Here is a 72,089-nt window from a genome sequence, read left to right as displayed (position 1 = left end):
GTGATGATTGAATGATGGATGGCATATCTCCCTCTCTGGAGATATTGCACCATAATAAATTCTTTCCTACTCATCTTTCCTGGGGGAGATTTGCTTACTTTCCAGGGTAATGAGTAATCTCTTTTTGGAGACATTTGACAGGTTGTCAGCAGCTCAGATGAAAGATCAAACTTCCTAATTTGGGGTTTATAATACAGTGGTGCAATCCACTGGATGTATAGTGAGGTGGGTATTTGGGTGGTAATATCTTCAACCACATGCTACTCTGCTGCTGTTTCTGCTGTAATAAATGATCTGTGTGCCTGGCTCAGAGGTCTGGTGTCTACTGTTAGTATGTGTATATGAATGTATACATGTAAACAGCTAACTTATTAACTTGTAATTAGAGTAAAATTGGAAACCATTCATAATTTTTGACTTAATTGTTCCAGTAAGGGCCCTGTTTCCTTCTTCATGAGGTTATTTCATAAGTGTCAGCTATGAACTGTCACTACCTCAATCTCTGCTTGGTAAGTGGTAGACTAGAATATAAGAATTACTTTCAATAAAAAAGAAAATCACATGTAGAATATAAACAAATGTCAGATTACTAGAGAACTGTTTTCTTGGTCAGAGCATCTGTCTCTATTGACACCTGCTTATGTTAGATGTTAGAAGATTATGCCTTTTCTATTCTATCCTTAGAAAATACACATATACACACACACTTTCTATATTTTATTTTTCAATGAGCCATATAGAGATACCAGTACATTGTCTTAAGCTGTGTGTAGTCTAATTGTCAAAAAAAATGAGATTCAAAAAATAACACAGCTATGTTCTGTGGTAATAAAATTTCTCCCAAACAAGAAAAATCCATTCTCTAAAATCTGAAATTTGTCATTAAAACCAGGCAAAAATGAAAATGTTAACACATTTGGACAGTAGATACTATTGTGTCAGCATTTCAGGTGGTTTGGAATCACTCTAAATGGCCCCTTTGATTGTATAAGGATATCTATCTATTTGCAAATAAATTAATTTCTGAAAGAATATCGTTTCTTGAGACATAAAAGTAATTCTACATAAAGATTTTAGTATAGTTTTGAACTAAAGATTTGCAGGCTTTAATGAGTTGTCTACTTCCTCTCTTTATAACCATGGTAAGGAAGATAAAATGAATTAAAAAATAAATAACCTTGAGGAGTTTTACAGTGAATACCATCAGATGCTAAAGCCATCTGGTCAAGTGAAAATATGTAGGTAAAAGCTAGACTTAGACATGTTGACATCTACACAGAAGCCACAACAGTTGGGAATGGAACATCATTCACACCTTTGAGGTGCTCCCATTCATTCTTCAAGAATGCCAAGTTTTCCACTTGTGTAAGCTTGTTTTGGTTTGTTAGTGTTTTTATCCAGGAGACAAAGTGACTCATTGATGAAGTATTCTAGCTATGCAGTCTACTTCATATAGAATTAGGGGGAAAAAAAAAAAAGACTAAGGGAAGTTGATATTTCCCAATAAAAGAAACTGAGCTCATTCAGTGATACTAACACAGCCATTATTGAGTTTGTGATGGCTCATTGTGTTTAGTGTAACATCCAAAGCACTGGGGAGCTCTCGGGAGAACTGTGTAAGTGTCCACAGCTGGGATAAAAACTTGGTGATATAGTAGACTACAGAGTAAATAATAGAATGTAGACTTTTATCTTTTTTCTCTGTTCTATGTAGAAATTCTCCTGTTTCACTGAAAAAATACAATGTTTATAATCATCACTGAATTCAACTTGGGTCACTGATCTCTCTGTGCCAGTCTTCCAAAGCAGTTTACATGGATTTTTGGCTTTAATGCTCAGAATTACCCTGTGAGGCAGGTACTATTGCTATGATTCCCATTCTACACAAAAGAAAACACAATTAATAAAGGAAATTACTCACTGTAAGGGCAGGACACAGGGCAGGTTTTCTATGATCCAGCAGACCAGGTAAAGGAGGAATCAGAGTCCTGGAGTTCTCAGTGGCTTTTGCAGGCTTTTTCTTTAGATTTACCAGGCACATGGCAGGCAGGGATGCTGGGGGGCCGGGAGGCTAGCAGGCATCCCAGCCCCCAGCAAGTCTTTACTCTTTCTGGGCTCTCTGGCCTTCTCTCTGCTTCTCTGCTCTTGCTTCTCTGCTTCTGCTGGCATCCCCGTGACGCCATCCTTAAAAGCCCAGTCTCAGCCCAGGTGAATCCCATCTCCCTAGGCCCACACCCCTCTCCAGGTGCCCGCCATCAGGCATGAATTCGGGACCCCAGTGTTCCGTCATCCATCCTAATGGCGGGAGGGCAGAAAAACCTGACACTTTTTTTCCTTACCCTACACTCACCATGATACACAATTGGGAAGAGGTTTTCATACACTTTCTGGTCCCTGCCCAAGGTATCCATAGCCTTTAAGTACAGAGAGACTACAGAGTATATTATAATAGAATGTAGGATTTCCAATTGATATGTTTAATCTCTGCTTAGTTTTTTGCACACTGGGGATTACAGAATTATAGAAAGAAAATATGAATAAATAATAAAAGAGAAGCAGGACCAGTTAAAAAAAGAGATTTTAGAACTAGTTCATTGCTTACAGATTCAGGCAAACTATGAAGAGTATTTTTGTTTTGTCTTAAATATTGTTTTCAAACTTTGATTCCTATGGATATAACACATAAAATTATATGAGAGGATCCCAGTGGTAGAGTTTGCCCAGGGAGTGGGAAAAGTTTATAATTCAAGAAATTGGTATTTCAGTGTGATGAATTGATAAGTAATAGAAGGAAAAATAGAGAAATTGTGAGTGCAGGAAGGATGGCATGATCAAGAAAGGGTTTCTGGGCCTCCCCGGTGGCACAGCGGTTGAGCGCTGGATTGCGAAGCTGCCCGCAGCCTCTGCAGCGCCGGTTTGATCCCCGGCTGCTCCCCGGCAACCGGAGGAGGGTCCCATGTGGCGTGCAGACCTCTCCTGCCGCCCGCTGCTCCCCTCAATAGTGTACTTTGGTCTTTCTGCCTGCTCTGCTCCCCGCTCTGGCTCTGGTGAATTCTCTCACCCTCCTGTGCTTCTGACTGTACCCAGTGCTTGTATAAATAAATAAATAAATAAATAAATAAATAAATAAATAAATAAATAAATAAATAAATAAATAAATCTTTAAAAAAAAAAAAGAAAGCGTTTCTTTGGGGGAATGGCATTTAAAGTTGGTTTTGAAGGGTGGTAGGTGGAGGGCAGAGAGGTTAGTGGTTGAAGGGGGAAAATCCAGGAAGAAGAAATAGAAAACATTTAAATTCAGAGATGGTAATGAAGACAGCAATTAAAGAAATGATCTTTAAGAATACAGTGTTGTAAACAGTGTCATTTAGATTAAAAAAAGAAAACTCTCATAAAAAATATATAATGATGATTTAAAAAGTACAAAATATCTAAGCACAATGTGTTTGGAGCAGAGAAAACAAAGAAGGGGCTGGTGAAAAATACTGTCAGCCCCAGGCTGGAACTCACAGAACCCCAGAGCCCTCATTAAAATGTTCACATTTTATTCTAAGAATAATTATCATTCACTGAAATTTTGTAATGTAAAAATAATGCTCAAAAGAAGGATTAGAGATTTTTAAAATCTTGCTTCCTTATTTATAGTTCATTCATAATTATATATTTATTTGTACTTTGCTCAAGTCTTACCTTGTCAAGTAGACCTCATCGGATTCCTCTAATTAATCGTATCATCTGTCCTCACCCTCACCCCTGACCTTCCAAACACCCTAACTCCACTGCAGGTTTCTTTTTGCCTCCTACCAGTGAAATCCTTTAGTTCTCCGATTGGTTGTCTGCAGCCTGTCCTTGTCCAGGCTCTGAAGAATGGAAAGCTGACTGGTGTCACTGCTGTCATTTTAGAAGCTTCTTAGAGCTGCACCTAACTGGTGTGTAGGAGAACACACAATTATTTATTTAGGGCATGGAATTCTCTCCTGGCTAATCACTTATATAACTTTCGTCCTTCATCACCCATTCACCCTAGGCAGTTAAAACTCAACTTAGTAGCACATAAAATAATTTGTTTCATCCCCCTTTGGATTTTTCCAGTGAAAAGTCTTAGCTTTGTTTATTTAAGCTTTGTAGCATACATGGTCACATTCTCAGGAGAGAGGTCATGGACCCGGTATTCTCAGCCAAGAAGCTATTTTCTTTAGATCAGACTCAAGAGGTACAATATTGGCAGGTCAGTATGTGCTGTATTTTTCTGGGCCTGTTCTCACACATATCCATTTCTGTTACTGTCCACATTTATGGGAGGCATTTTTTTTTAAGTCCGTGTGGTGACCCCTCAAATGTGTAGTTAAGCTCAATGTGCTGGTAGATCCTGTAGCAGAAGCTGGAAGACGTTTTAACTCCTGAGATAGCAGAACTGTCATGGCCCAGAAGTGACAGGCTTTGGTTTCTGAAAAGACACTGGCCTTGTCCTGCAGGTTCTGTGGGAATGTCCAGCAGAGGGCATCTGTACCTGTGCAAAACAGATTCCACGTCCTGACCCTCTGGAGACACTTTCACTCTTTTATAGGAGAGGATGATTGCCTTCAGCTTCTTTCTGCCCCCTTCCTAATCCTCTAAGGCTCTTGGTTTCTAAATATAGGCACCATATAATAATAAAAGTAAACAGATATGAAAAATGAAGAAAAGAAGATCACTGCTGCCACCACTACCCAGAGAAAGCATAATTGCTGTTAATTGAAGCCTGTCTTTCCACTTATATATATGTATGAAATCCAATCATTGTCCAAGAATGGGACCATAGAGTGAATGCTATTTAATAATATTTTTTAAATGGTTGAATAAGCATACAAGATAAGTCTGGTTTGAAAGATAGAAGGGGATCCTGAATCAAGGAATGTGGGTAAATTCTAAAACAGTAGCATGCCCGGAAAATAAACATCTTTGTAATCAATATCCATGCATCAATGATTCCTAGGACTTTCCACGTGGCTGGTATATTATATTCTTTCCAAAATGAATGAATGAATGATCATTCTTTTATTGGGAGTCCTTAGAACTTTGGATCATAATTTTCCACAATCCCCTAGCATGTGATAGGTTTCCCCTCTACTTCCCCTTGTGTGATGTATGGACAACATCCCTGTCTCCTTAAACAAAACTGAACATGGGTCCTCCCTGGTGGCACAAGGGGTTAAATCACAGCACTTTGAAGCTATCTGCAACCTCTGCAGCATGAGTTTGATCCCCAGGCCAGCCAGCCCCCAGGCTACCCACATGGTGCAGCAGACCTCTCCTGCTTCTCCCGCTGCTCCCTTCAGCAGTGTATTTCAGTCACTCTGCCTGTTCCCCACTCTTTCTCTGGTGAATCCTCTCACCTCCTACCCCAAATCTCTGGCCTGTACCCCAGTTCTTGTATGCATAAATAAATATTAAAAAAAAAAAACTGAACCCACTGACACTAAAGCTTTTCTTCTACTCCACATCTCTCTCTCTCTTAGAACTTTCTTTTAACTCTAAGGCTTATAAGAGACACCCACATTCATTGTTTCCACTTCCTTGCCTTAAATTGTGCCTTTATCCTTTGGTAAAATGGCCTTTCTTCTTTGTGTTTCATGTTCTATGCTAGTATTAAAGGGTCCAACTTTCTATTTTTGTCCCACAATCTGCTCAGCACTTGACCTACATATCCAAAAGTCTACCAAAAGGTTTTGTCAAACTCAGAATATGCCAAATAAAAATGTGCAATTTTATTTCTTGTACCTGTTCTATCTTTCCTTCACATTTAGATGCATGAGACACTCATTTACTCAAAAGACCAAACCAAATGTCAGTGTTTTCCTGAATTTGTAGCTTCAATCTTTGGTGCATCGGGCAACACCACACTGATAAAGAAACAGGAGTCATGGAGCAGGATACATAATGCAGGATGCTGCTGAAGAGCAAGATTCTGGCCTTTTTATTTATAGAATTACACAGCATCAGTTGTGAGAGGAAGGAGGACAAAGAGAAAGGGGAGGGGTGAAACTAGAAAACTGTTGTCATCTGTAGTATCAGGGGTTGTGAGTCTGCCCTCCAGGCACTTCTCATCTGCTTGATGACTTGGTATTATAATTGAGATCAAGTTCTAGATCCCCAGCCATGGTTTCAATCTTATCAACAAGGCTTTCCACTGATCAGCTTTTGGGGTACCTTGTTGGTCCTCAGCCCCCCAGGGTGTTCCCAGTCATACCCGGTGATGCATAGCCTTCCCAGAGTGATCAAGTTTTAAGCTCTTGGTGGATTTGAAAGGTACCTTGCAAGGTTTGGCTCTGACTGATTGACGGGCAGTTCTGACCTTGCCTAGGAATGCAGAAGTGCAGGTAACAAAATGGTGGCCAAACAAGCTGCTTAGGATTAGCCACCCACAAATCCTTATCTCTTATCCATACCTCTTAGTTCTGCTTTCTTAGCTCTCCTAATTTCACTGCAATCTTATAAATACTCCTAAAATAAGACATACATTGTTTGTAATCTGAAAAATATACTTTTTCCTGTTGTTTTGGCCCCTGCTGTGTGACTCCTATGCCCCATAACTATCCCATCTTCAACATTTTTTTCAGAATATTTCTGACATTCGAATCATGTTACTCCTAGAGTTGAAATTTGTGCATGCTTCTCCAGATTTTTAAGCTAAACTTTTGCCATTTTTTTGTAAGTCTTGTTCATCTGGCATATACCACCTCTCCAACACACTCAACTCCATGACTGTCTCCTCAGTTAACTAAAGATCTTTATATCTCCAAAGTCTTTCATGTGTTTCATGCTCTTGTGTTTTTACAGTTGCTATTCCTTACAAATGAAAACCTACTTTACCACCTATTTTCTTCCATCTTAGTCTTCCAAGTTTAGAATATGCATGTAACCTTCCTGAGAGCTTTTCCTGACTGCTGTGGTCTGACTTGGATGTCCCTCAGAAGTCCCTCTAAAATTTCAACCATTGTATCCATCATACTTAGTTTTGGCATTGATGTATCTCCTCCAAGAGGAAGAGTTTGGGGCTATATTATATTCATTTATTTTCTGAATATTTATAGTATTTAGAAAAGCAAAAACAAATAATTAAAATTTTCAGGAATAAAGGAAACCTGTAGTAAGAAAGGTGAATAAAAAAGGCACAAGAATAAATACAGGAAAACTTTTAGCAAAAGTAATACAACAACCCAGAGAGCAGGCAAGTGAAAGTAACAAACTTAGACATCCTTGATTTATGAGGTTTGTGTGTGTTGTGCATTGTGTGTATGTGTAACCATTGTGCTGAGATATGGAATAAGATGTTGTGACTGTCAAAACACTTCACTAATAGTTAAGTAACAGCCAGATGTTTGTTTTTATTTATTGAGAGTTGCTGACATTGTTTCTAGAGTGATGAGGATAGAGAGGAGCGGTTTGTAGAAGTGGAATTCATACCACCCAGGAAAGATAAAAGGATAGAAGTCAAATATAATTTAAATGAATTTTTTTCCTATCATTTACATACTTCTACATACTTGTCCATTCCTTTCTGAGAAGTCATAGCATAAATGAAAACACAAGAGCATTTGAGGACTCCTATTATAAACTTACTTACTGAAATTACAGGTTTAATAGGAAAATTCTACATAAACTGACAGAGAATGACATCTGTCAGAGTCCTTTCCCTCATCTTCCAGCAGACAATATGCTCTTCTACTCAGGAATTTACTGTCTAAATGTTCAGATAAGAAGCATAGTTTTAAGAGACTTTTTTTTTTTCTGGGAGATAGATGTTAGATAATGTACAGAAGCCCATATTAAATGTGTACATATTTCCTGTTCTATCCACAGAGAGTTACTAAAGCAGTGACACACTTCACTAGCAATAGGCTGGACGGGAATCGAAATGGCGCTGCAGAGGCTGCGGACAGCTTCACAGCACTGTGCTCAACCCACTGTGCCACCAGGGAGGTCCCCAAATACTATTTTGCAATAAAAGGAATTAGGACTTCTTGGAGACATGGAGGTTTTCATGGTTGGGGCAGGGGATATTATATAGTGGGCCTGGAGTATCTTGCAGTGCTAGAAATTAAGGGAATGTTCAAACAAATAAACAATCAAAAAAGGATGGAATCACATCCAGAGTTCAAGAACTAAAATGAAAGACTAACCTGATAAAGTTTGGCTGAACTCAAGACTAATGTCATTAGAGACAGCAATGTGAAGCTGTCCAAAGAATAAAGCAATTGTGCATGAGTCTATGGTGGTAATGAAAAAAACAACAAAAATCTTGCATGAATAAATGACATGAGAGAGGGATTACCACTTTGATACAGCATAATTCAAACTGTAAATGTAGAAGAAATGAAGGCAATAGAAAACCATCTTTAAAATATCACAAGTTATCTATATATAGATAGTGAAATTTGGGAGCAATAAGCATAAATAAAATACTTAAAATATTTCATCATACAAAGAAAAACGTTGAATTTAACTGTGGGAACCTACAGATTCTATTTTAACCAAGTAACTGAGGTTAACATCCCCAGTCAATCTGTTATAGGGCAGCCCTGATATTGGACGGATTCCTGGCTGTGGGTCCTCACCCACGGCTTACAAGGGACTTATTAATACTCCACTACAGGCACACACAAAAGATTAATAAAAGGTTTATTTACAAGGGAAAAGGAAATAAGGAAAATGTACAACTCAGGGAGAAAATAGGGAAATAAAGTCTTTAATGCGTCCTACCCGATCTGCCGACCTGGAAACCCAAAGGCACTCAGAGTTGGCAGGACAGATGCTGCGAGCTGGAGGAGAGCCAAAATGGGGATCCCCCAAAGCCCACGTGTCTGCCTTTTATATCCACCTGGCTGCTTAACCCCACCCTCAGGTCCCAGCCACCTTCCCTTTGGTGGTGATGGGATTTGGAGTTCCCAGTGTCTTTGGCTTTGGCCTGGGGTGGGGGTGGAGTCCACAAAGCCTGTATGGGATTAGCTTTATGACATCCTTTTCCCCCTAACAAATCCTATTGACACTACATACCCACTGACTTGATGAAGAGAGGGGGTCATGCAGCCTCCATCGTATTTTTCCCAATAATGCCTAACGTCAGTATAATCATAGGGAAATATCAGCCAGGTGTACGTTCACAGATATTCTATAAAATAACTGGTGGATACTGGGCCTCTCTGGTGGTGCAGGGGTTAAAGACAGCACTAGCAAGCTATCGCCAGCCAATGCAGCATGAGCGATCCCCAGCCGGTTAGAAAGCAACCCACATGGTCCTGTAGACCTCTTCTACCTTGCCCGCTGCTCCCCTCAGCAGTGTATTTCAGTGGATCTGCCTGTTCTGCTCCCCACTCTGTTTCTGGTGAATCCTTTCCCCGCTGTATCTCTGTCCTGTACCCTAACTCTTATATGCATAAATAAATAAAATAAATCTTAAAAATAAATTAATTGATTAATTAAAAAAAACACTAACAACACTTAAGTCACTGACACAACAATAGATGTGGGGGTGAAAGTGGAGGTGAGGGAGAGAAACTGTTCACTTTTAATGGGTTTAATAAAAAAAATTAACCTGTGAATTACATCTGGTTTCAATCTGAGACTGGAGACATTTGAGCTCTTAGTAAATGTTAGAATGACGATTTTCTCATATCCATGTAATAAAAAAACAGAAAATGAAAATGATCCTATAAACAAGTTGCATAGTTGCACACATATTTAACACAGCTCCATGACAGTTTGTTTTAGTAGGTGTTATCTTACAAAAAGTCATGTCTTAGGAGTTACCCAGATCACTATTAAATTGCATCATAGAGCAAAGACAATGAAAATTGAAGTTTTCATTTTAATCCTTCAGAATATGTGCCTAGAGTACAATAAACTGCATTAGGAGGAGTAATGATGGAAGAAAATAAAACACTCAAGTATCAGAACAGAATGGAGCATAAGTGTCAACCTTAGTTTTTGGGTGAGTCCAAATTTATTGGAGACTCAGATCAAGACTGTGGCTCTTCTAAGCACCTTCCGTACCTCCAACCCTCACCAAATATACACAGGCTTAGCCCATCAAACTTTGCAGACCTTCAACAAATGTTCATAAGCTCCCTAAGCCCCATCCTTGAATTAGGCTGAAAAAAAGCCTGGCATAAAGAAAAGTTAATGTGGTGTTTAAATATCAAATTAGCATTTTATAATGGCGACATTTTGTATCAAATCTTAAATTACAACTTGTATTTTCTCCTATTCCTCCAATTATCTAAAATGTTGAGTAAGCTGGTCTGGTCGACAAGATGAATACTTTTCCCTTTACAATCATTCTCATTGACAACTTGGTGTTTAACTACACAGATTGACAATCTCTGAAAAAAAGTTTCTTTCTTTGGAGAAAGTCACACATATCCTTTCGTTCCTCCATTTAAATCTGTGGCATTTTGGGTGCAATTATAAAACCTAACCATGGAACATGAACACTCTGGAAGTTTTAAATCTTAGTTCAAGAACAAGAGTTATAAACATATCATAGGTTTTGCAGATCTCTGCACTTTACCTTCATATCATTATAAAGGGAACAATGATCATTTCATTTAATATAAAATCCCAATCAATTAATTAATTGATAATATTAATCAATTCATATTAATCAATATTTATATGAAACCCCAAATTAGACTAGAAAATATATTTCTCCTTCCCTGTAATTTTATTAAACCTATTGACTTAATGTTAAGCTCCTATAAATACATCACAACATTATCTTTCTGAAATTAGTAACATGTTGATTAGATCTATTAGTATATTGATAAATAAGTCAACTCTAAAAGGTATCCAAACTTTTGATTAAGAAACTGTTACATTTAAATGTGAAAGAAATAGAAAACTAAGAACAGTCCTCCCATAATTAAATAACATAAGTAAACTTTCAATGTTGGAAATAATAATCTTATCATGTAGTATACAGCATGCAAAAGAGTATTTTTGTATTTTATAGATAAAGTAATATGCATAAGAGGAAATAAAATTGATTTTTAATGTTTGCCTTCTTAATATAAAACTATGAAAATACGGCATAAGTCAGGATTTCTTTTGGAATCAATGAAGGTTATAACGTGAGCATTTTGATGTTTTTATCTAGTTGAAAACTGGTCATTTTTCTCCCATATTTTACACAACAAAATGCCCTAACTTTCTCTCTTGACTTAATCTGATGAGCTTGAGGGTAGTTTGATTCAGCTTGATTCTTGAATTCAGCCAATGATTAAACAAAGATGAATCTTGTGTCTTCCATTTTGAAGTAAAACGGTATTTTGGATTCAGTGATGCTTTATTTGGAACACACGTTTTCAGATAAAACATTCGACAACAGATTTGAATGTCTAGCTTGTTTTTTAAGAACTAGATGCAGCCAAGTATGAAGTAATTTAGACACTGTTGGAAGATGATCAAAAGAAATTTCCATTCTAATTTTTTTTGAATAGGACAATACTGCAAATAAAACAACAATTGATGATGGAAGTAGACTGCCCTTTGATAAGTATAAGTCACACTAATTATTAAATCTGAATCAGATGGAGATGAAGAACTTCATTATCCATGACTCCAGTGAACAACTTTTAAATAAGAAGTGCTACATAGAGAATGAGAAAATAAAATCATTCAAAGACACAGAAGATAAAATGTCTGTTCCAATTGCCTATTCATCCTTTCAAACAATTTATAAAATTGTAATTTCTACTTTTTTCTAAAATGAAATGAAATTTGAATTAAGTGAAATATTTACTTTTTGGTCATCAAAAGACATTAAAAAACCCAAGATTCATAAGAATACAAGAACATGATTACCAAGTAATATGTTAATTCACTATTGGAAAATCAATATTAAATATTAATAAATAATAGGATAGCAATACTTCATTGGTGATTTGGTATTTTGCATACCACATGCTTTTTGGAGTGTGTGGTCAAAGGGTTTTCTCAGAGGAGACTCACAGCAGAGAGACTGTGAAGCCTGAGTGAAGTGATATTTCAACGACAGAGCCAGATGCCTTGATGGGGATTGTTTTATCTAAATATATTTGAAAGCAGAAACCCTGCAAATATCCTAGGACAAAAACCAACCAGGGCAGAGCTGAAATCAACATATAAACATTTCAGCTCATAAATTTGAACAGCCACTGTGAATGAGTGGAGATCTCAGCTGTTATACAGTCATAACCTAAACATAATAAGCTTTGTTCTTGGCTTCCCGTGTATACTCGTTTTATCCACTTACAGCAGTCTTTGAAGCTTTCACCCAGCACCACAGGCCCTTCTCAAAAAGAGCAAGTCAGTTTGAAGGAATGATCTGCATGGGCAAAAAAACTCACAAAGTATCTGCAATAAAACTCACCAGTGAAAACAATTCCCCTGGTCCTGATTTTATACTTGACCAGATGGGTAAAGTTTAGAAAGAGGAAAAAAGATTAAAATATCTTCTTTTTTTAAAGATTGATTTATTTATGCATACAAGAACTGGGGTGTAGGCCAAAGGTGTGGGGGGTGAGAGGATTCACCAGAGACAGAGTGGGATGCAGAACTGGCAGGTCTACTGAAATACACTACTAAGGGGAGCAGCAGGAGAGACAGGCGAGGTCTGCTGTGCCATGTGGGTAGCTCCCTGGCCCGGGATCAAACTCTTCTTGCAATGGCTATAGTTAGCTTCATAGTGCTGTGACTTAACCCCTTGCACCACCAGGGAGGCCCCTAAAATATCTTCTTATGATTTCAAACTTTTGTAGTTGAACACATTACATTCAGAAACCAGAAGAAAACAGGATTTTGCAACATGAACTGGATTGTGTCTCCTCCTCTAGTAACAGATATCATATTCAGTCTTTTGATATCAACTTCATTGATGGGCATCTTGAAGCTCTGCGTAGCTTGCTCATTTAGTTATAATTGTTATACAAACAGCATTTTCCATTAAAAGAGAATTTTTTCTTTATTTGGAATGGAAAATGTTTTCTTGTTTCTTTGCTCTTGCAAAGAAACAAGCTCACCGCACCTATCCACACTGCATTTGGCTCTCCCCAATGCCTGCATCATTTCTATTATGATAGACCACTTAACCATGCCTCAAATGGATGTTGAATTTCTACCATCATTCTTTGTTTCCTTGAGACTTAATTTTTAATTGTTTGTAGACCATTGAAATTGTATGCAGTGTTTAAGAACAAACTCAATTCTTGCAGTCTTTCAGAACAGTCTTATCTTCTGCTCTTTCTCTATGTTAGTGATCCTAATGTATATATTATAACCTAAGAGTCTTAATTTGCTCCTCTGCATGTATATAAATCTGTCAGCATCACATCAGCAGTATTCTTTCAAATAATACAGTACATCTATTTATCTTTGATATGTCTACCTACAATCCAAGAACAATAGCTTTTCTTTCAACACTCTCAAGTTTTGTTTCCTCCCTCCCTCCTTTTTCTTCTTTTCTTTATTACCTTCTTTTTAAATTTTTTTGGAATATAATTATTGCATTTTTTTAATACAATTAATCTTTCTTTCCCCTGGGTTTTGTTTGTTTGTTTGTTTGTTTATTATTCATTTATACAAGCACTGGGTATAGTTAGAAGCACGGGAGGGTGAGAGAATTCACCAGAACCAGAGCGGGGAACAGAGCAGGCAGACTGACGAAGTACACTGCTGAGGGGAGCAGCGGGTGGCAGGAGAGGTCTGCGCGCCATGTGGGACCCTCCTCTGGTGGCCGGGGAGCAGCCGGGGATCGAACCGGCGCCGCAGAGGCTGCGGGCAGCTTCGCAACCCAGCGCTCAACCGCTGTGCCACCGGGGAGGCCCAATTATTGCATTTTTTATTCTTGGTGGCTCAGCTGAATTATCTTGTTGGATGATTTTTTGTTTGCACACATTAGTGGATTTCTCCCGTACGCTCCCCTCTTATTTCTTATGTTGAGATTTGAGCTCATCTCCAGATGTTTTCTTGGAATATGTTTAACACGGGCAAACTAGTAAGTCCTTTATGCAGTAGGTCCATAATGCTGTCCTTTATTACTGCAAATGCATGTTGGATGGTTCCTGCAAGTGAAAAATTACTATTCAATGTATTTTAATTATATTTAAGATATACTGAGTGATTATTGTGCATTACATATTGCACTAACCTACATCAATCACTCCATTCTTCATACTCATGAACTTTAAAATTATTGTTCCCATTATACAAATGAGAAAAATGAGATACAGAAAAGTCAAATATCTTTCTATGGTTTATATAGATGGTAAGAGCTGAGGACAGAGTTTAAGTTGACTTGTATGCAGTTTGTATGTTCCAAATCTATACATGACATTTATATTCTGTATTTAAAAATACACATAGGACATAAAGATTTTATAGTCTCAAAGACAGAAAGGAATACTTTTAGGCAAGAGGGAAGGTGCTTTTAGAACAGAATCGGTTTTACAGGAAGGAAAAATAATGCATAACAAATGATGAAAAGAAAGACATTAAACATTGTTGAATTGGAAAAATGCAGGGTGGTAGCAGATTAAAAAAAAATAATAATATATATTGGGAAAATACTGTGGTGAGAAGCCCAGTCTTTACTGTTCACTCTTACCCGTGATGGTGTTGAGATAAGATAGCTGAGATGATGACTCAACATTTGTTTGATTGTTTTTTATTGTGGCAGCATTGATTTATAATATGGTATATGATTCAGAAGTACAGGTTCACACCTCTGCAGATGTATGTTACTGTATCACACCCACCATCAAGCACCAATAATCCTCTACCATAGTCCACATGGCCCCTTCCACAGTTTGATCCTGCCCCCCTCCCACTCTTGATTTGTTTTTATTGTTCTTTTGTTTTGTTCCTCTATGTTCATGTTTCCATCAAAACTGTACCAGGTTTCCTTTTTCTCCACACCCTCACCAATTTGTTATTACTGGTCTTTAGCCATTCCTACATGTCTGAGACGATATCTCATTGTGGTTTTGATTTGCATTTCCCTGCTGAATATTTCCATTGTGCATATGTCTGGGTGTCTTCTTTACAACTGACAAGAACGTGAATCATTAGGTTTAGTAGTCATCCTAGTCCATTGTGACCTCATCTTAATTTAACTAGTAATAACTGTAAAGACTATATTTCCTAATAAGTTTTCATTTTGAGATTCCAGGTGAATTTGAGCTTTAGTGGAACACTATTTAATTTCATAACACTCAAGACAAACATAAGATCATGATACTATGAAAAGAAAACTATCAGAGAATAAGAAGGAATGCATTAAAAAATATGATTGCTTAAAAATTAAATTGAAAAGTTGGAAATAAGGACATAGAAACATCTTTGTATGTAGAACTAAGAAATAAAGTAATAAGACATAAGAAAGGAAAAAAGAAATAGATAATTATTCCAATGAATAGAAGTTTTAGAAAGATTAATCTTTTCTATAAGAATTTTAGAAATGTCATCTAATTAATCTAGATTGTCACCTATAGTTTTAGTAATATCAAATGATATTAATAAAGGTTAACTCAGAGGAGTTCTAGAAATCAAAATAACAGATCTAACAATAGAAAGAACAATAGAAAAAAGGGAATATTTTTCCATGATATATGGAAATTTCTCATAGTAGCAGTAATCTCCAAACAAAAATATCCTACCTATCTGTCAATAATGTCAGATTCAATGAACAAATAAATTAAAGACCAATTCCAACACATTGTCTAAAGAGCAAACAAAACAAATCAGTTACAAAGAAGTGAGAAACAGTATTATATTTCTTATCATCATATTGGATACTAGAATTCCACTGAGCATTGCTTTCAGATTTCTAAATGTAAATAGTTTCAGTCAAGAATTCCATGACCATCAATCAAAACTGTGGATGAAGATGAAGATTTTTGATTATGAAAGTTTACAGACATGAACTTTCTTTGTAGTTACTTGAGAGTACACGCCAATAAAAATGTAATTCAAATTAACATGAATGCTTCCATTGAGAGGATGATATTTAAGCTGAAACCTAAATGACAAAATGTCAGTCAGGTGAAAACTCAAGGAAGAATATTTAGGTAGAGATTACTTAGATGGCTATATAAAGAAAGTGTTTTAAATGGCCATCTGCTCTGAATTGCTGAGGATTAGGTGTGAGACTCGGAGGTTCTTGCAGTCAGAAAGGAATAAGGAATAATACCAATAAGTAGGTGTGGAGAAACAGAGCTCATATGAAATTAACATGCTCTTGATCTGACACTAATGGTATCTTACTTCACTGAAAATAAAGATACAAATACACTGCCCAATGTTAAATTCATCCTTTCTCTAATTAGGGTAAAGTAATTAGAATTCTTGCAAATGATTTCAATAAAGTACATTGCCTTTTTTTTTTCTAAATCAGCACAACATACTGAATTATGATTTTCAAAGACATCTGTTTAAGATGTGTAGTAATTAGAAAAATAGTTTAATTCCATTTAAACAGTGGATAATAACTGATTAGAAATTTCAGAATCATCATGCTTAAATGGTAGAAAATGTATCTAGTAGAATGCTAGTTTTAAATTCATTAGGGGGGGTCTCACTCATAGCAGGAATCTAGAAAACTTAAATAAGGGACCAGGAAAATGAATAACTATAAGAAAGTGAAAATCAAAATCAACAAAAAACTATGAACCAGAGACACTTTTAGGGGGGCGGGGGCGGGAGGGGAGGGATTGGGGTCAGAATGGGGGGCTGCAATTGTATGGGGAATATAACAATAAAATTTATAAAGAAAAAAAATAAAATAAAGACCGCATGTTGAATAAAAAATAAATAAATAAATAAATTCATTAGGGGGAAAAGGACAAGAACATCTATACTCCTATACTTCATAGACATGCATGTTAAAAAATGTGCTAGATTAAAATACATTTTTTTGCCAATGGTTCAGATTTTTGAATGTCTTACATTTTAAATGACAATATTGGAATTGATTCTTTCTCCTTCCTTAACATCCAATATTTGCTGAGAATCACTAGATGACTGGGCTCTTCTTAACTTCATAAATGGGCTCTTCTACCATGTTATGGGGTTTTCTTGCTTCTTATATTTCTAATTTATTTCCTTTCCCCCACTGGAAGCAAGAACGGATGCCTGTTGACCACATCCTTAATGTTATCCTGTCTTAATGTCCATTTACCATCAATTCTCCCATTTTCTATTTAGTCCAGCTTTCTCTTGGAATCCATAAACCCACTTAACAATTTTATTGATTGTTTTTTCTTTCACAACCTTTGCATGACAGTATTCACTAACTATTGTTCTTAATTATGTATTTTTATTTGCATTGTATGCCTTTATGCAATCCTGAAGACCATTAACTTTCAATTTTGGAATGTTCTTTTAGAAAATATTTTTTATATATATTTTTCATTTTTTTTACATCATTGTTCATTTTTTAACAATATTTGATTCCCCCCAACCCCTCCAGTGTAGTTTCCTTCACCAATGCACCTGTGCACCATCACCTCAGTCCCCTGTGCTCTTTCCTCTCTCCCTCCCTCTGATCCCTCTCCCTCCTCCTCCCCTACAGTATGATTTTAGAGATAATATTGCAGATATAATTATACATACAGAAGACAGTGTGCTATCAATTTATTAGAAAAGTGTACTTGATTATGTTGAAATAAAATTTTGTGAAGAAGTAGGAAAAAATAGGGGGTCTGCTATTTTCATCTACAAATCTATTGTTCTAGATTCTTCCTATAGTTGATGAAAAATATTTATATGTAATATTTTGTTCTATTAATTTTTGAAAGGTAATGTTCAAAGAACTAAAATGATAATATAAGTGTCTGTACATAAATAGAACAAAACAAGGAGATTGAAATTGTCTAAGAATAAATTTCTCAGAATATATACCTGTCATAAAGTGATGTATAATAGTATCCACACTACATTTGTTTCCTTTATTTTTTTTTAAGATTTATTTATTTATTTATTTATTTATACAAGTACTGGGTACAGTCAGAAGCATGGGAGGGTGAGAGAATTCACCAGAGACAGAGTGGGGAGAGCAGAACAGACAGACTGATGAAATACACTGCTGAGGGGAGCAGTGGGCGGCCAGAGAGGTCTGTCCCGCCATGTGGGACCCTCACCCGGTGGCAGGGGATCGAACCGGCGCTGCAGAGGCTGTGGGCAGCTTCACAGCTCAGTGCTCAACTGCTACGCCGCCGGGGAGGTCCCACACTACATTTTCTTTATACATTCATCTGCAGTGGGAGATTATGTTATTTCCATGTTTTGGTTACTGTGAATAATGCTACAATGAAATGGGGACACAAATATCTCTTTGTAATTATGATTTAAGTTCCTTTGGATCAGTCACCCAAAGTAAAATAGTTGGGTCATATGGTAGTTCTCTTTTTAATATTTATAAATATACATACTGCTTTCCATAGTGGCTGTACCAATTTAAATATCCACCAAGAGTCCACTGGTATTCTCTTTTCTCTGAGTCTTCATCAACACTTGTTTTCTCTTGGTTTTTATTTGTATTTACTTGATGATTACTGATATTGAGCATTTTTATATACCTATTGGCCAATGATTTCTGGAATCTGAATTCCATAGGACAGATCAGGTACATTGGAAATTCAGGCAGGCATTCAAGGTTGCAGACTTTTGGGGACCCAGTCTTCTACTGATTATGTGGGCAATCTGATTTACTTAAAGTCTTCTAATATAAACATCGATAACATCTAAAAAAAATACCTTCACAACAACAATTGCATAGGTGTTTGATTAAAAACAACAACAAAATAACAAAAACCCAAAAGCTAGATCCCACAGAAGCCAATACAACAAGAAAATTAACCATAACAATTCATAATAATTCCCTCAGAGGGAAAGATCTCAATTTTGAAAATTAATATAAACACTTATTTAATGGTTATTATAAACTAAGCACTATTTTAAGCCTAATAATTATTTGTTCACTTACATCCCTAAGATGTAGAAACAATCTGGAAGTTAATAGCTTAGTCTTGCTTCACCCACACTGTATTGCCTTTGGGTGACCTAACTAAACCAATTGTCTCAGTACAACAAAAATTAAAATTACAAGAGTTCTTTACTTTTCTCATAAAGGATTGTAGTCTGTACAATAGTATTGGAGTCTGTATCAAAGACTGACTTCCAGAAAAAGCTCTATTGCAGGGATATTTCCAGGTGGTCAAAAGTTAGCACACCAGTTGGTAAATCTAGCTCATTCTATTCCTTTCTTTAATGTTTTTTTTGTTGTTGTTGTTGTTGTTGTTGTTGTTGTTGTTTGTGAGATGAAACTTTAGAAGTACAGGAACATCCTTAAAATGGAGTAAAAGAATAAAACAAAATGGCAGGCACTGAGGCATAGCAGAGGATTGGGCCAGCTTCGGTCTCCATCTGGTTAGCTTTGGATCAAAAACAAAGTACAATTTACATCATTTGTAGATTTAAGTCCATGTGTTCTTAATGTTTAGTGTGAATATTGACAGTTAACTGTGTATATCCTTCTTTTAAGGATGACTGACAGTGCCAGAAAGGCAATCTGTTCCCTAAGAAAGAAGGGAAACATCAGATGGTTCTATACTGAGCAGAATATAAAGTTCACTGAATATGATAACTCACTGATTTCTTTCTCTTAAGTTTATTCTACCATGTGGCTGTTGTGTTCTCAATGTCTTAGACCTGGGTCATCTAAATCTGAATTTAAAATAAATTTATTTGCTTAAGAAATATTTCAACTCACAACTGAAACAATGTAGACTTAGGCTTCATTTTTCTTGGTTAACACAGCATATTTGTTTTCTTTTCTCCTCTACTACAATGGCTTGACCCTCAAGTTTATAACATCAGAGATGCTGGCAGGGAGTATACACAGTGACATCATTCTCAAAGATTGCAAGAGCCATATGGTATCTCTTCCCAATTGAAAGCATTTTATCATGCCAGATACAAATTGTGTGTGCTGAGCTTCCTGAGCTTGAGTTTACATTTTCTGGATGTTAAGTTCATCCGGTGCTTAGACTCTGACAGTAGAGCTTCTTGTATTCCCATGTGGCATTGTATAGACATCATAGATTTACAGTGTGTTGAAATGGATGCAACTGACTCATTTGTTTTCGTTCCATGATAACAAGAGTATAAATAAAGCAAACATCTCTAAGTACTTATAAACTGGTAACACACGGCATGAATTTGTTCCACTCATTTTCTTGTATCTGCATTTATTTTTTGGTACGAGATTGAAATGAGATAATTAAATACAATCAAGCTTTTGGGTATATATTTTCTTCTTATTTTAAACTGTGTACATTTCAGAGTTAATCAGAATGAAAAGTAAAATTACACAGTAAACAAAAAAAAGTTGAAGCTAACCTTTCTTTTACTGAAAAAAAAAAAGATGGCAACTAGGCATTTATAATTAATACAATGAGAAGTGTATAGAAGGGAACCTTAAGTTTCCTTCTAAGTGTATAACCTAATAATCTCATACTCAGTGGCTATTTCTCACTGTCATCACTAAGCCAATGCTTTTAATTAAGTAACAGGCTTGTTTTCACTAACTTAAGCTTTTTATGCATATTTTACAAGTTCAATTTGGTCAAATATAGCTAAACAAAAGGTAGAACATTGTTTTCCCTTTTTTAAAAAAAATATTTATTTATTTACTTATACAAGAACCCAGGTACAGGCCAGATGCGTGGGAGGGTGAGAGGATTCACCAGAGACAGAGTGGGGAACAGAACAGGCAGACTGACTAAAATACACTGCTGAGGGTGTTAGGGGGAAATGATGTCCTGAGTTAATCCCATACAGGCTTTGTGGACTCCACCCCCACTCCAGACTAAAGCCATCAAGACATTGGGAAAGACAAATCCCATCACCACCAAAGGGAGGGTGGCTGGGACCTGAGGTTGGAGTTGGGCAGCCAGGTTGGATATAAAAACCAAACATGTGGGCCTTGGGCTCTCTCTGTCTCGCGATCGCTCGCCTCCTGGCTTCACCGCTCCTGGCTGGCGGTCAGCTCTCAGAGCGCCATTTTGGGATTCCTGATCGGCGGATCGGGTAGGACTCATTTAAAACTTTGTCTCCCACTTTTCTCCCAGAGCTGTACATTTCCTCATTTCCCCTTCCCTTGTAAATAAACCTTTTTTTATTAACCTTTCACGTGTGCCTGCAGTAGAGCATTGGTAAGTCCTTTTAAGCGCGAGGGTGAGGACCCACAGTCAGGCACCCCGTTTTGTATCGGGGTTGCTCTACAACAAGGGGAGCAGCAGGAGAGACAGGGGAGATCTGGTGCACCATGTGGGACCCTCCCAGGTCGGCCAGGATCAAACCGGCTCTGCAGAGGCTTGCGGACAGCTTCATAGCACCACCGTTCAACTGCCTGCGCCACTAGGGGAGGCCCTATTTTTTTCCCTTTTAAGTAATATTTTGATGGATTTTTAAGAAGGGCTAATTACCATCTAATTATTTCCAGTTATATTGTTGATATTGAAAACTTTTATTTTTTTAAAGATTTATTTATTTATGCATACAAGAACTGGGGTACAGACCAGAGGTGGGGGGGGTGAGAGGATTCACCAGAGACAGAGTGGGGAACAGAAGAGGCTGACTGACTGAAATACACTGCTGAGGAGAGCAGCAAGCGAGATAAGAGAGGTCTGCAGCACCATGTGGGTTGCTCCGTGGCCGGTGGGGATTGAACCAGCCATTCAGAGGCTCCGGACAGCTTTACAGCGCTCAACCTCCTGTGCCACCAGGGAGGCCCAGCTATTGAAAACTTTTGAAGGAATCACTACAGTGCAGTGGAGGGCAGCACTTATCTGCTTTTGATGAACTCATCCACACACTTTTTTGGCCTGGGTGTTTTTTTTTTTGGGGGGGGGCAGGGTTATTTCTTCTTAAATACCTTCTATCATCTTTCCTGCTAGGGATATATGTTGATTATAGTTCCTAAAGTCTTGGCCCATGGGTTGAGCAAAATAATATAAAAATTTCCTTTGTAATTTAAATAACACATTAAATTTCTTTTGTTATCTTAGGATTTCAGAATAATGTGAACTTTGAGGCCCATGCAATGGAGCAAGCTTTTCATTGATATTATTTACACTGAGATCTCCTGTATAATTATAACCCCAGTGCATATATAAGTGGTACTATTGTTATTCATTCTTGTATTAAGATTTTACTGAGATGTGCCAGTGGAAGGGACAGAAAAAAGGTGAAAAAGAAAAGTGTTTGATGTTTACCCAGGAATTTTCACATCCAAGATATTTAATATAGTTCATGATCTAAAACAAATTCCTCATTATCTAAAATACACAACCCATTGGAGTTACATAGTTTTGAAACATCTTGATGCCCAGATTGAATTGATATTTTAATGCCTGAGCAAAAGAAAAACAATAAAATAAAAACTGGTGAATAATGGCTGCTTTAGTTGTCTGTGGCTTTATAAGAGACACTCAGTAACGTGATCATAAACAAATGTATTTTGTTGACTTAAAGCTGATGGTGTATCAGGAATTCACACAAGGTGCACTGAATATGACTTTTTCTGCTTCCTAGTGATTAGAGTCTAAACATAGAAAATGCATATCCTGGGTGAGTCGCCAATACAGCCTTTTTACTTGATATTCAACTGCCCAAGGCTAGGGAACTTGGAAGGCTGGGCTGGGCTAGGACTCCAGCACCAATCTGTTTTTCCCTTGTGGGTACCTCCTGGAAGAGCAGCCTTAGGTTACTTGGATTTATTATTTGGATGAAAGTGCAAATGCACAATAAATAAGACAGAGCTGAATGGCCTTTAACTCCCAACCTTGGAAGACACAAACTGTCGTTCAGTCAAAGTATATTGGTTGTTATTTTACAAATCAGACCACACTCACAGGTAGATGTCACAGAATCCAAATGATTTCTAGCCATGTTTTAAAATGCACACAATTTTTCCATTCAACACTTTCAGAGGATAGTCATTTGTGAAGCTGAACGACCCTCCAGGGCTGGAATAATATTCTTCATGCTATGGTGTGTGTTTGGACTGTCTGGCCATGAGCTATTTTTGTTAAAGTTGAACATTTTTTACTTTCTCTTAACATTGTGTGTGTATGCAAAAATAAATAATCAGATTAATCAGTCCCCATCAGTTTGATGGAGGTGTTTTTGGAGCCATCTATAAAGAAGGAGATTATGGTAGTAGAGAGACTATTTGGGGTCAGAATCTCTGAATACATACATATATATATATATATTTATATGATTTATTTATTTATGCATATAAGAACTGAGGTATAGGCCAGAGGTGCGGGGGTGAGAGGATTTGTTACAGGGCAGGGAGAGGGGCAGCCCAGACCCCGCAAACCTGCCTGCTCTACATAGGTTCTGCCATCCGCCACATCAACACAAAACATTAAAGTCTTTGACCTATACCCCACTTCTTCTATGCAAAAATTAATTAAAAAATAAGCACAGCTAATGACCTGAATTCAGATAACTTTGCAATTCTCAGTTTAGATTTGAAAAACATTTATGCAGAGAAGAGGCCACTGGGGGAAAAATATTTCATTTTTCACTCTGAAAGTCAGTCAGACTTCACCTGAGACAAAACAAATCCCATTTTTTTGGACTCGAGAATATTATAGCTACGGGCTCTACCTGGATTGTGATTTTCACAAGTTCACATTTCATTTGCTTCTGCAGTACTTTCAGGGCCAAATGGGCTCTTGATATACATTTGCACTATGTACATCAGCAGCAAGGTGTTTTCTTTACATAGTTAGAATATTGTAAAGTCTTCCCTCCAAATCCACCTTTGGTTGAAGTTTACAGGGTGAATTTGGCAAGTGTGAAAAAGTCAGGTTGCAACTGCATGCACCTAGGAAGTGAAGGGAGGGGCACAGATGGAAAAGACTCCACAAATAGGCTGGCATGGCCGGCCATTGAGAGCTGTCTGTTGGAGTCCAAATTTTTTAAATAGTGAATCACACTTATAATCTTTGGCATCATTAAAGTCTTTATACCATCTGGAAAGGAAAAGAGCAAAAGGTTTCCTATTAGGTGGCTTATGAAACTCTTAAACTATTTAGTGATCACATGTAATGTTGAAAATATTTCAAGCACTTTTAAAGGAGTTATTTGAAACACTCCCAAAGATCACCTCTCCTAATTCACCCAGCACTTGCAAATTTGCTGTTTAACCAGTAAGACTGGGTTTGATTTATGAAGTACAAAAAAGGCACCTGAAAAAAAATCTTGAAATTTTGATTCTCTTTTTAAAAAGGACTGAAAGACAGTTCTTGTACAAGTAAATAAATACAAAATATATAAATAGAAAAAATGTGAATTCTCCCAAGCTGATATTTTACATGCCAAGTAGAATCCAGAGCTCATTTTTACAGCTGTTTTATGAGTCCTAAAAATAGGGACTTATAATGGAAAGTGTGACATCATCTTAATTATAATGTGATGTACCAGGTATTATAATGAGCAAAGGCATTTTTCTCAATCATGTATAATGTTTAATCTTTGCTGAAAGGCTGGTAGTATGTTCATTATAATGGTAATTCTCAATTATTCCAGCCCCCACCAACAAAGTTTCCTTTCTTAATAATTATTATCATCCCTTCACTTTTCTCTTTTCCAGAGAGGAATACACTACATCAAACACCCCTGGAAAAAAGAGAATTCTATAAAATATAAAATTCTATAATATGGTAATGAGATAGTATCAGATGGCACAGCATGTGAATTCTAGTAATTGCATTATTACAAATCATTTCATAATATTATTTTATAGTTATAGATTTTACCTACCAGTATTAGGTTCTGGATAGCACTAGTGACCTATACTTTAAAAGCAGACATCAGGGGTCTCCCTGGTGGTGCAAGAGATTAAGTCTCAGTGCTACGATGCTATCTGCAGCTACTGCATCTTGAGTTGATCCCCAGCCAGGAAGCTAACCCACATGGTGCATCGGACCTCTTCTGTCTTCCTGCTATTCCCCTCAACAGTGTATTTCAGTAGATCCACTTGTTCTGCTCCCCACTCTGTCTCTGGTGAATCCTCTCACCCCCCTCCTCTGGTCTACACTCCAACTCTTGTATGCATAAATAAATAAAATAAATATTTTTTTAAAAAGCAGAAACAGATTTACTGAGTAACATGAATGTTATAAGAAGTCTATTTCTGAGACAGTAATTGACACTAGAACAAGGGGGTGGTGTTAGGGGCACTGACCATCATGAAGTCTAAAATATGTATATAAATGTGAGTGTCCCCCAACTTAACAACAGTCATCCCTTGGTATAAGGCAGAGAAGAACTGGTTGAATACATACATGCAGAGCTCCAGATTGAAAAGTATAAGTGGACCAATGAAATTCAAACTCATGTTGTTCAGGGTCAACTGTACCAGGAAGGACAGGGCAGCAAGGGAAGGAGCCAGGTTCTTACAGAAGAGGATCCCCTTTGGCTAATCTACTTCAATAGGTTCAGGACAAGTGAGAAACTGGGAAAACACACTTTGTTGAGAGGTCAGGTCTGCAGAGAACATGACTCTGTGTGTGTGTGTGTGTGTGTGTGTGTGTGTGATTTAAACTACATTCCACAATGTACTGGTGTCAGTAAAAGAAACATGATTAATAAATAAAAATAAGATTTTACTAAAAAGTGATGTGTAAATAGGAGTAAAATCTTGATTGGGAAAAATGATTGTGAGAATGTCAGTGATGAAAGACTGTTAAGAAATTAGCAGTACAAATTTCAATGAGCTACAAATAATTAGTGAATGTCATAATAACACACATCCTAAAGCATGACTCTTTGACAGGATGCTATATCTCCTTTCCTAAAATCCCTAAAATAGAAAATTTTTATGGAGCAATTTGGTGTAAACTCCATATTATCTTACCCTACAGAATAAATCACTAAACAGCAATCCTGAAATATAAAATAAAAATATAGTGTTATTTCATATAATGGAATGCAAACATTTAACAAAACGAGGAATGCATCTATGAATAAAATTCCAGCAATCAGAAGCTTATTTAGAAAATGTCAAAAATATCAGATATTTTTCTAGTCAGTTTGGAGAGTAACAATCATTGGCAGTTACTTTTGAACATCCGCAGAATGCCCTGGGTCACTTTGTAGACCATATTCTAGTTCTCTGCCCACATCATTTAAATGTAGCTCAAAGCAAGTAGATGGGTTGCATAAGAAAATATAAAAACATTTGTATAATGCATCTTTATTACTAAAACCACGAACAAAACAATAGCCGTATTATGGGTAGTTTGGAAAAAAACTGGTTTCCAATGGGAATGCCCCCAATTTAGTCATGTCTAGAGAAACATGGGCAAATCAAATAGTTTTCCAGAACAATCTATAATTCAGAAGAGATTTTTAATTACTGACTAAAATCAGGAAATTGCAAAGACTAGTTCAAGTCATAGGAAAATAGAGAAGGTTTTTTATTTTTGTTTTTGTTTTTCACCAATTTAGTATAAACAAAGTTTGGATAGTTATGATTTGCAGTTTTCCATGAACTTCCTACTTATTGGTCTTTTTATTTCCACTTCAAATGCTAACAAATGGTGGTGAACTTTTATTGTTGTTAGTAATGCCTCTTAAATATCTAGTATGTGGCAATATTGGTGAGAGACAATGGGACATAAACATGAAGGAAAAATATTGGTAGAATCTCCATCTTATCAAGAAGTCAGGATATGCTGATATTTCTCTTAAGACTTACTACAACAACAACAAAATACCTATGATGAGCAAAAACTTATTTTTATTTTTTTAAAGATTGGTTGATGAGTTGATTTTATGCATTCAAGATCAGGGGTGTAGGCTGGTGTGTGTGTGTGTGTGTGTGTGTGTGTGTGTGTGTGTGTGTGTGTGGCGGGGGGGGTGGTGGTGGCAGTGAAAGGATTCACCAGAGACAGAGTGGGGAGCAGAACAGACAGATCTACTGAAATACACTGGTGAGGGGAGCAGCTGGCCAGAGAGGAGAGATCTACTGCGCCATGTGGGTCAGCTCCCTGGCCTGGGATTGTATTTGTGCTGCCGTGGCTGCAGATAGCTTCATAGTGCTATCAGGGAGGCCCCAGCAAAATTTTAAAACCATTTTTGTTTACCAATAAACTCTCAGATAGTAAATAATAAGAATTATTAATGTCATGCAAATGTTGTACCTTTATCTTGAATTAAGAGCAGCACTGATTTTATCTCTCACACCTAATAGGTTGACTGGACTCAAATATGCCTCTCATTAAGATTTTTACAGGTGGCTGATATAAAATGATGGCTGGTGCTGGGCTGGATGACAAGATGGAACACTCACTTGGATGGTGATTCCCATGGGCTTTGGCTTGGAGTTTATCTTAGACTATTGATCAAATTGTCAACATGTGGTTTCACCATACAATAAGGACTCCTCATACAACATTTACTTGCCAGAAACCAATAACCCAACAAGCCAGAACCTACTGGATGCTTCCAATCTCTTAAAGCCAGCCTTCGGAAAGCTTCCCTTCTCCCAAATGCTAATAAAGAGCTTCCCATAGTCAAGAAGTTTCCTTTCTTTTAACATAAAGAGCAAAAAAGCCTCATGGTTGTGTTAATAAATCACACATTTTTTTTGTCATTAATTCAGAGACTCAGAAACACCCTTTGTATTTCAGTCACTATGATGACTACACAGGCTCTGATAAGTTTTCACAGGTAAAACTTGATCACATCCTACTGGGAACCTCTTATTTCCATCCTTGGCATTTTTATCTATTTCATGGGGGGGACATGGGAACCCACACAGCTTGAACCCATGTTCAACTTGGGCATACAGGAGAGCTGACACAGCACAGCAACACTCCTGTGCATGGAGGATGAGAATTGATAGGTGAGTGGTGCCTCCTTCCTTTTCCCTAGGCATAGAGTCTGAGCTAAGCATCAGAGTATCAGTATTAGCATCACATGAGATTGAGCAACCCTTTGCTCCAAATCGTAGTGATAATGACCGTGAAGTGCTTATAATTAAGCCAAAGACAAAATCTTAAGGTGATGCATGGAGATAACAGACCATGATTCTGTCAACTGAATTGTGTCACCTCAAAATTCCTCAGTTGAAACCCTAACTCCCAATGACCACATTTTAAGGATGGAAGTAATGAAGATGAGTAAGGTCATAAGGGTGAGAACCTGTGATAGGCACAGTACCCCTGTAAGCTCACACTTACCCTGACATGAGAACACAGCAGAACAGCCTCCTACAATCTGGGAAGAGAACTCTAACCAGGAAATGAGTCACCTGGCTCCATGATCTTGGGCTTTCCTTCCTTCACTACTGAGAAAATAAATTTCTGTTGTTTAAACCACCCACTTGATGTACTATGGCAGCCTGAGCAGATTAAGATACACAAGTAGTAAACAGTCTTGTTCAAATGGTTGAAATAAATTCCTTCTGAAATTAAAACTATCCATTGTAAAAAGATAAATGTGTTGACTCTAGGTTGGTGGGATGCCCTGATACATTTCTTAAATGATGGTAGTATTAATCAATTTTTTTCTAATGAAGGCTACATCACTATCTTTGTAGAAATACAAACATTTGAAATATATCTGTCACTCTAAAATTGACTTTTCTACAAGTCTTCACCTGTTGTCTGGTAGAATATACTGCTTGGTTTTCATTCACCATCAAGACTGATTCACCCATGGGCCAACTTCACTCCTATCATGATTTCCAGGATGTGATGGGATGTTCTAACATTGAAGCATAAAGCAAGGCAAAATGTGTAACATAATGAGTCCATTGAAACTGTTGAAGTTTGGTAAAGTAAAAATTAATTACTCCTTCAATCACAAGAAAACACTTAGAGAGTTTCTTTCTTAGTATTTCATAGCACATAACTGTTCTTAAAGCTTTTATATGGTCATGAAAAATATACCTCCCTCAGATCTCAAGTAGAGGTCCTTGTAATAGTGCTGGTCTGTGAAACCTACTGTTTCCTAGTAAGATGTCTGGCATATATTGCTAGTTATTACTAGATGACTCAAGTTTACACAGTCAGGAAAAATGCAGGGAATCCCACAAATCCATGTTACAATTTCAAGATTCAGAGAAATAAAGTTTGACCAAGGTCTTAGTGGGTAGTTAGTGACAGAGGCAATACAGGCACTTTAGGTTAAAGTTCAATACTATTGTACTATTTTCTTTGTACCATTCAGGCCTTCTCTGTCCACTGGCTAGGGCTGTTTTAAAACTCTCTCTTTCTCATCTTCTCTCTTTCTCTCTCTTTCTCTCTCTCTCTCTGCATATGTGTGTGTGTGTGTGTGTTTGTGTTAGTTAAATGTCTGTTGAAAGACACCATTGTATTACTCTGTGTGGGATTTTCCAAATGGTTTTCTCTAAACTTTCATCTATTTTCTTTTACTCCTTCAATATCAGAAAATTAAATCAGGAAGAACAAAGATATCTGAGGTGTTATTTATTACATTACAATGTTATCCTTGGTTTTATGTTTTTGCACATATTTCTAGGAGGAAAAATATGTGAGAACAGATATTAACACTAACTAAATAAAATGGGATTTTATAGCCTCTGTAATTAATATCTATCTTGCAAAAAATAGATAGTTGCAAAAGCAAAGTAAAATAATAGTTGCAAAAGCAAAGTAATTTTCTTGGTTCACTTGAACCTTGAAAAATTTAAGATTATGTGTGAAAGTAGTAAACTTGACATCTAATTTAGAGAACTATCCTTTTTTCAAAGGAATCCAGCAAACCAAATTTAATAAATAATATAATGTTGACTTGTTTTGATGAGTCATAAGTCTGTTGGGCTGTGTAGAGTTACCTCAGGTCTCCCAGAAAAGTTCATTTTTACCACTGCTCCCCTGGTTTCTGAGACTTCTCTCAAGAAACCCCCACAGCCCCATACAACCTCACTTGTATCAGACATGTCAACCTAAACACATCACCGTGATCCTTTGATTGCTTGCATATAAAATTTAAGACATTTTAACATGTTATCAACTATGCCTTCAATCCTAAAAAGCAATAGCTGGAGGAAAATATTTTAGATATCACCAACACTTGTTACTCCAATAAACTATTTCACTTCATTCATTCATTAATAGTTTATTTTATTTTTTTAAAAGATTTATTAATTTATTTATACAAGAACCAAGGTACAGGCCAGATGCATGGGAGGGTGAGAGGATTCACCAGAGACAGAGCGGGAACAGAACAGGCAGACTGACAAAATACACCACTGAGGGGAGTAGTGGGCGCTACAGGAGAGGTCTGAGCCATGTGGGACCCTCTCCTGCTGGCCGGGATTTAACCGGCGCTGCAGAGGCTGTGGACAGCTTCACAGCTCTACGCTCAACTGCCTGTACCACCAGGGGAGGCCCACATTAATAGTTTATATCTTTCTCATTTCAGTTTCCAGGGTAAGGTGGTGAAAAATAACACCAGCAACAATCGTGGGGGGATGAGAGGGTTCACCAGAGACAGAGTGGGGAGCAGAACAAACAGATTTTCTGAAGTACACTGCTGAGGGGAGTAGTGGGTATCAAACTCAGACTGTAGGGGTGATATCACTGAGACTTAATCTCTAGGCCATCAGGGAGGCCCTAATATACATTTAGTTCAAGTGAGAGATACTAGGTTATGCTTCATCCCAAGGTTCACAGCTCCCTCTTGATTGTCATTTCTGAAGCAAGTTTTCTTTTACTTTAATCAATCAGGACCAAGCATACATCTAAGAGCACTTGACAATTCTGGGAAGCTAGGATAGTACCAACACTATGAAGAAATTATAACGTCATTAGGAGAATAAACAATATTGCATTTGCGTGAAAATTAATCCAGGAAAATTAATGATCAAGGAAAAAAATAATCCAGCATAAATAACATTGCTCCTTCAGTGAAAATCCTATTTCAGGCTGGAAAACAGGAATTTTCTTTCCACAGAATTTGGAAGATTTGAAGATTTGCTCATTGGTGTGTTAAAAATATCATGAAGCATTTTCAATGTATTTTTAATATTGACTTTTCATGTTGACATTTTGAGTGATAATAGTAAATTGTTATCATAAATTCTTTATTGGAAAAGAATGATTGAATATTTTCTAAGATTTATTTCCATTTATTGATTTTGTTGACTAGTGGCATAATGTCAATAACAACATGTTAAACATATAACTCTAAACAGTTTTGACAAAATATGCTTATTCCTTATTTTGTGTGCATATAATCATGAAGAAATTTGCTTGAAATCCATAAGTCTGGATTCCTTTCATAAAAATATTTTAGTTGTGCTCCCAATTCCAGCTGCCATTGCTTGAATTTCTTGCCAAATTGTAAAACTCAAAATGACTTCTGACTAGCACTATGTTCGTTGGGTGGTTCCAGTTTTCTGTTTCCAGTTTTATCTTCTTTCCCATTTTCTACTCTTCAAGCACAACTTTTCTTTCATTCCTCACACTTGTTTGCTGCCAGCCAGTCTCCAACTGTTAACTCCTTATTTCCGATGGATGCACAGAATTAAGCTGCTCAGTCTGCAATGCCAGGTTTTCCAAGATTTCAATGTCCTATGTTGTATGGAGCAAAGTTGAAAACCCTCCAGCCCTCTAGGAATGAGTCTCGTCATTTTTCTCTTGGTACTTTCTATCAGGCATGTGACCTACGTGTATAACTTTTTCTATTTTTCACATCTGAATATGCAAAGTCCATACATATTGCATGTAAGAGTGAGAATTGAAGGGTTAATTACTCTACAAGTGGTTTAAGTCTTCCTCCTGTAGTAGGAACTCTCTGCACTTAATTTGAAAAGGTAGGAGCAAAAATAAGTCACTGGGTCAGTTTCTAGTTTTAAACAGCATGGTGAGAATAGGTAGCAAGTTATAGTCTGAATTGGTGCCTTCTTACTTGGGAAAGGATTAAACTCGCAACATTTCTCCCTTAGTGTCAAATCCATTTGTTTATTTTGGGAGGAAAACATGTTCCTGCCTCTGAGTTTCACCCCAGAATCCCTTTGGAAATGATTGGATCAAGATGATACATTCTTGGTAAATAAAGTAGAATCCATAGCTAGCATATTTGGGGTTTGGTTGGCATCCAAGTTTCAATAGCTGGCTCTTAAGGTAAGTCTTGCTCTCATTTGTTCAGAGGCTTGGTCTTTTGATGGCTGAGGGCAAAGTGTTATGCATAGCTGGCTAATGATTCTGTGTGTAGGTGGTTCTAACTAGAGTTGGCACCTAATTGGCAGGAAGGAAGGGATTCCAGAATTTAAAGGGGTTTTATTCATGGAGAACATTTATAAAAATAACATAATTTTCTGTCCTTTCAAAGTGGCCCCCCTTAACCAGCTCTATATAAAGAGTCTAGCAGGTGGTGGAAACTGACAAAATTATATTTAATGAATGAGCCTGCCTCCAGCACATGTGTTATATCGTTGTAGTAAATTTTTTGTAGCATCAGTGTAAGAAATGGAAAATACGCCCTTAGGGTTTTGATGTGGAATTTTACTGAATATTTTACACCTTTCCTTAACATATGCCTCTTTCCCTATTTCTAAATCTGAAATGGGTTCCCATAGGAATCCTGTTTCTTAACCAGTAACAAAAGTGATTCTAATAATGAATCAAAAGTAAAATATCTGACATCTCTGTCAAATGATGGACAAGAATACAGATTTCTCTCAATAGAGAGGCCAGCTCTGCTCCTCATATATATTTATATATATTTCTAATCCTTTTTTTTTTTTTTTGAGCACCTACTCAAAGCCAAGGAATGGTAAGTGCTTAATGCATTAACTGCATTAACTTATTTGTTCTTTTTTAACTTAGTGAGGTAACGACTATAATTTAACTGCTAAAGAAATCAGAGCTTAGAGATGTTACTCATTTTCCCCAAGTTACAGTGCAAATGTAGGCATGGAGTTTTGACCCCCCAAATTTATGCTAGGTGTGCTGAGTTTCCTTTAAGATTTATCAAATAGTGAGAGAATACAAATGTTCCTTATTTTATCCATAAGCTTTTGTAAATAGACTTATAGTTCGTTTTAATTAGTAAGATATTTCAAGTGATCTGTTTTGCTGCCTCAATGCTTATTTTTGCTTGCAAAAGTATTTCAACATCAGGAAGTTCCGACGTCTCCTCTAGCACTGGGGCGCCCTGAGGCAGCGTGTGGCGGGCTCTGGCCAGGAGACTCCCAGACCCCGGCAGCTGCCTCCGTCCTCTGTGCTGGACCCCATCGCCCCCCAGCGCCGCTCCCGAGCCCTGGCGTGTCTGTGAGAGCAGCGACAATGGACGAATCTCTGGCTGCCGGCCCTGAGATGAGAAATGTTCCCTCAGAAGGGACGGTGTCATTTGAAGACATGGCTGTGAACTTCACCTGGGAGGAGCGGCAGTGCCTGAGTGAAGCTCAGAGGACCCTGTACCGGGATGTGATGCTAGAGACCTGCAGTCACCTGGTGTCCCTAGGGCAAGGTGTTCCCGATCCTGAGGAGAGCATCAGGTCGGAGCAGGGAGTCCAGCCGTGGTCTGTGGACGATCCCCCAAGCCGGGACCTCTCAGGTCACAACCTCAGGAGATTGTTTAAGCGTGATATGAAACCACTGCCATCCATGGAGGGCCTGGAAAGATCTTAGAATATTGTCATATGTCCTTGGGCAGCTTCTAGGAGCAAGGAAGGCAAACAGAGTGTATACTGATGGGAGAAGAGGTACAGCGCCTTTAATATCCCAGACGGTGGTACTAGAAGACACTTACGAGCTAAGAAATATCTGGAGGATATGGAGAGATAAATCACTGCACCTTACAAGATGATTCTGAACAACCACACAAACTATTCTTTAATGCCCAGAAATGTATGGCTTCTTCTACTTAATCCATTTCTTCTATACAACGTGAAGAAAACAAGTGCAAAGGATAGACTAAGGTCATGGACTACAGGTGCTTTGCTGGTTTCTAAATTCCTGCTATGAGTGAGACCATCCAGTGTTTTTCGTCTTCTTTCTGGCTTATTTCGCTGAGCATGATCCCTTCCAGCTCCATCCATGTTGCTGCAAATGGCATGAGTTTGTCTTTTTTGAATGCTGAGTGATATTCCATGGTGTATATGGACCACATCTTCTTGATCCAGTCATCTATTTTTGGGCATTTGGGTTGTTTCCAAAGCTTAGCTATTGTAAACAGTGCTGCTATAAACATAGGGGTGCAGGTGCTCTTTGGAATTGATGTTTCTGTGTCCTTTGGGTAAATACCTAGGAGTGGAATTGCTGGATCCTATGGAAGCTCTATGTTTAGTAGGTCCAGAAATCTCCACACAGCTCTCCATAGTGGTTGGACCAGTTTGCACTCCCACCAGCAGTGCAGGAGAGTTCCTTTTTCTCCACACCCTCGCCAACATTTGTTGTTGCTATTTTTTTTAATATGTGCCATTCTCACTGGTGTAAGGTGGTATCTCATGGTAGTTTTTTTTTTTTTAAATACTAAAATATTTATTCTTTTTTTTTTTTATAAATTTTATCGTTATATTCCCCATACAATTGCAGCCCCCCCATTCTGACCCCAATCCCTCCCCTCCCGCCCCCGCCCCCCTAAAAGTGTCTCTGGTTCATAGTTTTTTGTTGATTTTGATTTTCACTTTCTTATAGTTATTCATTTTCCTGGTCCCTTATTTAAGTTTTCTAGATTCCTGCTATGAGTGAGACCATCCGGTATTTTTCTTTTTCTTTTTGGCTTATTTCGCTGAGCATGATCCCTTCCAGCGCCATCCATGTTGCTGCAAATTGCATGTGTTTATCTTTTTTGAATGCTGAGTAATATTCCATGGTATATATGTACCACATCTTCCTGATCCAGTCATCTATTTTTGGGCATTTGGGTTGTTTCCAAAGCTTAGCTATTGTAAACAGTGCTGCTATAAACATAGGGGTGCAGGTGTTCTTTGGAATTGATGTTTCTGTGTCCTTTGGGTAAATACCTAGGAGTGGAATTGCTGGATCATATGGAAGCTCTATGTTTAGTAGGTCCAGAAATCTCCACACAGCTCTCCACAGTGGTTGGACCAGTTTGCACTCCCACCAACAGTGCAGAAGAGTTCCTTTTTCTCCACACCCTCGCCAGTATTTGTTGTTGCTAGTTTTTTTAATATGTGCCATTCTCACTGGTGTAAGATGGTATCTCATGGTAGTTTTGATTTGCATTTCCCTGATGGCAAGTGATGTTGAACATTTTTTCATATGCCTGTTGGCCATTTGCATTTCCTCTTCAGAGAAGTTTCTTTTTAGCTCTTCTGCCCATTTTTTGACTGGATTATTTTCTTTGTTGTTGTTGAGTCTCATCAGCTCTTTGCAGATTTTTGTGATCAGTCCTTTATCATTAGTGTTGGGTGCAAAAATGTTCTCCCAGTTGGTGGGGTTTCTCTTTGTTTTTGTTATTGTCTCTTTTGCTGTGCAGAAGCTCTTTAATTTGATGTAGTCCCAGCTGTTTATCTTTGCCTTCACTATCACTGCTTTGGGTGATGTGTCTGTAAAGATGTCTTTGATGTGCAAATCACGTAGTGTTTCGCCTATATTTCCTTCTATATATTTTATGGTTTCAGGTCTTATGTCTAGTTCTTTAATCCATTTTGAGTTGACTTTTGTGTATGGTGTGAGGTAGTGGTCAAGCTTCATTCTTTTGCATGTAGCGACCCAGTTTTCCCAGCACCATTTATTGAACAAACTTTCTTTGCTCCAATGCATATTCTTTGCTCCTTTGTCAAAGATTAGTTGACCATAAATCTGTGGGTTTATTTCTGGATTTTCTATTCGATTCCATTGGTCTGTATGTCTGTTCTTGTTCCAATACCATGCAGTTTTGATGATTATGGCTTTGTAGTATAGTTTGAAGTCTGGGAGTGTGATGCCTCCATTCCCTTCTTTTTTTTTTCAGGAGAGCTTTGGCTATTCGGGGTTTTTTGTGATTCCATATGAATTTCATCAATAATTGTTCTATTTCTTTGAAGAATGGCATTGAAATTTTGATTGGAATAGCATTGAATCTGTATATTGCTTTTGGAAGGATGGCCATTTTAATAATGTTTATTCTTCCAATCCACGAGCAGGGGATGTCTCTCCATTTCTTTGTGTCTTCTTCTATTTCTTTTAACAGTGTTGTATAGTTTTCTTTGTATAGGTCCTTTACCTCTTTTGTTAGATTTATTCCCAAATATTTGATTTTTTTTGTTTCAATAACAAAAGGGATGGTTTTTTTGATTTCTTCTTCTTCAGATTTATTGTTTGTGTATAGGAAGGCTACTGACTTTTGCGTGTTGATTTTGTATCCTGCCACTTTACTGAACTGATTGATGAGTTGAATTAGCTTTTCTGTGGAGTTTTTGGGGTTCTCTATGTATAATATCATATCGTCTGCAAATAGTGATAGTTTGACTTCTTCTTTTCCTATTTGGATTCCTTGGATGTCTTTCTCTTGTCTTATTGCCCTGGCTAGGACTTCCAGTATTATATTGAAAAGCAGTGGTGAGAGTGGACATCCTTGTCTTGTTCCAGATCTTAATGGAATTGCTTTCAGCTTTTCACCATTGAGAATGATACTGGCTGTTGGCTTGTCATAGATGGCCTTTATGATGTTGAGGTATGTTCCTTGTATCCCAAGAATTTCAAGGGCTTTTATCATGAATGGGTGTTGCACTTTGTCGAAAGCTTTCTCAGCATCTATTGATATTATCATATGGTTTTTATATTTCTTTTTGTTGATGTGTTGGATAACGTTGATTGATTTTCGGATGTTAAACCATCCTTGTGCCCCTGGAATGAATCCTACTTGGTCGTGGTGAATTATCTTATGGATACATTGTTGGATTCTGATGGCTAAAATTTTATTGAGGATTTTTGCATCAGTGTTCATTAGGGAGATTGGCCTGTAGTTTTCCTTTTTTGTGTTGTCCTTGTTCGGTTTTGGTATTAGTGTAATGTTGGCTTCATAGAACGTGTTTGGTATTGTCCCTTCCTTCTCAATTTTTTGGAAGAGTTTGTGAAGGATAGGCACTAATTCGTCTCTGAATGTTTGGTAGAATTCATTTGTAAATCCATCAGGTCCTGGGCTTTTGTTTTTGGGGAGGTTTTTGATTACCATTTCAATTTCGCTAATTGTAATTGGTCTGTTTAGGTGTTCTATTTCTTCTTTATCTAGCTTTGGGTGATTGTAGAGTTGTAGGAATTTGTCCATCTCCTCTAGATTATTAAACTTGTTTCCATATAACTGTTCATAGTAGTTACTGATTATTCTTTTGATTTCTGCTGTGTCCGTTGTGATTTCTTCTCTTTCATTGATGATCCTGTTTATTTGTGCTTTCTCCCTTTTTTCCTTTGTGAGCCTGGCTAGGGGTTTGTCTATTTTATTGATTTTTTCAAAGAACCAGCTCTTGGTTTCATTGATCTTTTGGATTGTTTTTTTAGTTTCAATTTCATTTATTTCTGCTTTGGTTTTTATTATTTCTTTTCTTCTACTGGTTTTGGGGTTTTTTTGTTGTTCTTTTTCTAGATCTTTGAGCTTCGAGATTAGGTTGTTTCTTTGAGTTCTTTCTTGTTTCTTGATGTGAGCTTCTATTGCTATATATTTTCCTCTTATTACTGCTTTTGCTGCATCCCATACATTTAGGATATTGGTGTCCTCTTTGTCGTTCAATTCAAAAAATTTTTTAATTTCTTCTTTGATCTCCTCATTAGTCCAGTGGTCTTCCAGTAGTGTGGTTTTTAATCTCCATGAGGTAGGAAAGTTCCTTGCCTTCTTTTTATGGTTTATATCTAGTTTGGGTATCTCATGGTAGTTTTGATTTGCATTTCCCTGATTGCAAGTGATGCTGAACATTTTTTCATATGCCTGTTGGCCATTTGCATTTCCTCTTTGGAGAAGTTCCTTTTTATCTCTTCTGCCCATTTTGTGACTGGATTATTTACTTTGTTTTTTTGAGTCTCTTCAGCTCGCTAAGAGCATTCATTATTCTATGAGGACATCAGAAGTCTGCATACTTAAATCTATAGAAACTTCTAAATATTGATTTTACACACGATCATCACCAAAGAAATCTTTCAGGATCAGTACAATCCTGATTACTTTCTGAACTGTGTAGGTTTTTCTTCTGATTCATCAATGAAAAATACTTTAGACTTGAAAAATCCCCATACTTTGCCCCCTCTTGTCACCGATGAAGACATGGAGGTGCTGCTGAAAGCCATCTTCCCTCAGCGCCCAAGGGCCCTACGAGGAGACAGTGATGATCACTGAGGGAAGGAAAGGGAAGGGAAGGGCAGCCATAGTCTCTTCTGACTTGCTGGAGAAGCAGCTGTCAGTAGTTCTCCTAAAGCCTCCTAATAAAGGTTAAAGGCTCCATTTAACTAAGCCCCTGGTGGGGCCTCCAGGATGGCCTAGGGGTTAGTCTCAGCGCTCTCACCGCTGCGGCCTGAGTTCAAGCCCCGGCCAGGGAGCTACCCGCAGGGCGCGTGGGAGTTAGCCCCGAGAAGGGGGCATGGAGCTAGAGCACATGTGGTGCAGCAGAAGGTCTCTTCTCTCTGTGCCTGCTGCTCCGTTATGCTCTGTGCTTCAGATTCCCCCTGCCCCGCCCCCCCCTTCCACAAGTCTTCCCAATGAAGCTGATATGTCAATATGAAGAATAACTCCAAATTCAATTAATCAAAAAACTTCCTTATGTTTCCTTCATTCACATTCATCGAGGATGTTCTAAGTAGCCACTGATATGTTCTTTATATCTAAGAGTTCCCTAGTATGATTTTGTTTTGCTTTGTTTATTTGCTTTGTTTCTTTATTTCCTATATATGAGTGAAATTAAATGGTATTGGTTTTCTCAGTCTGATTTATTTTATTTAAGATAACACCCTCCATGTTTCATTTATGTTGCAAATGGTTAGGGACATCACTTCACATCACTTCACATTTGAATGGCTATTATCAAAAAGACATTAAACAAATGTATTAATTTAGCGAAAACTTTTAAGAATAAAGTCTCAGATGTTCTATTTCTCTTTTACCCTTTCCTTTTTATGTCACAAATTGTTATATTGTCAAAGGGCTGATTTCTTCTAAAGAGCTGGTATGATTTAGAAAGAAAATTTAATTCTTACATAAATTTTGGTGCAAATCTCCTTTGAAATCACATGGGTTTGAATGGGTTAAATAATTAATTTAATTCCCTTAAAATTATTGAAGGTGTTCAAATTATCTCTTTCTTTTTTTAAGATTTATTTATGCATACAAGAACTGGGGTACAGGCCAGAGGTGTGGGGCATGATAGGATTCACCAGAGACAGAATGGGGAACAGAACAGGCAGATTGACCGAAGTGCACAGCTGAGGGGAGCAGCGGGTGAGTCAGGAGAGGTCTGCTGTGCCAAGAGGGTAGCTCCCTGGCCAGGGATCGAACTCATGCTGCAGTGACTGCAGACAGCTTCATAGGTTTCATCCTAACCCCTTGCGCCACCAGGGAGGCCCACAAATTATCTCTTTCAAACTTGCGATTTTGGGTAGCTTGTGTGTTCCAAGGAATTGCTCCATTTTATCAAGGTTTCCAAATGTATATGTATACAGTTGTTCAAAGTATTTTTTTATTACACTTCTCATATCTGGAAGGCCTGTAGTGATATTCTGTTTCATTCTTAATATGTGTTAGCTGACTTTTCTCCTGTTTCTCACCTAGTCTTGTCAGAAGCTCATGAGCCTTATTCATGATTTCAAAATTCAACTCTTATTTTTCTTATTACTTTTCTGTATGATTTTTTTTCTGCTCTCAATTTCACTGATTTATAATCTATAAATATAGTAGTAAAATGAAGTACAAACCTAAAACTATTCTCAAGAGACTTATTACATTAGGGAGAGGAACAGAAAATATACAGCAATGGTGACTTTGTCCTTTTTACGTATTAATCCAGAGGCTTCTTTCAGCAGAGTCTGGAAGAAGATAAAACACGCAAATTAACCCCAATTTTGGTATGCTCAGGCTCACCAACTGGACCTTCTACCTGTGGTTATTGATTCAGATTACCAAAGGACATAGAATTATTACACAATGGCAGCTGGGAAGGTATTTTTCTAGTAATTAACATTCCAACCCTGTCCTCACTTTATCAGACAGTAAGGTAGGGTTTGATAAAAACAAAAGATCAAACACCTCTCAAATGTTCACATGGAACTTGATAGAGTTTGGGGTATAAGGTGAATATATTTTCAAGTGTTTAAAGGACAATTGTGTTATGGTTGGGATGAGATGTGTTTCAATATCTTTGGAAAGGAAATGAGAGTAGAAGATGTTGCACAGGAACAGGATGCATTACGGTTGCCATGGTGATGCGCATCTGTAGTCATCCCATCTATTATCATCCATGACTTCTTACTACTGAAGTTGGGCAACTGCCTTTCCAGCACCTTCTTGCAATTATGTTTCTGGATGTGAGTCACTTTCTTCTGAATAGAGAGCAGTCAGGAAAGACAGAGGCATACTTCCTGCTCTTGATTATTGCTGCTTGAGAGATTTTATTGCAAATATATTGAAACTTGCAGATACTAGATTTGTGAACGTGTCCATGTCACATGGACTGGGCCAAGCAGTGGGATGGGCTGCTGGGCCAAGCAGTGGGATCTGTGAATTCTACAGGCCCAAATCCTGCCCCGTGGCAATGGGTCAGCCAAATATCCAGTGACAATGACTGAGGTACAACATTATTTGGAGCAAAGAAAATAAATGTCCAAAGGGGAAATCTATCTATTAAAAAAAAAAAGACATATATCAAATGATTGCTATGTATCAATCTTCATTGGATCTTGATCCTCTTAAGCTAATTATAAAAGCAACAATCTTTTAGCAAGACACACTGCCAACTTTTAAATTTTTCATCAAACAGGTAAAACATGGTAGATAAATGTATGAATCTAATTTGTTTTTATCCTCAAATGAATTAGATTTAGCATTTCATCACATATTAATGAGTCCTTTCACTTCTTTTTCAAAGAAAAGCTCTGCAACTGTGATTCGCCTATTGATCATCATCTTGAAAATTTATATAATCTGAGTTCACAGAAGGAACTATGTGTTGGTTTAAGGTGCTTATTTATATCTAATATCACAATCTTTCGGAGAATATTCTTCACGTGTCATGTGTGCTTAACATGATTACATCTTGATGCATTTATCTTTTTCTGTTTTCCCAAGTATCTTAGAGATGTCCTTTCCCAAGTCACAATGCAGAAATCACAGTGTGGAATTGTCATGACAAGGATAATTTGTGAAAGTTCACAATTCATTGTTTTTATTACTTCTGAAACAGCCCTGAGAATCAAAATGGAAGCACATATAAAAGCAGAGTGAGGAATCTGTACCATAATGTGCAAATGGAAATAGAAGAGAGAAGGAGAAAGACCACCCAATGCCAGCAATACCCGGTGAGCAGGGCTGACCAGTGATATTACAGGAGTTGGGGTTAGTGTAGAAAATTCCTATTTACATGCTCATCCAGCAGCAACCTAGAAATTGGGCAGCACAGTGAGGATCTACCCATCATTCACCACCATTTAAGAGGAATCTGAAAAAAAAAAAAAAAAACAACTAGATGTTTATCTGTTCAGTGTGAAGTATAGATCTCAATCAATGGCTGCCTTCTTAAGCACTGTGGGTCACTCATTAAACAATGTATGTTTGTCATCTACCCTATGCGGAAATATTTCTCTGACTGACTAAAGGACACCCTTATGTATTGAAAATAGAAGGTAGGACCCCTTAATTTTCAGGGGTATGACCATCTATCACAGAGATCCCTGTGATAAGCAATGACACTTTTACAAAGGGTTAATACAAATGCATTTCTTTATAATTCATTTTGAAAGTCTAATTAATGACACTTTTTCTTTAGGAGTTATTATGAATTGAACAAGACTATTTCAGATTAGAGCACAGTTTGCAAAAATTTTGATCGCTACAAGTTTTCTGAAAGCAATTAAAATCTCCTAAGAGAAAACATTTCCACAGGACAAGCATGTGGAATTTAGTATTTCCAGGAATATTAAGAAATGTGTTCAGAAATATAATATGAACAGCCACAGAAATTATGTAACACATTGGATTAATTAACGTAAATAGAAAAGTGTTCTTACATGATTGCCCTAAATAAATCTATCAGCTAAAATAATATAGGAAAAACAAAGCAAAATTCAACATAACACCAAATTGGATAAAGTGTGTTGGGAAGCAAAATTTGGACTTGAATGGATAAAAATTAATTTATGAAATATAATTTAATTAGTGATTAGCCATGTATTTGAGTTAGAAAATTATTGCTATCAAAGCAAATAAATGAATTGAGTCCTTTTTCTTTAAATAATGAAGACACCACAAAGAAACATCATCTGTAATATAAACAGCATGACAGTACTTTCTAGATTAAATTAATTGCAGCTGCAAAACAGAAAATGAATATATTAGCATACTACTCTAGAGACTTTAGCTAAGAAGCATTTATTTTGGTGTTATAGGAAGATAAATTGACCCAAATGAAAGGAAGTTGGAATACTATGAAATGTACAAGCTGGGAACAATCATGAAGCCAAGGAACTGTGTGGTCAACTTCAGGCTCACTTTTTCCAAATGAAAGGAAACGTTCTTAATCAGGAAGAAACCTGTGATCCATGTTCACTGCAATGTACTCTATCCATGAAAATAAGCAACTCTACTTCTTCCCAGGACCCCAGTGTAATCTGGGAGGGTCTAACAAAAACCAGGCAACTGGTTTTATGGTGAATTGTCTGTGCTTTGTCTTTTAATTCCTTCTGAGTAACATTTCATGGGGATTTGCATTCATGGAGGATTCTTAAGAACTTCTAATGCAGACATATGCATATGCTTTGAAATTTAGTGATGAGGAAAATTACCAAGGGATAGTAATGACAAGATCAGATAGGGTGGGGCTGTAATAGAGACCCTTGTGAGAGCTAATCACAATTTAATGACCCACTTAAAATATCATTTGCAGAACTCTAAAGAAAGCATTTCCTTTTCCCACGTTTTATCATTCCAATGTCACATCAGTGATACTGACTTCCTTTCTACATCATACCAAACCCCCTTGATGTCAAATTGAAGACCCACTCCCTTCTTTTTGATAAGATTAAGTTCTACCCACCTTCTTTTTCTCACTATCAAATACCATTCTTCCTTCCATCATGTATTCAACTATTCTACTCTTTTCAGAGTACCAATAAAGACCAACTCAAGTTGTTTTTTTTTTTTTAATGCTAGTTAAGTTTTCACAAATTTTCTCTCATAATGTCAAGTGAATGTGTACTATTGCACAGGTCAGCAGGGCAGTATTTCACACATTTGTAAGCAACAAAGAGAATTGCAATCTTATTTAAAATTCTAAAATCACAATAACATAGATAAAAGAAGGACCAATAATCATTAGCAAGTATATATGTAGTAAATATATCTGTAGATACATATCTATATCTATTTAAATTTCAATTTGAGGAACTTTAAAACTTAGAAAATAACATAAAGGTGTAAACTTGATCTTCATATATTGGAAATACATAAACACATAATTATACTTAATTTATAAACTTACATTGATACTATGGATTTATTACCACAGAAACAATGTCAATAAATAAAACGAATATATAGCTGGCAAATGGTTGTTCCATTTGCCAAATCTAGATTTCTAGATTGACTCTAAGAAATTCATATTAAAGAAAGTTTAGTTTTTAATCTTTTTGGTAAAAGCTTACCCTACAAGAAGTCATGTATTATGTGTTGCATAAACTCACTGTGGAGAAAGTTCCAGCTGCCTATGATCACTAAGAAATTGGTAAATTATAGTATGTTTCCATTATACAGATGAATAAAGTCATGTAATAAAGGCATATTCATATGTTTTTGGTTCTCAGTACATTAATTCTATATATATATATATATATAGTGATTAAGTACACACACTACATTATTTATAGCTGACTAATCACTGATTATATCTGCTAAAATTAAATTGTCAATATACATAAATATTCAAATTAAAATCTAAATACATGACATGTTATTATATATTTTAGAATTGTATTTGTAAAATCATGTGAGGTCTAAAAATTAGCAAGTCTCATGCTGCCCAAGTATAATATAACATGCACAGAAATTTCCAAAGGAAATATCAAATGTTTCAATTGAAAATAATCCTATCCTTAGGCTTTACAATGAAAAAATGTAAGAAGTTAACACTCACATGACAATCTGTATCTTTACTGCATGGTTGCTTTTAAAGGAAAATGGGATGCCATACATTTTCAGGGTAAAAACTATGTTCTGTGCATCAGATAACACTGCATGTCTTATAATATGGAGTTAATACCACTATAAAGTGTCTTTCATTAACAGGATAGACATTAAATATCAGACCTAAAGCAAAAGTATTTCAATCAAATTTCAATTAATTTAAAATAAAATCCAGGTATAAAGAATACAAGCATTTCCTCAGTGACTCTCTGTGCATATACCTCTCTGGCCACACCAGCCTGGTCAGTCAACCGCCTTCCGCACTGCAGCCCCTTGCTGAAGGCCAGTGGGAGCTTGTACATTAAAGCATCAATTTCTACGTGAGCTGCATTTCTAGCAGCTGCATTGTACACTCTCTAGAACCTTAAGTAAAACCCCAATCACGCCAAGTTAGCAGCAGAGAATGTGCAGTTGCACATAAGTCCAGGGCCTTGAACTAAAGCACCCAAGAATGTGTAACAGGAAATGCACCTGAAGGTGCCTAACAGAGCACTGGAGAGCCACGTGGCCATCAGTTAGTTGTTGTTGTTATTTTTTTTCCAGGACTACTTATGATCCCTAGTTTTCATCTAGTTTGAGGAAAGATCTGGTTTATTAGAACCTCCATTTCTGAGACTGCTATTTTGCAATGCCTCTTGCTATATAGCAGATTCACTAATGCCTGAGATTACAGAATATTTTCTTCTGTGACTAAAAGCAGTTATTATAAGGTGAGTGAGGACTGTCACTAACCACTTTTCAGGTTGTACTACTTACAGCTCGAGCAGATTCAAAGAGAAAGCTAGATGGATGGTGTTTCTAGAATCGTGTCTTGTGTGGTTTGCACAGCTAGGAACGACAACCCCGTGACCTTCACTAATCTTTTAGTAACATGATTCCCTTGAAATAATGGGGCTGTTCCAGGAGATATTTTAAATATGAGAATATTAAAGTACCTGTAATATTCTCTTTTCCGTATTTTTAATTGATACATCAAAAACTTCATTTTGTAATTATTAAGTCACATTTGCAGGTTATAATCAAGGAGTACAAAGTGTCACAAGTAGACACTGAAGTTTAGTCTTCCATTCTTGCACTTGGAGCTCATTCTCCAGAAGTAATGATTCTAAATGGTTCTAGTCATTTGATATGCTTCAGCTTAGATCTTGCAATTTGTTACTATACATGATTATTATATATTTTGACAAAAATTAGGTCATATTGCACATTCAAATTTGACCTTTGCTCTTTTTTCTAAAATAAAATATGTTCTGGGCACCTTTCCAAGTCATTCTAACATACTGTTATGCTTTTTTTTTTTTTTTTCAAATTGTTGCCATCTGTTAATATCACAGATTTGAAAGGAGATAGGGAGAAAAGGAAGCTGGAAACGGGGGCGTGGGGATGAATGTATACAACCATGTAGAACAGTCATTCAGCAATGCTTAGTAAGAATAAAATGCTTAGAGGGCCTCCCCGGTGGCGTAGCGGTTGAGCACTGGGTTGCGAAGCTGCCCGCGGTCTCTGCAACGCCGGTTCGATCCCCGGCTGCTCCCCGGCCACTGGAGGAGGGTCCCACATGGCGCGCAGACCTCTCCTGCCGCCCGCCGCTCCCCTCAGCAGTGTGCTTCGGTCCTTCTGCCTGCTCTGCTCCCCGCTCTGACTCTGGTGACTTCTCTCACCCTCCCGCGCTTCTCACTGTACCCAGTGCTTGTATAAATAAATAAAAATAAATCTTTAAAAAAAAATAAAATGCTTAGAACCCTGACAGTGGATTTGTACCACAGGGAAATTCCTTTCTACATTATAATAAATTGATTATAATAAATGATCAATTATGAGTCAAGTTTTGATGTGATTATTTAACATTTTCAACATACTGAGACAATGAACTAAGGTAACAATAGAAAAAGAATTGCAAGTGTTGCAGACAAGGTTTACTTTCTGTCATTTACCAATGATGTAATTTTACATGAGAAAAACCAAAATGACCAACAACTATAACACAAATCACAGTGGTTTTCATTCATCAGGATTTAACAACTGGAGCAAAGAGTTTAAGTTCTACCCTCACGCACTTAGAGAAGGTCGTGATGGTGAGCATCAGGTTTACTTAAAGGGGGTTTACAGTGGCAGTGGATGTCATTCCCACAGGTCAGCTCTGGATCCAGTGGGAGGTAACCAGTGGCTCTAAGCTATTGTAGAGTAAAACCCATACGAAAACAGTTGTCTTTAGGGGAAGGTTACCTGTGCAAAGATACACCAAGAGGCAACATGCTAAATGTGCAACCCAAAAAGGATCAGCCACCTGGAGGTGGTGTTACACTCTGGGAGACAATGACAGAAACACCTAGTAAAAATTTTCTCTGAGTTACTGCTGAGGATGTCCTAAAAGCATGTGCCTTCACTGACTGTTCATGGCATTTGCTTTCTGAAGATTACTTGATTTTATAAACAAAACAGAAAGGTTATTATGAAGTCAGTCGTCCCAATGATTTTTTTCTTTTCATTTTCAATTCATATCATTTATGAATTGAGAGAATTTTAATGTGTGTTCTAAAGAAATTAAATTCCTGCTATTTTAATCTATTACTTAAGAAAACTTTTCCTCAATAAGTGTTTATTCTATTTTCAAGTAAAATGTCAAAGGTGTTAATCCAATAGGTATTACCCAAACAAGATACATGATATAGTCCTGATTAAAAAAAAAAAAAACAAAAAGAAAAAGAAAAACAAATGAATGATCGCTTTGCAAATGAATTGGGAATTACTGAAAATTAGAGGGTTTTTTTTTTTAAGGATGTTTGAATGTTTCACCTGTTCTATACTAAAATACATAAATATTGAAATATAGGTATGCTTAGAGGGTTTGAATGAGGTTATGTTAACATTCCATAAATTTCCTCTGTTAAATTAGCAAACATTCTCCAGAACCACAGAACCACCCGATTAGCTCCAGGTGTAGGCTGGTGTTAGCTGTTCAGGGGACTCTGCACTGTGGGAGCAAGGGCTGGGCTTTTCCTCACGTCCTCTGCCACTTCCGGTGTGGAAATTTCTCTGCTTTCACCATGACTTCCTCTAGGATGTTTGTTTAAACTTTCTCCCCACCCCATCAATTAACCTCTCAGGAACCTATAGGATGGTAGACAAAATAAATCATAAAAAATGGACCTTTTAAAAGTGCAGGGTTCCACGGGAATTGGCACATTTCTCCAGAAAGTGGAAAAATTCTCCCTACCATTTTCCTGCGGTTCAGAGACATGAAGATCAGACAAAATAAACTAGAAGGCACTGCAGGCTGCAAATAGAGTGTGGCATCATTGAGAAGTAAGGACCAGTGTCCTAAAATGTCACAGCACTTGAAAAGAAGCATCTTTCTTACTATTGCCTAACAGACAGTGAGGATCCTAATGTGTGGTGTTCATTTAATTAGCTGAAGATTTGGAGAATGAAACCATAATGATTTCTTGATTACAAAGAAGAATGCATTGTCCTAAGAAAGGATGTGGTACAAAATAAATAATATTTGCTGCATTTTTTTCAGTAGAAAAGAAACCTCATCTATCCCTACTTTACATGTTGGTCTTGGTTGGATCAAGAGGAGTTTAGAATTTTGTAGAATTATTTTTCTGTTTATGGAGTCAACTACACTGATATATTTATGTGACAGTGAACTATTCTTACATTCAAAGGATTCATATTGCTTTGTCCTCATATGTTCTGTTTGGTACTCTGATTAACTTTGCCTGAAAATATTTTATTTACGGTCTTTAAATTTAAATTTATTAAGTTAAAAATTATAGAAATTATCTGCATCACTTTATGCTATTTTTCAAAACCAATTTATCTGTGAAATAGTTTGAGTAATTGATGGATGAACTGATCCTTGAATATATGACAAGACTTTCCACAAAAAGTGAAAAAAAGAAAAAGGACATGATACAGAGAACAGTACTGTGGATGGATTTGGGGTTTTTACTCAGTTGGTGGTGTCGATAGATCCTGGTTTGTGGCAGACTCTTAAATTCATCTGAACATAATAAAACTTTTCTCAAGCATTTTTCCTCTATTTTTTTTTCACCCAGATTAGTCAGTTGTTATTTTCTAGGAATTGAACGGAGGAGGTGCAGATGGAAACCGGGAAAAGGAACATGTAAGGAATGTGGGTTGCCTCACCAAAGTGAAGGGCATTCTCGCATCTCTACTTCGCTCCCCTCCATTTCTTCTGATAAACGATATATTTTTCAGAGTCTAATTTTCTACTTGATACAGTGCTGACTCAAGGATACACATTATAGAGCAGGAGGGGTACATTATTTATTTAATCAATATATTAAAATTGATTAAGTCTAAGTCACATTGTTTACCCCAGCTCAGAAAATTTTGCCAGTAACACATTGCACAGTGTGGGATAAATTCATCTCATGAAATAATGATTCAGTATCTCATTATTGTAAAGAACTTTGGACAATACAAAGATAAAATAAAGCAGGGCTGGTCTTTAGAAATATGTGTAGTAGAAAAAGAAGTCAAAACATTTGACAAATAAATAGGATGAGTTATGATTTGCTAGACAGAGTCTCACTCTGTCAAGTACTATAACATTTCAGTGGACCAAAAAGTTTTTTTTTTTCCAAATTTGGGGAGAAAGATTTAAAATTAAAGGTATTATAGAAATGATAGTATTGAGCATTTGAGATTTGGTTTGAAGGATAGTAGCATTCATATAGTTGGTGATAATAATAGTAGTCCATAAAAAAAGAAACAGGGAAATTCATGGAATTTAGTAATAAATATTTAAATCTGGCTCCACCCATGAATGACAAATTTATAATATCAAAGGCTTGACACAGGGACACATGTTTTCACAAGTTCCACATGTAAATCTGAGACAAATCCTTTTGAGGTCAATAGTCACTACTCAAAAGAGAACATGGAGGGTACTGGAGATTAATACCAGGAAAAGTAAAACAATTTGTTTAAATATAGTGTGCGTGGTGATTGTAGGCCTTAGGCTACCTCAAAATATCCTGTTAATTATATACCCACGGGCAACAGACAAATTTTCATCCACTCAACAGTCTGGCTTCAAATTGCCATTGATAGTATTTGAGTGCCAGGAGGAAAATAGCCTGTTAAGGTGGTAGGTTGATTTGCAAGGATGATATCTCTGTCAGGGACAAAGGAGTCAGGTGTCTGCTTTTATAATGATGAGTCATCTGCTGTGAATATCAGATTAGGTGGCAACAGCAGGAGCAACGTAATAATGATCGTTTAAATGTTCGAAAACACACCTGATAGGACCTACCTTGTAATTAGTTTTAGAGAGCAAGACAAATGAATGGTGAAAGTGGAATATTCTTTTGAGGATAGATTAATTATTCAATCAACAATAGAAGAGGAAGCAATTAGGCAATGGGAAAGATGAGAAAAATTAGTGTTCACATTAGAAAAATCTAATGAAGTTCTTGGTTAGCTGGAGTTTGCCTAAGAAGAAATAAATATTATGTCAATAAATTACTTTATTTCTAAAGTTCTTTCTATATCCTGATTTCCTATAGCAATTATTCTAACACATCTAGGTAATTGGAATAAACAAATATGAAATGAATAGTTGGCTTGCAAATAAATAAATATAAAACACATTGGCAGAGAGTTGAGATTTGACTCAGAAAGTTGACTTAAAATTTTTCACTGTGGATATTCATGATTTTATAAATCAAACAGTTCCCACAAGTCTGTGGGTTTTCTAGTTTTCCAGATGGTTTTGCAGATGTTGGAAAAAACTATGTTCGAAGAAAATGTGCCAAAACCAACTATAGGTCTTGCGAAAAAAGAAAAATAGATTTAGCAATTTAAATACAGAAATGTAAGGAATGATGAATAACATTAAGTTACATGTATTTAATGGAGCAATAGTGAAACAAATGGTTGTAATTCTCTATCTTATCTCTTTGAAAGTGTATCTACAATCAGAATCACCAACTGAAATCAATATTAAAAATAAATCATTTTTTAATGTGTGTGATATAAAATAGGTCATTTTACTTAGTTTTTCATTAGCAACAGTCATTGAAAAGAAAGTTAATATGAGTGATAGAAAATTATAGGTAATGAAATTTAAGATTGTCACTGCTTTGCTGGTTATGCACTTGATTTTTGTGGGGATTTTTTATTTAACTTTAGGATAAAAATAATTTTAGTATTAACAATTGCTGGCATAGTGGTAGTGCCCATAATATGATATTTTCACTTCATTCTATGATTCTCCATTAAAATATAGAGATTATCTGTACTATGTAACATAAGTTTCTGGAAACTTTATAAATGCTCATAAATGTGCATTAGGAAATTTAAGTATAAAGGTATTGTCATCAGTAAGACATTGACCATCAACAATTTAAATATTCAAACACCAATTAAGGAGGAAACCTATAAACTGGTTCAGTTTTCAGCCTGGTATTACAAACTAAATTATTTAAACCTGAGAATGACAATCAATTACATGTGATAGGTTAAGCAATGATATATTTTCTCAAATATTTTTGATTTACCAATCATTTATATAGCTACATCTTTTTAGGAATACAGCTTCAGACCTCCTTTTGCACACATGACTCAGTCACCCTCCACCAAAGCTCCAGTACACAGACCCAGTCACCCTCCCTCCCTTATGTGCTGTTATCTCCCCTCCAATATCATTCATTTAGAGAACTCACATAGTTGTGAACTCTTCAGAAAAATGCAGCAACCAGAAATATTTATTCTGGGTTTTAGGACCTAGAGCATCAAGAACAGAGATGTGGGGGTTTCACACAACAGACAAAAAGAGGGTGACCTCAGTTCTATTCCAAGCGTAAAGATGAGATTCTTAGGAAGAGATACTATGTTTACTAAAAACCTAGAACCGGAAAAGAACACCAACTGTACTCTTCTAGGTCATAAGAGGGAGACCACTAGGGAAAGGGCAGAAGCTTAGGAAAAATGGATCCCTTCTTCCTGGGAAGGGTTGGAGGAGCACAGAAGCTTCTCCCAGCCATGAGGGTCATCACTGTTCTCACACAAAATGATCTGAATTCTTCAAATAATGCTAGGAGTCTTGACTGATCACTAATTTCCATAGGTGACAAGAACTTAAGCTGGACTATTAAGAAATGTCTCTCTGAGCTTTTTGGGGAGAGAACACTGATTCCACAATTTCTTCTCTAGAACTAAATAACCAAACCACACCTGGTGATGAAACACCAGCGCTATGTAAACAAAATAAGCCTTAAATACTCCCAAAATATTATTGCTGTTGATCAGAAACAATAAATTACATAAACACTTTATTACTGACTGCTTAGTTATGTTTTTAACCCAATTTTTCAATGGTTTAAACAATGTTTCACAAAGTGACAAATAAATATATCTCTGAACATGAATCCAATTATTTATTAGGAGAATCCCACAGGTTGGAATTTCTAGAAATAGGGATATTGATAGCTTTAATTTTAATAAATATCATGAGATGACTCTCTAGGAAAATTAAGCACTTTATTCCATCATTAACTTTGCACTTGAGTACACCATTTCCCTAATGCTTACCAATAATGGAAAAATCCTCCAGTTTTAATCCTCCATGATCTTAAAAACTAACTCATAATGTGAAATCCTTGAATCATTAGCAATATTGATAATTTATATATTAACTATTTATATATTGACTATGTCTCTGTTCTGCAATTCTGTATTTTTATTTTACTTAATAGTCGATAAGTCATATATATATATATATAATAGATGCTAATAATTTATTTGTATATATATGAGATTCTTAGGAAGAGATACTATGTTTACTAAAAGCCTAGAACCGGAAAAGAACATTCTTGACTTGTGCCTTCTGACATGACTTGGTAAGCTTTGACAAACGGGAGTTTTTAAACATTTAAATCTGCTGAATGACAATCCTTTCTCAGTTCTCTCTTTTGTACCATATTAAGCAAAGCTTGCTAGTTTACACATGGTTTCATTTTTTATGTTTAGATCTTTAATCCAATTGAAATTAATTTTTTGTAAAAGTTGTGAAATAGGGCTACAACTACCATGCCATCTCCACCCAAGTGTACAGCTAATTTTCACCACCCTATTTATTAAGCACCCCATGTTTTCCTCATTTTTGAATGCCACGTGGGCAATTCTTTAATTATGATAGATGCAGTGTATTTTTTCCGAATTCTTAACTGAATTATTTTGAATTATTAGTCATTCTTCTCCGAGTACCACATTGTGTTAGTTATTGTCATCAATTCTGGTAAGATATGTAGCCTCTTAGAGTTTTAATAATTATTTGAAACCTCTCTCAAGAAATCAGGGAGAGCCTCCCCTGGTGGAGCAGGCGGTTGAGTACGGTGCTTTGAAGCTGTCCGTAACCTCTGCAGTGCCGGTTCGATCCCCGCCGGCCACGGAGCAACCCACATGAAGAGGCAGACATTTACCGCCTCGCCCGCTGTTCCCCTCAGCAGTGTATTTTGTCAGTCTGCCTGTTCTGCTCCCCACTCTGTCTCTGGTGAATCCTCTCACCCTTCCTTGCATCTGGCCTGTACCCCAGTTCTTGTATAAATAAATAAATAAAATATTTAAAAAAAAAAAGAAATCAGGGAATGAACTATTTGATAAGCCAACCTGCATTAAGGAGCATGTACAGACCTCACAAAGGCTTTGCCTCATGGATTTTGTGCTCATTATACTATTTTACGTGACTTTCAAAATAGCTTATATTACTTTCAAAAATAACACTAACAGTTTCTTTTTCAGAATTTCATAGAGTTCACTGATTTCAAAATATTCCTTTAATAAGAAGATAATATTTCCAATTAAAAAGCAAAGTTTCATATGTGGCTTTTTTTCTTAGCTAACATGTAATGACCCAAGAGAAAAATAAATTCCTCTTTTGTAGGCAACAGAATCAGCCACTAGAGGAAGTAAGTGCTTTGCAGAGCTGGGCAACAACACGAACTGACTGATGAAAGCAAGTCACTGTCAAGATTCTTTTCCGCCTAGTGGAATGTCCAAAAGCATTAGGAAATGGATTTTGAATTTATAATTTGGTAACTTAGTGGCTATATATAATTACATGCTCTAAAATAACTACATTTGCCTGCAGCAGTTATTAGAAAGTTACCCACGCTAATATAAATGAAACCAACATCTTATCATCTGGATAAGATCATGTACCTTCAATTATTTAATTCATATAAAAAGGAAAAATAATATATTTTCCTGTTAATGTATTTAATTGAATTTTACCCTAAATAAATGTAATAATTAGAAATTAGCACCCTTTATTAGGAAACATGGAACTTCCCCTTTCTAAGGAGGTTATACTCTGTAACAGTAATTCTTACTTATCCTTTGGGTGGCAATTTCAGAATCTCTTCTCCTGATAAGGCTTCTCCAATTAAGTAACCATGGTTACACAGCTTCTTATAAGCCAGCACCCTATTTCTGAAACATGGCATATGAAAATATGATCACCTGGGTAATTTACATTCCTCCATTTGTTTTTAAACTCCACAAGCATTTCATTAAATCAGAAATATTTATTAAGCAAAAATCAACATACCAGTTAGTGGTCATGTTTCTGGGACTATAGAAGTAGAAATAAAATAATAAGGATAAAGACATCTATCTTTCCTGACATTATAAAGCCCACTGCATCAGCATCTATCACCTGTGTAAGCAGGTATTACACAAGGTCACCAGCATCTCCTGGAGTAGTTAACACAAAGGCATAGTCAAGGTTCATACCCCAAGCTGGGGGGTTAACATTTTTAATGGTGTTGCTCAGAAATCTGCATGTTTTGAAAATTTTCCCAACAGTCAATATGTAGATTGACATTAGAGATTCTCAAGGCCCCATAAAAGGAGAGGCTATGTTTCGGTGTTTTCACCTCTTCATGTTCAGCAAGAATTAGAGTGTGTGGACTCCTGTTAATTTAAGGAGAGTGAATGAATGAGTTGCTGACAGCCTCAAGTGGTTTGTATAATCCGCACACCACAGAGAAGATTCCACAGAAGCACATAGAAGGACTTACTTTCTTCAGGGAGACCAGAAAATATTCAGTCTGTAATAGGTACAGTGAAGGAGGAGAAGGCTGGGAGGCAAAAAAAAAAAAAAAATCATGAGAAGAATATTCCCAACAGACTAAGAGAAGAATGAACAAGATCTAAGGCACAGAGGATAAAGTGTGCAATGCTCAGCAAAGGGTGACTATGTGTGTTTTACCTGATACCATGTTGACACATGGGAGATTGCAATGAGTGGAAAGCTTTGCAGGCGTTCAAACCTCTACTCTATGTAATAGTGACCCATTAAAATCAACTAATCTGGGCTCTCCCGGGTGGCTCAGGTGGTTGAGCACCACACTGTGAAACTGTCCGCAGCCTCTGTAGCATGTGTTCAATTCCCGGCCAGCCAGGGAGATACCCAAATGGTGTGGCAGACCTCTCCTGTCTAGCCCGCTGCTCCCCTTTCTGTTGCCACAAAGTTTTATTCTATTTTTCCTGTAATTTTATTGCCTGGACATTACTGATTTATTAACTAAAATGACATTAGTTTACAATACTGCACATGATTCAGAAATATAGGACCCCCCCCTTTCTTCCATTATAAATTAGCGGGTAACTTAGGCTAGTAGCGTTAGCAGAAGTAAAAATAGACTTTCAGGAAGGTTTCTATGTTAAATTCTACTTTAAAAATTGCCCTTACTTGCAACCTGTATACCTTAAGAAAGTGTCATTTCTCTGGCATTAGAATCAGATATGTTTAGGTTGTATTTATCTCTAAGTTTTCTGGATGAAAACTAATATTTGTTGACCAAAAAAATGACTTTTCATAGAAAGATGCATCATTCCTTACTCTTTGGGAGATAGAATTTTGGTATTCTTGAGTTGCGAAGAAATCATAATCATATTTAACACCAAGAATAAAAACAGAGACCACACTATTGCAACCACTGCTTTGTAATCACTGCTTTTAAAAAGGTGTTGATTTCACTGCACCAAAAAGTATAGGCAAGAGGACAAAGACATCAAGACTGAGTTGGAGAGGCAAGTGTAAGTAGATTAAATATGAGTCAAAGTTAAGAAGTTTAGTGTTTGCATAGATTCTACATCAAGAAAAATGAAAGTCATGTTTTTAATTATTATGTCTGATCTGCTTCTCCGTTAGAAATAGCAGCGAAGCACCGGTTTGATCCTGGATGCCAGGAGAGGTCCCACATGGCGCACAGACCTCTCCTGCTGCCCGCTGCTCCCCTCAGCAGTGTACTTCGGTCCTTCTGCCTGTTCTGCTCTCTGCTCTGGCTCTGGTGAATTCTCTCACCCTCTCGCGCTTCTGCTTCTGACTTTACCCAGTGCTTGTATATATAAATAAATAAATCTTAAAAAAAAAAAAAGAAATAGCAGCTTTTAAATATGGTTTTTCAGTCTCAAGAAAAGAAAAAATCTAGCCCTGTGATAGCCTAATATTGGCAGAGAAACCTGGGTTCTGTACACTACAGTGAATTACCAGCTCTTTTTTAATACACACACATAAACAAAAAACAAAAACACCCATACCCACCTGTATAAAATGTTATAAAAGTTGTCTTAAAAAAAAAAAAGTTGAAATTAGAGATATTTGGCATAGTGATTTGCTATTTTTTAAGATTTATTTTTATTTATTTACGAATACAAGAGCTGGGGTATAGGCCAGAGGTTCAGGGCATGAGAGGATTCACCAGAGACAAAGTGGGGTTCTAGTGAAATACACTGCTGAGGGGAGCAGTGGGTGAGACAGGAGAGGTCTGCTGTGCCATGTGGGTATCTCCCTGACTGGGGATTGAACTCGTGCTGCAGTGGCTGTCAATAGCTTCATAGTGCTGAGACTTAACCCCTTGCGCCACCACAGAGGCCCTTGGCATTGTGATTTGGAATGAGCATGATCAAGTGGACAATATTCAATACACAGAAAAGAGACTGAGAAGAAGACAACAGAGTGTTTACCAATTCTTCTTCTACCTTCCCTACAAGGACTGTGAAATTTCATACTGACGTGTTGTACTAAAGCCTCTCCTATCTTGCCTCAGATAACTGGTGATTAGAACCAAAACACCCAAAGCAAACGGAGCTCAAATTGTTCATAACTTACAATAAAGTCATTCAAACCTCTTGAATGTCATGCTCTTTTCTGACCTGAATATGCAAGTTGGCAGATACTTTTAAAGGTAATATGACATCCCACTCTAGTAAAATTTTCAATTAAAATTTTCATCTAATGGTGCCAAAATAATGTATAGGGAAATATATTTAGGTAAAAGACTTTCTTTCCTTTCAAAGACGTGTAAAATATAATAAAGTATCCACTTTTTTAGGTGTTCTTATTCACACATTCTTCTATTCCTTATAGTTTTCCCAAAGGTTCTTTCCATGACATTAAAGACCATTAATTTGGAATTTAGTTATGAGTGATTAATAGTGTGATGAATGGAACAACACTGGAAATCAAAATTTATGTACAGAACTGTTAAATGATTTAAGAGGAATTTTTCTACCAGTCATTAAAAATGATTTGTGCTCATGGAATATGACCAGCACCTCCTCCTTGTCACTACCTCAGGTCTTCTCAGCCTCATTCTCTCCAGAGACTTTTCTACATGGTCCCCTGGCCACTACTTGATGCCACAGACACTGAAGATATTCCACCCAACTTCACAAGGAACATCCACAGTCAGCTTCATCATAACAGCATTCCCTGTGTACCCCTCTTGCCATTAACCCAGGGAAGTCTTAGTGAAGGTGTGACATTCCAGTGGACTAGCTTAGAACCTACACAGAAGCAGCCCAGCAGTGCTGGGAAATTAACACACTATCAAGTATAACTTTCACAAGTGAGCTATACTGGACAACAGGTAACTGGCCTTTGTCTTTCGCTGGTGAACCCAGGTATGTTACAGCTTGCCAGTCTCCTAAGATGGTTCTGGAGATTGAGCATAGAGATGGTGCATGCTACAAATGGTGGCCAGATCAGGAACAATCCTTTTCATTCATTGACCCTCTTTCCTGGTCTCCCTCTTCTTTTCCTTCAAGATCCTTCCTTGGGATTGCTCTCCCTAATGAAGTGTTAGAACATATGATTTGCTGGAGAATCTGTTTTCTGCAAGTCTCACACTGAAGAATTATATGAATTAGGCTCCATTACTTAAATACCACCCTATAAAAATTCTCACATTATCAAAAGAGCACCCCATTTTGATCACTAGCTTCCCTGCCACCTTTTATATTACATAATTTTTTATTATTATTGCCTGCCTCCTCCTACTAGAATATAAACAGAGGCGACCCAGACTGTTAGTTCATTATGCATCTCTCTGTTAGTTCATTACGCAGCTGAAATCTGTCTGACAGTTAATGGTATATGTTAAGTTTGCTCAAAAGTCTTCACAAAAGACCTACTCAGGAAAATTGCAATTTTCCCCTCTGCCTTGTACTTAATCCCCGTGGCCATTTCTATTTTCCACAGTACACATTTTTCTAAGTTACTGTACTTTACTTTAATGTAAATTAAATGTTTTTAATTTATGGTAACCACTCATGGGCATGCATGCTTTGTAAACTCAGGATTTCCATTTTATTTATCTGTGCATCCAAAGTGCCTAAAACAGTGCCTGCCACATTGTTCCATTGTTGGGACAGGAGCGCTCAGCCTAAGAGATATGAAATAGGGCATTTGTCATAGACTCCACTCAGTCAGAGAATCTGTGAGTTTTGTTCGTGTGAGTTGATTTACCATTATCAGAGTCAATCACACAGAAAGGTCAGCTGAATTTAAGGAGAGCAGTACTGACTCAGCAGATGCTAGAAAAATAGATCAAAATAGAATGTTACTATGAGTGAGACCATCCGGTATTTTTCTTTTTTTTTTTTTGGCTTATTTCGCTGAGCATGATCCCTTCCAGTGCCATCCATGTTGCTGCAAATTGCATGTGTTTATCTTTTTTGAATGCTGAGTAATATTCCATGGTATATATGTACCACATCTTCTTGATCCACTCACTCATAGCAGGAATCTAGAAAACTTAAATAAGGGACCAGGAAAATGAATAACTATAAGAAAGTGAAAATCAAAATCAACAAAAAACTATGAACCAGAGACACTTTTTGGGGGGTGGGGGGCGGGAGGGGAGGGACTGGGGTCAGAATGGGGGGTTTGCAATTGTATGGGGGAATATAAAAATAAAATTTATTATTTAAAAAAAATAGAATGTTACTGTCTTCACCACCCTACTCAATCTACTCAGCAAGCATTTTTCTTTGATTCTATTTTATTTTTATCTTACATCACACCTATGTCTAGTTCTGGTGTCTCAACTCCTATAAAATTGCCATAGACAGAATATGCAAGTGAACAAATCATTACTTTTATGAAGAGACACCAAAATTGTTGGTGTCGCTACTTTCTTCATTTACCTGGACATGCAAGTTGGCATAGATATCTTTAACAGTAGCATGCCTGATGATTCCAACCCATAGGATCTAGAAGTGCCCCTCCAAAGATGTTTATATAGCAGATACAATATAAAAATAAAAATATTCATGAGCATATATCAAAAAACTTCTGATCATTTCTTTTTTCAATAATCTATTTCTTCACCCTTAAACTTTGCTTCTTTTAGTTTCCATTTTATCTCCAGTCATATTCTGGGCTTCAAACATCACACATTTGCTTGTTAACCAAGATCCTGCAAGACTATGGGCCTAGCTGTGTGCTTTGCTTGTTCATTAACCCAAGCAAGTGGTGATGAAGGTGCCAAAACATGTGGTCAACACGAGTTAACCATGTTGGGGAGGAGTCCCCCTCATGAACTTTCTCACCTCCAACATGTCACTTACAGATATGTAGATGTTGGGCAGGGGCCCATGTCCCTTATGAAATTTTCTCTGATTGAGCCCAGTCTTGGAGCATTAGCAAGCTGAGGATATATGCTCTAGTGCATCAATGAAAATATGATTTAATATTTTTGGACTTTTTTATAATTTAAATTGTCATAATGCTTGTAATGGCAGCAACCACTTCTGAAATGACCTCTTTTCCCTTCCATAAGAGACCAAGAACGTAACTGCATTGTTCTGTTTAGATGGCTTTAAATCCCCTAATCCTTTAATTCAAACCTTTGGATCTCATAATCAGGGCTCAGAATTCCATCTTATTTTTCTAACCCCCAATCTCTACTACAGATTGACTGCTCTACCCATTGTGGCTGGTGGTGTAATGGGTTGAAAACTTTCCTAATTGTGGCTTAGAAACAGTACATATTTCTCACATGATTTCAAAATAAGGGATTTCATTTATGTTGATGTCAAGATCACATATCTATTGAAAACCAGAAAAAGGGAGTGCCATTAGTGATATCTTGACTGAGGAATGTGTTAAAACTTTGAGTGAAGGACTAGCACCTTCCATGTTAACAGCAGAAAAAGAAAGAATCCTTGATGGAGGACTAATTGTCTGAGTCAGTTAAGGTGAGAGATCAATTCACCTCCAAACAGAGTTAGATAATCTCCACTCCCATAGCTCAGTGAGGTGAGAATGAATTTGAAAGGAAGCAAATTTGGAAGCATTTTACTTGTCTTTTTAGTGAGAAAAGGAAGGGCTGTGACAACATCTGTGTACCGATCAGCTAAGTAGAATTTGATATCACTGGAGTAGAGGAGAAATAACTAAAAGAAAATTAATAATTTTTCTTGCATCAGGTTTTGTTTTGGTAGGCTTGCCAGCATTACTACATGAATTTACACCATTTCTCTCTTATTAAGTTTAACTTCTTTCTATTTATCTTGAAAATCGAAAGTTTAATTTTAAAAATTGAAAATTGATTTGAAAGAATGAAGATAGATCAAACTTTCTTAGACTTCTTAAGTGGAAATCAAGAGACAATATAGGAATCATAGTGAACTAAATTAAAATTAAGCCTCATATCTTTAAAGCAGAGGTTATATATGTGGGGATTTTCTGTTAATTATTCAGCTATCTTCAAAATTGAGTATTTCAGCATGTTTTTATCATAGAGAAAAATATAGTAAAATTTGTTTTCTTTACAAAAATAAATTTAGAAATATGAACACACATCTAGTTGAGGGATAAATCTACCAACAACAAGCATGTATTAACTTCCTATGATTTTCAAGGAAGTTGGCTAAATATTATGAGGAGTTACTCTGAAAAATAGAACACAGTGTTTATGCTCTTGAGACTTATGATGAGATAGGGTAGAAGACAAACACGGTAATGATTGAAACAAGTATATGTTTGTAAGTGTCCTGAGACATGTTCATACAAATACCAATGGGATTTAATGTGTGTCTCTAGAGAGTGTGTTGAAGCAGATAATCAGGAAGATGTTATAGATGAAGTGATGTTTGAGATGAGACTGGCAAAGATTGCAATGAATGATGATGAGGTGGGAGGGAAATTCAAGCCTATGTGAACAAATAAAAACGCAGTGAGAATACAAAGTCCACATTGTGTTTTTGGCTAGAGATGAAGGTATATATTCATAAAAGTAGGAGAAGCCAACACTGCAAAAATAAATTAGATTGTATGAAGATGGCTAGACTGAGGCTAACTGTCTAGGCAAGAGTGAAACATTACTAGTTCTTTTTTTTAATTTAAATTTATTTTACTTATTTATTTAAAATAAGGTAATTGAGGTAACAATACAATTTAATTGAGGTAACTATAGAATTCTCCCAATCAGGTATCGCCACTGTGGTGCACCCACCATCAAATTACCCAAAGTCTACCTCTATAGTCCCTTGTGTTTCTTAACAAGGGAAATATAAGTCATAAAACTTGTATTTAAGAAAAGTAGTTTTGGCTGTAGGAAGTGCCCTGCATGAATTTAATTCAGGAGAAAATTGTGAATAAACAAATTATCAGATTTTTCTAGATCACTGATAAAATATAACTTGATCTTGAAATAGTGTGGTGAAATAAAGGAAATCTACTAAAGAGATTCAGAGGAAGTAGAATTCAGGTCTCTTGTCAATTTGATTGAATGTATAGGGTGGGAAAGACTCACTGGAGAAACATACCAACAACGAATACTTATATAAGTGTTTATCAACTGCTTAAGTTCACTCGTTACTCCATTAAGAAATCTCTTAGTTTAGGTACACATACTGAGCAATGTATTTGGAAATGATTTCTTAACTACTAGTGCTTTGGCTGTTTGGGGGTACACACATATACTCGTGACATTAATACATACAATCTGTAATTTTAATCTCCACCATGACATTGTGGTCAAAATCTAATTCCATTGTATACATATAGAAAAATTATGGGGCCTCCCCTGGTGGCGCAGGCAGTTGAGCACTGCGCTGTGAAGCTGTCTGCAGTCTCTACAGCGCGAGTTCGATCCCAGCCGGCTGGCGAGGGACCCACATGGTGCAGCAGACCTCTCCTGTCTCATCTGCTGCTCCCCTCAGCAGTGTATTTCGTCAGTCTGCCTGTTCTGTTCCCCACTCTGTCTCTGGTGAATCCTCTCACCCTCCCTCACATCTGGCCTGTACCCTGGTTCTTGTATAAGTAAATAAATCTTAAAAAAAAAGAAAAAGAAAAATTATGGTGAACTACCACTCACTTATGGAACAATCAAACCTCAAGACTAGTACTTAGACTGGCAATTTTCATATTAATAGCATTAGTAATAATGTGAACATTTGTTAAATATTTTCCTTCTGCAAGAACTATGCTAGGGACAGTACATGGAATATTTCATTGAAATCTGACAAGAAGTCTCTGAGGGAGAGACTATTATAATAATCTGTTTAGAGATGAGGTGGAGAGAATGTTAAGTAAATAACCAAAACCCCGGAGGAATTGGAGAGATACAATAAATTAGGTAGTCAATCCAAATTCTGTTCTGTTGATCTGAACACCAGACTACTGTAGAAATCAGCCTTGCAGACAATGAGAGAGGATTCAGAGTCAACTCTCAAGAGAGCTACTAGAAGAGAGAAGAAACTTGACACAGATCACAGGCAGAACTCTGAATGAACCTGGGAAGTTTTGTCTGTTCAAGAAAAGTCTTGGACAGCAAGACAGAGCACATTGTCCATTTCTTAATAATTCTTCTAATTTGTTCTAGAAAAGAAAAGTCAACTGGGAGAAACAAAAGACAGGAAGAACTTGACTCAACTTAAAACAGAGTTTCTAACAGCTAAATTTGTTCATAGATAAAATGAGCCACATCCAAAGGCAATGGGTCCTCATGCCTCATAGCTAAATTTGAATACTACTTAGTAGGGACAATGTACGTTCAAGCCTCCCACTAGGGTTTCAAGTTGTAACATTTATATTTGAATTAAATCCTAATTTTCCTTAATTTATAATTACCAGTTAAAAGAAAGATCACCCCAAAACCAGAGAAACACATATGATTATAAAAGTAAATGATATGCAAATTTGCCTTCTAGGGAGATGTTCAGGGATATAGGAAATAAGTCATTCAGAGCACATTCCTGCCCTACAGTAAGTGCTCAAAAAATACTGGCTGTTTCTATACGGTTTTATTAACAGCTCATGTTATTTTGTGTAAGTTCATCTCCAATTGGAGAGCAATTAAAAAAATCATTGAAACATCTAGCTTTTTATATTGTAATTCTGCTTTATGTGATTTTTTTTTGTTGGTTAAATTGATAAACCTATGTAAATTATTTCTTATGTAATTGAAATTCAGTAATCTGAGAAGAGTATTGGAGGGAACATGTAAAGAAAAAATACATGGGGGTGGGCCTCCCTGGTGGCATAAGGGGCTGGACACCATACTATGAAGCAATCTGCAACCTCTGAGGGGGTTAAGACACAGCCCATGAAGCTGTCCACAGCCTCTGTAGCATGAGTTTGATTCACGGCAGGCCAGGGAGCAACCCACATGGCGCAGCAGACCTCTCCTGCCTCGCCTGCTGCTCCCCTCTGCAATATGCTTCAGTGGGTCTGCCTGTTCTGTTCCCCACTCTGTCTCTGGTGAATCCTCTCACTGCCCCCCCCCACCTTTGGCCTGTACCCCAGCTTTTGTATGCATAAATAGATGAATCTTAAAAAAAATACACGGGGAAAATTATTTTAAAGGTAACTGAGTGAGGAAGTAAGTTGGGAATCGAGGCAATTAGTCAGGACCCCTGGGATCCTCACTCTTGAGATAACACTCTGGAAAACAGGAAACTCCACAGGTCATCCCACCTCCAGAGTAAACACCTGTGCTGGTCAGGATTCACACCATTTGCCATTCAAAGAAAGACTTCATCTGACCCAGGAGACCCTGACCCCCACTGATGACCAAGGGCTTAATCAATGCATCCTGGAGCCCTGCCAAGCAAAAAGTCAACTCCCCCCCTCCCCGCCTCATTTTTGAATAAAGCATTGAAGCCCTGCTTCCTGGCCTTCAGCCACTACACACTCAGGATCCCTCTCTGCTCAGGGAACTTTCTTGTTCTAACCCTTATCTGACAATACATTTCTTACTTCTCTCCCTAACTCTGGACTCCACATTGAATTCTTTCTCATGGAGACAAGCTTTTGGGGTCTGGCTCCTGGACCCCAGTCCAACTCAGTAACTGTCTTTCAGTTTTGAAATTAGAGATCTGTATCTGCTTCTTAATTCTATTTTATATATACATACATGCATATAATATGCATTCATTCATAATATATATAATGTGTGTGTATCTATATATATGAAGAGATGTAAGTTTGCTTACACACACACACACACACACACACACACCCCAACTCTCCTTATCAAAGAAGAGAAGTTGAAATTTTAGTTCCAGGTGGGAGAGGTGTGTTAATGCATCCAACAGCTGAGAATTGCCAAGATATTTCTGAGATCAAGGTATTTCTGACAGTCTTGCACTGACCCTCCCTGATAATGTGAGTTATAAATCATTCACCATCTCTCTGACACATAAGTGCTCTTGGCCATTAATTGCTTGGACTAGCTATACCTAACAGAATTACTGAAACAACAAAAAAGTGCTATACTATTTACTAGGCCCAGGATACATGTAGCTACAAATGCTAAAAATATGTTCGGTGTGCCTGAGGAAATGACCTTTTTATTTCACTTAATTTTAATTAATTTTAATTTTAATTTAAATAGCTCTACATGGCTGGTAACTACGTAGTGTGTAGGCCAAGTTGGGCCACCAGGCTGCCGCTGATAAATATAAACAGAAACCTCAGAACGTGAGGAAATTTTGTTCTGCAAAAATCTTGCCCTGGTGCTACCAAAGCTTATTTGCGATGATGGCCTCATTTTCAGCAACCCACAGTGATTGGTAATGAATATTCCTATGTGGAAAAAGGGCTATGATTCAAAAGTAAGAAGTTCTGAAATTAAGTGCTCCATTAATAAGGGGCATGGAGACTCACAGACAGATTTTGTTTTTCACCTTATATTTCTAAAAGTAAAGTAGGTTTAAAACTTTGTATCTGCTTGGAGGGGTTATAGGTTGAAACCTCTACAGATGTATACATTCCTCACCCTGCCCACCACCAGTGCCCCAACAATCCTCCACCATGTTCCACTGAGCCTCTGTCCTACCCCACTCTCACCCACCACTAGCCCCCTCTGGTCGCTTCAGCATTGAAGTCACAAGTCGAGTTTATATTGGTTTGGTTTTGACTAACCCCTTTGTTATGTTTCTCTATATTCCACATATAAGTGAGGCCATCTGAATTGCTTTCTCCCCCTGAATTAGCTCATTTAGCATTATCCTCTCCAGTTCCATCCATGTATGGCAGGTATTTTTTTTTAATATTATAATTTTAGCTGTGCTGTGGGGTCAATAGGAAATCCCAGCCAGTAAGCCTTCCAAACACTTCCAACATCAGATTGATTAAAACAAACAAGAACACTTATGTGTTTCCAATTCCAAGTTCATATTACAAAACCACATTTTTGTGATAACCTACATAAAATTGGAGAGCAAAATCGATTCTATTTAACCCTTATCAGTAGGTTAAATAGTACTGTGCAAGTCTATGTGCTTGTCAAATGCAAAGGTGAATAACACAGGGCTTGTCTGCAAGTAATTTATAATCCTTACTATAGTGTCAGTCAGAGCAAAAGTGTGAAGAGTCGAATGCCTAGGAGATATATGAGTTTACCTGTGAATCTGAAGGAGTAGTTTCAAAAGAAAATCTGGGAATCTAGTGAACTAATAATGAATATTGATATCCTGGAGCCAGGAGTAAATAGTGATGAGGCTTTAGGAATAACCTTAAAACATATTTTATTTTATACCTGACTTTGTTATAGAGTACTAAATGTATATTTTATTATTTTAAAAAACATTTACTTTATTTATGTATATAAGAGCTGGGGTGTAGGCCCAAGGTGTGGGGGGCATGAGAGGATTCACCAGAGACAGAGTGGGGAGCAGAACAGGCAGATCTACTGAAATACACTGCTGAGGGGAGCAGCTGATGAGACAGGAGAGGTCTGCTGCGCCATGTGAGTCAGCTCCAAGGCCAGGGATTGAACTTATACTGCAGGGGCTGCTGATAGCTTCATAGTGCTGAGATTTAACCCCTTGAGCCCCTAGGAAGGCCCAGAGTACTAAACATATTTTCTATATTTGAATTAAAGGCTAACTAATTAAAAACAAAATAATTTATGAATGCTTCAACAAATTCCATTATAAATCCAAGGGTTCCATTCTCTAAATTACACATGGGATAGGGATTTCTTGGCATTAGTCTAAGCAGGGACATCCAGGTGGGTTACCTCAGAACATCAGGTACAGAAGGCACAGTATTGCATTGCAATACAGGAATAAGCTCAAAAATGCAGATGCAATCATAGTTCATCAGAAGTAATCGGTGAGTCTTTGTGTGTGAGAAACTTAGAAAAGGCTCAAAAGTTAAGATGTAGGAGATTATCAACAATATAAACCCTATAAAATCTGTACTTTGTTTAGTACGATTCTGGCCATCTACTACTGTGCTAAAGATATTCATAATTGCAATCAATACACTCAGCAATTTTATGAGACTTTTATCTATTGTAATCATCCCATTTAAAAGTTAATTAAGGTATTAAGTTCAATCAAATGAAAAGGTTACACTGGTGTTCTGAAAATAATTGTAGTTCATATAGTTTTAACAAATAAAAGCAAACTGTCAGAGCACTAATAGCTTGAAAGGTTATCTACCCATAAGATAATTTATTTTGGGTATCTCAGAGTTATCTAGTCTGTCTTACTTCCAGAATGGAGTTTTCTTGGAGGCTAAGAATCTCAGACTAAATCAAGCAAGTACTCACACAAGGATGAGAGATCCTCCTAATTCAGCCAGGAATTTTTGGCATAGAGGAAGGGTGTGTCCTCTTGACTGAAATTGCAGTTCTGATATTATTCTATTAGCAAAGAATTATTCAGGTTGATTTATTTTTTAATTCATTTTTTTTTGTAATGTGAATTTATCCTAACATACTTCTTCAGGACATTTTTATGGAAAACTTTTGATACCTACTTATGAGATAAAAATCTTTGCCACAGAAAATTGTGTTTTAGTTACTATCAAATAAACTAGATATTTCCAGGATGAGACAGTGAGATCTCCTTTGACTGCTAAAATTATGTGCTTCGATAAGGTTACTGATAAAGTTAAATCATATTTAAGCTTTTATTGCCCAAGGGAATTAAAGTACCAGAAAAGACTAGTCACCCATCTAGACCAAGCTGTCTAGAAATTCTGGTCCCTACTGTTAGTGTACAGATCCAAGGAAGACCCAGCACCCCCAAATTTGCATACTCTAAATGGATTCTGCCATCCACCAAATAAAGACAAAATTTTCTTAGTGCAAAAAGAGCTTTGCTAAGATAATGTGCATAAAGAGAGGAGAAAGAATAATTGTTTCCAAATAAAACACCCAAAGTAACTCACACCCCCCGCCCACTTGGGTAAATGCCCAGCCAAACAGTGTTGACCAAACTAGGCAGCTGAGGCTTGAAAACTAGGCAGCTGAGGCTTGAAAACTTGCCACAAGTCCTTCTGGTTGGGAACCATAGGGAAGGAGCAGAAGGGGCCAACAAGTCTGGGATGAAAGGAACAAAATCAAAGCACAAATCAAGGTAAAGTTTGCCACTGTCAACTCCTCATGGGTCTCTTAGCTATATATTTCTTCCATGTCCCATAAGTCCCTAGTGCAAGTCCAAAGCTGAGAAGCAAGGTGTTCTTCATTAGTCTCTGCTCCACGTGCTCCACCAAGTCTTCTTCCCTAAGTCTTTCTCTCCATGTCATCTCCTCCAACTATCCTTCATCTTCCCTTCCCAGTTCAGCTCTACCCTTCCTTAGGTGGGGCAGGGAGCCTGTTGAAGCTGGTGTGTGCTGCTAATTTAACCCTTGAACCACCACAGTTTCTTGATCCACGACGCTTTGAAAAGGAACTTGCAGATTCTTTAGATAAGTAAGCAGAGAGAAGCCAACTTAATTCAGAAAGTAAAAAAAAGTTTATTTAACAGAAAAAGAACAAAAGCAAGGACTCCAAGGCAGCATTGCCAAAGAAGGGTAAAAGACACTTTTATGGGCCTGTGTCTAGGGGATATTTAAATTCTTTTTCTCTTATCTTAGAGTTTACCTCCCCTGTCCAAGGTCTTATTTTCTCAGGTTTAACTGTTTTTGTCTAGTCCTCCTGGGCTTTCTGTCCTCATCTCTGGAGTATGATTTGGTTAGAATTCACACCTCTTAGAATTTACTGTCCTTATCTCAGAAGTCTCTTTAACTGTCCTGAAGTCCCTGCCTTCACTGTCCCTGAAGCTGCCTAATTAACCTAATTTGCCCTGGAACTCATGAAGAATACTCTCTAACACTATGTTACTTATGGTAATTCACTCAATATTCCTGAGACTTAGTCTTCTCCAAATCTAAATAGACTGATAAATATATCTATATTTCAGAAAAGCTATAAGATTCAATGAAGATGTCAATGAAAACATTTGAAAACTCAAAGTACAACACAACTGTAGTATGGAGTTCATCTGCTAACCATCATATACGAGTAGAATATGCCAAATTTATTTAAGAATATTTTGAATATGTCATATTTCATTAGCTATTCAAATGTATTCCATTTTCTGTAATTTGCTTTTAAATTGATCATCTCAGGAAAAATATGTCAAAGTATGTGGACTCCTTTAGACAAAGTCCTAAATGGCTATTAATATTAAAACAAAACAATGTTAAAAATTGTTGAACTTCCAGATTCTCATCTTCTGATCTGCTGTACATGGGAATGGATGTCATTTTCCCCACATCTGCTTTTATGCTGACAACAGCTCAGATACTTTGGCTACAACTCCCAGCATGCCATAGATCAGACATCCTCAATCAGGGGCTGCTGGGAAAGAGGAAGGATAGACAGATATATTGGTGTGGAAAAAGGAGAAAAGAAAGACATGTGGCGAGGTTGTCCCTGGCCCTTGGTCTTGGTGACTCTAGGGCTTTGGGGGGGTTGTCTCTACAGACATAATGACAACTTCTAACTTGGTCCTCTGGTAGATTCAGCTTGCATGGGACATTGTGTTCCTCCTGCTCAAGCTCTCTGAGAGTCGGCCTAACCACTCACTTTTATCTGTGGGCACGTACCTTGGATTTGTTCTCCTGGGGACTTTGAAGCCTGATCATCCGGGAGGTTTTTCCACAAGGGAATGGATGATTTTGGGGATTGATTAGAAGTCTGTTATTTAAAATTGATTTCTTTCCTCTCTATTCTATTTGAACTTCTCATCAATTAAAGATCTTTGTGTTCATTAACAGCCTGCTCTCTTTGCCTTTATGCACACTGGTGGCATGGACCCTTAGAAGAGGCAACATGGGTTTTTCCCTTAATGGTTTGAGGACCGTGAGCACCCCTCAGTTTCACACAGTATCAGATCTTTTTTTTGACAAAAATTTAATCGGCATTAATCTGTGTATAAAGTGTTAGGGAACAGCTTAAGGAAATATCTGGCATTTTGCTAGAAATGCCAGATACTTTCTTCCATGATAAGTTGCTTTAGAAACTATGTATTGCATTTTTTTATGTGGTTTAGACAATTATCCTTTGAAATCTTTGCCAAATAAACTTTTTTTTTGTATCATCTGATTTGTTTGAGTAACATTCTGACGAAGAGTGAATATTGTCTTAATTCAGACTTTTATGTCCTAGCACTAAATTAAATCAGATTTTTCTGCCTAAGGGAAATACATTTCAAAATAACTCAGATATTTCTTATAGTTATCTAAACAATCCAAAGATTCAAAGGAATGTAGTTAAATAGAAAATTAATTGTCTAGTTCCAGTTTCTCATTTATGATTGAGTCATTGAAGGTTTTAAAATCTGAGTCATCAAAATCAGTATTAGATATCAAATTTTAAAAACCACTGAGTTTTAACCATCTTGTTGTATGATTAACATAATATACCTTTAAAGCTTTACTTCTTCCAGAAATTCTTCTTGATGGTGCAATCAGATGTACACTGAACATAATCTGTTATGTCTCAAACCATTTGGGCAATTATCTATTTTTCCCTACTACACATGAAAATCTTTGAAAACAGGTGTAGTGTATGTCTCACCTTAGAGGTCCCAATAGTAATTTATTTAAATAAACTGCTTAAAATTAAATTTTTTTCATTAGGGAATATGAACTAATATTCACACAGCTTGGGTATTTACAATTTAAGTGGATGACCTTTTACTTAATGGGATATTTTCTTTGTCTATAAACAAGAATGGCTAATACTATATGAAGAAAAAAAAGATACACTAGTACAATGATAAATTATGATTTATTACATCAATTGCCAAATAATGTTCCTTAGCTTTATAATAATTGTAATTTAGTTTTACTAAGTTAAGACAAATACTCTCTCCTCTCTTCTGGTCAACCCTTTAGAATTTATCAATTTACTAACACTGTTTTCAACTTGGTCCTGTGGGTCCACAAGGAAAACAGACTTTTGAATATTATGCTGACAAAATTTCTCTTTTTCACTTGTACCTTCTGTGATATTGTGATTTATGAATTTTTTTTCTCATCCATATGTGAATTCCCAGCTCACAGCTCCCCAACATTTCCTCAATGTTGAGAGTAATAAAAGTATCTTTGGTTATGTGCATGAGATGAAATTTGGGAAGCACCTGAAGATGGGGTATCTTTTCCAAGAAAATAACTATGAGATTAGAGGCCTGGAACTTTCAGTCACACACCCGGATATTCAGGGAGGAGAGAGGGGTTGCAGACTGGGTTTAATTGCCAATGGCCAATGGTGTAGTTAATCATATGGATGTAATGAGCCATCCATAAAACCCCCAAAATCAGGACTTACAGAATGCTTTCCATTGGAGAAACTCCCATGGAGATTTGGGGAGAACTGTATACCAGAAGAGGGCATGGAAGCTCCATGCCTCTCCCCATATCTTACTACCCAGAGTATCCTTCTATCTGACTGTTCCTGAGTTATATCCTATAAATCACAATAATCCCAGGAAACAACCATCACCTAAAAGCAATTCTAAAGAGTTCAAGGTGTACCCCAGACCATTCCCAGCACTCACAGAGGCAGCACCAGTGAAGGAGACCTGGAAAAGGCAGGGCCAGTGCTGATTACCACCCATTTGGCCAAATCAATATTGCAATTGAAAAAAGCAATAGCCTTGAGCAAATGCTCATTAATCATATATCTTCAGGGTACTTTTGATAGTGAGAGCTGATGAAATTTTTAATTAAAGCAGGCTGGTAGCCATAAAATAAAATTAACAGCTGACCTTTTGCAATAAAAATGAGTTTGGTTTCATTTTCTTTAAGAATGATTTCACAACCATTCTGAAGGAAAAAAAAGAAAAAGATGTCTATTATCCAATAAATGTAACTCTGATCAACTGAAAGTATACCAAAGAGTATGCAGATATTTTCTTAAGGAGTGATTTTTCTGTTAAAAATTCATGATATGTTACTTGGAATACTTGACTTTGGCTAATGGCAAGGGACTCACTTCTTTGATGAAGTAATTCAGATCTGGATATTGTCACCATGGAAAAAAGTGATCCCTCCAATATTTCACTATGAGGAAGCCAGTGCTTTGTACATGATGTTCCCTTCTGTTGAAGGAACATATTTTAAATAGTGGAAAAGAAACTGCTGCAGCAGCTTTTGTTTTTCAAATATCTCGATGCTTTATTTCCATTTTTTTATTAAATATATTTTTAAGTTTCTGTTTAAAATGTCTATAGTTAAAAGAATATCAGGGCTGGGGTAAATGATGCTGTTTTGTTGGTTTGGGTTTGGCAAGATGAGAAATGTGTCTTCTGTTTGGGAACAAAATATGAACTGTTGAAATTAAAAATATTATAATGTACTAAATATAAGAAAAATAATTTTCCCTTAGCACAAGCATTTCTCTTTTGGTAGACATATTTTTATCAAACACATCTACTGTTTTGATTAAAATCATCTGGCAATTCTCAGTTATAGCTGCCACATGGAGAAAAACATGAAAAACATCATTCTTAAAAATATCTAACTTTAGACTATCATGATTCCACAATTTCAGATGTAGGAAATAAATATCCAGCAAATAACCTGCATTAAAGTAATCCCCATTGGGCTGCACTTTCTTCTAGAGTTACAGGCTTTTATACAGTTCGTT

This window comes from Talpa europaea (assembly GCF_964194135.1).
Source record: "Talpa europaea genome assembly, chromosome: 4".
Taxonomy (NCBI): domain Eukaryota; kingdom Metazoa; phylum Chordata; class Mammalia; order Eulipotyphla; family Talpidae; genus Talpa; species Talpa europaea.
This window is presented reverse-complemented; position numbering follows the sequence as displayed.